This window comes from Diceros bicornis (genome assembly GCF_020826845.1).
Source record: "Diceros bicornis minor isolate mBicDic1 chromosome 21 unlocalized genomic scaffold, mDicBic1.mat.cur SUPER_21_unloc_1, whole genome shotgun sequence".
Lineage (NCBI taxonomy): Eukaryota > Metazoa > Chordata > Mammalia > Perissodactyla > Rhinocerotidae > Diceros > Diceros bicornis.
The window spans coordinates 4,697,079-4,769,167 of NW_026690885.1; the positions used below are offsets into that span (position 1 = coordinate 4,697,079).

At 45.1% G+C, this 72,089-nt stretch overlaps 1 protein-coding gene across 1 annotated transcript; it reads right to left on the reverse strand.

Annotated features, from left to right (window-relative positions):
- Nucleotides 1-8,271: 8,271 nt before the first annotated feature.
- On the reverse strand, nucleotides 8,272-23,175 carry LOC131401862 (insulin receptor-like). The gene is given in 8 exon segments (XM_058536956.1): nucleotides 8,272-8,489; nucleotides 9,788-10,038; nucleotides 10,906-11,032; nucleotides 11,984-12,198; nucleotides 14,955-15,099; nucleotides 16,164-16,312; nucleotides 21,869-22,190; nucleotides 23,121-23,175. Coding segments are annotated over 8 exon segments (1,482 nt in total).
- Between the last annotated feature and the right edge of the window lie 48,914 nt (nucleotides 23,176-72,089).

Genomic DNA, 72,089 nt, shown 5'->3' on the forward strand with positions numbered 1-72,089 from the left:
ATTCTAAGGCTTCAGGAGAGCTGTTGCCACAGATGGAATGAGTTGGCTGGGCATTCTTCCTTCATTAAGTGGTTGCATTGGATTTGAAGATAATTGTGGTTTGAGTCTTTTCCCTAAGGAGCCCCATCCCTCTCAGCAGGTTTCAGTACAAGAACTATCAGTATGTTCTGGCCTTGGTTTTTGCCGTTGAGGAAATCAACAGAAACTCCCATCTTTTACCCAACATATCTTTGGGAGTTGATCTCTATAATGTCCTGCACAGTGAACAGAAGGCACTGGAGAGTTCCCTCATTTGGGTCTCAGGGCTGGGCAAAGACAACCCAAATTACACCTGTAGGAGAGAGAGCAAGTCTCTAGCAGTCCTTACTGAAACAACATGTGCAATTTCTGCCCAGATCGGAACACTGCTGGAACTGCACAAATTTCCGCAGGTAAGGCTGTGTGGTATGGGGAGACATAAAATCATGTCTACTTTGATGCCATTCTCAGGTGCCTGAAAAGGAAGAAAGGAGGAGACTGTGTTTATGCATCTCTCACAGGATGTAATCTCCAAGGATGAGTGTATAGAGTCTTAGTGAGGTATGCACATTTCCTTTATTTGGCAGCCCTAAGCACTATGATTTCATCCATGTCCATTGATAACAAGGTTCCAGGGACCATCTGCTCTTGGCCAGATTGGGTCCCAAGCCTGAGTCAACAAGTCACTTGCATGAACATCATTTGCAGTGATGCAAATGAACTGCATCAGAGGAGGCAATGTCAGGTGTAAGGTGCAAGTGTCAGAAAGGGCCCATGTCACTAAGGGCTCAGACAAGAACGTTCCAGCATCACAGCCTTCAAAGTGCAAGATAGGGAGGGACAGCCTCACACACCCAGGGCCCAGGGCAGCCACAGGACATTCTGTGTGTGACCCATGCAGGGCTGTACACCAATCATGAGTGCAGAAACACCTCAAGCCCATGAGGCCCTGCCTGGGGAAGCAAAAGTCATGCTGAATTTATAAGATTCCAAATCAGTAACTCAAGATCAATGCAGAAATAAAGTTGCATTTTTGATTTTCTAAAAATTGACCTCCTTTCCTTTTCCTCAGTTCTTTTAACCATGCTCATTCCGGGATCAATATGTTCTGATGATCCACTTCTGCACCCTCAACATTGGTTTCCTCCATTATTAATGCTGTTGTGAGAAATTCCTCCCTTTCCTCACCCTAAAGCAGAGGATACTAGCTGGAAGGAACCCCTGTATTCGCCATCACCCCAAACATCTATGACTATGACAAAGGTCACACACACCTCTATGGCCCTGGAGCAAAGGGGATTTCAAGGCAGTGAAACCATAGTTCTATATGATTCTGTAATGGCGGATACATATTACTATGCATTTGTCAAAACCCATAGAATGTACAACACAAAGAGTGACCCTAATTCGAACTATGGACTTTCATTAATTATAACGTATCTGGACTGGTTCAGGAATTATAACAAATGTACCACAGTCAAGTTAATAATTTGTAGTTAATAATGTTACAGTAATAATGTTATATAAGTTATATAGATTACTAATGAGATGTTAATAATAGGAAAACTATGCTGGGAGGGATGAGGGGATATATAGGAACTCTCTATAATTTCCACTTAATTTTTCTGTAAACCTATAAATGTAAACCGTTATAAGAAATAAAATCTATTTTTTTAAACCATGTTTTCCTGTCTGGTAGCTTCTAGCTACATGTCACCATTGAGAATTTGAAATGTGGCTAGTCTAAATTGAGATGTGCTGTAAATGTAAAATACACTATGCGTTTCAAGGATTTTATATAAAAATATGAATGTATAATACCTCAATAATAATTATATATTGACTACATGTTGAGATAATTCTTTGGAGATGTTGGGTTAAATAAAATATATTAAGATAAAAAAATGAAAGGCTTACATGGCTACTGACTTGGGAATTGCAAGATGCACCACCACACACACACACGAGACTCTGGTTGAGGCAGGGGGTTCTAGATTTTGCAACCACCTCATAAATTTATGGCCTCCCACACTCAAACCCTCCTATCCTGACTTGGGGCAAGGCTATTGCTAGGGGTTGAATTGTGTCTCCCAAAAGATATGTTGATGTTCGAAACCCTGGAACCTATGAATGTGACCTTATTTGGAAATAGGGTCTTTGCAGATGTGATCAAGTTAAGATGAGGTCCTTAGTGTGGACTCTAAGCCAATATGACTGGTTGGAGAGGAAACAGCATTTGATGACAGAGGCAGAGATTGGACTGATTCAGCTGCAGCCAATGAACACTGATGATTAGCGGCCACCACCGCAAGCTGGGGGAGTCAAGGAAGGGCCTGCTGATACTTTGATAACAGATTTCTAGGCTTCAGAACTGGAAGAGAATGAATTTCCTTTGTTTTAAGTCACCCACTTTGTGGTATTTTGTTACAGCAGCCCTGGAAAGTCATACAACTATAAATGGCAGAGCTCATGTAACACACGAAACATAAAACAGAGGCAGACAAAAGGGGCTTTATTCTCTTCCTTCCAGGTTGGAGTGATTTCTAGACAAATTGGTTGCTGTAGCAGAGGTCCCTGGTGTCACTGTGGTTTTTCTGGGGCCACAGGAGCTGGTGAAGATGTTGGGCTGTTTGAGGAGACAGAGATAATAGTATGCAGAGCCCTAACTATTATGCTGGAAATTACGGAGATATTTGTGATTCAAGAGTCCTTAACTGGGGAAAAGGCCATCACAAGGTGATTGGAATCAGGTCCGACTTGTCCTTCCCCACTGATGTCTGAGAACAATGGGACCTTGTCCAATTCATGATGAACCAAAGAAGACCTTCCATGTAACCTTATTTATAATATTGAAAATTTTCCAAACTCTTAAGTGTCTATTGATAGGATGCTGGTTAAAGCTATTATAATAAATTTCAATTAAGTAATCTAGTCATTAAAAATCAAATCGGAGTCTATTTTTGAGCAAAAACTAAGTTTAGCTATTATAGGATACCAACGTTGTGAAATGAAATTTTTATGTTTATATACATAAGAGGAAAATTGGCTGGAAGACAAAGCACCAAAATATTAATAGGGAATATCTTTGAAAGATGAACTTACAGTTGACTCAGTTTTCATTTTTGTCTCTCTTTGCTGACCTGATTTTCTACTAAAATGATCATGCAATTTTGGTAATAAGGAAAATTGTGTATTGTTTTACATGACTAGACCATAATCGCTGAAGTTTCTAATGAAACAGGTGGGAGAAATAAGGGATCAGGTGTGTCTCTGACTTTTGTCAGGAAACAGCTCCCAAATCTCTGGCTACAAGAGGAGTGCTGCTTTTCTGGGGTAAGGGCTTAAACAGCTTATTCCCTCTCCAAGGAGTAAATTATCTAACGTGTAGTTCAAGCCTGCAGATAAACTGCTGAACCTAAAAGACAGTTGTCTTCAGATCACTGCTATAATCTCCATCTTCTTTTAGTCTCCTAAGCTGCAGCATCGCTTTATCCATCCTATGTCATCCATGCACCCTTGTTGTTGATGTTAATGGTGGTGGTTGTGTGTGTGTGTATGTGTTTGTGTCGAGGTAAAGGTGAGGGGAGGGAAAAGGTCAAGGAAATAATAATGGCAAAGATTGCATCATAAAATTGAGACTTCACAAGTACTAGCCACCAGTCTTAATCTTACATGCACCTTAAAATCCTATGTCATTAAAATGTGACATTGGTGACAATCCCAACTAAATAAGAATACACTTCTAATTGTTGACTCTGTTTCTCTCTTGAGTTTCTGTCCAACTTTCGTGTTTTCCTTTTTTTTTATTTTGGCAATACTTTAGTTTCTAAAGAATGAAACTCCTAGGAAACAGTCCCTTAATAAACATCGAATCTGATTCCCAAGGGCCAATTATCCAGTCTTATAATGGTCTCTCCACCATCAAAAATGTGAAAGGCCGTTGGCTAGAGTGTAAATCTTGGACGTATGCCAGTGGCACACTGTATTTCCCTAATTGAACTTCTGCACCTGGTTTGGCGGAAACTAAGAGACAGTACTGAACTCTGCAATGTGCAGGATGGCAAAAAAAGGCCAGCCCCAGGCCAACTCCAAGACCCAGAAGGCATTTGTGGATGCCAGCTATTAACCTAAATTATCTTTGTTCCCTCTCAGGACTCTACTGCTTTCTTGCTTTCATTGAGATTCAAAAGTGTTCAACCCAAGGTTTGTTGATGGTGAAGGAAGTGGTTACTACCTCTTGCATTTCTACAGCACTGGGGTTTCAACACAGTCCCTGTGTGTGATTTTGTGTTATCCTACAACCATTTGGAGGTAAGAAAGACAAACATTGTCCTCAACCTGTTTCCGATGAAGAAAGTGTGGCATAGAGATGGTAAGTGAACTTCTTAAGTAATGAAGAGAATATCACACAGAGAATGGAGGCCAATGCTATTTGATCTACAGTTAGACAAATGTATTTGAACCTCTGCTCCCATAGATCCCAACAGATGACCTTGGCGGAGTATGGAACCTCTCTAGGTTGCTTCTTCCTCAACTTGAAATGGGAATGATAATCTGTACAGGATACGACTATTTTGAGGAAATGCAATAAAATAAATAGAACATCTGCACAACATTTCATGGGATGCCTTATGTGTGATAAATGCTTAGTAATGATAGACGTTATTTTAATCAAAGCTACATTTAACTAGATTCTTAATTGCAAAATGAGATAAGGCAAAATGATTCACTCCCTTGTTAATAAATAACTTTATTAGAAAATAATACAAAATGACATTTTGTCAATTGTTTCCATTATGTAAAAATAATGACCCTTCAAATGTTTCTGATACTCATTCTTTATAACCATAAGAGAGTAATCTCATTGTTTCTTCACTTCCTGTGGCCATAGAGGGGCATCTACACTAGGGAAAATTTTTCCAATATTTTGCAGAATATATATGGCTCTTTTGTCTACTTGAATATACTTCTTTTTTTCCCTAAAAATAACACCTTAATCAAATGAGCATGTATAGGTTTTCATTGGAATGTAAATCTACGATATTTGCATTTGAGTATTACATTACTCGCTAAAATGGAAGCTGGTTTAGATTTAGAAAGGATATGGATTTATTGCTGTTAAGGAAGATAAGAGGGTGCAAAATATTTGTACATAATTTGAAAATTACATGGACTCTAAAGACCAGAATTATCCATCAGTAGTTTCTCCTGGGAAAACCTAAAACGAGACCCCATTACAACTGCTGTTGTGTGTCCACAATGATGTGCGTGCACATTGAAACAGTGTGCTGTAATAGCCCCTGTGAATATTTTTCCCTAGTATTCCAGACTCTATCCGTCCTGCAATCTACTAGCTGACAGACCATGGGCAAGTGACTTCTCTTCTTTGAATCTCACTTTCCTGGTCAGTAAAATGGCCTTAAGAGTTACTGTATGAGGGCTGGCCCTGTGGCTTAGCCGTTGAGTGTGTGCGCTCCACTACTGGCGGCCCGGGTTCGGATCCCGGCGCGCTCCAACGCACTGCTTGTCCGGCCATGCTGAGGCCGTGCCCCACATACAGCAACTAGAAGGATGTGCTACTATGACATACAACTATCTACTGGGTCTTTGGGGGAAAAAAAGGAGGAAGGATTGGAAATAGATGTTAGCTAAGAGCTGGTCTTCCTCAGCAAAAAGAGGACGATTAGCATGGATATTAGCTCAGGGCTGATCTTCCTCAAAAAAAAAAAAAAAAGAGTTACTGTACGAAGAGGCCTGCTTCAATGATTAAGTAAGATAACTCCAGTGAACTGCCTATTTCAGTACTCATCAGAATAAGTGCACAATAACTGTTCTTCCTATTTCCTCCAACTCAAACACTGATCATAATGCTGGAAATCAGATGACTTCTCTATTGCACACCAGCAATGAAGAACACTTCTTCAGAGGCCTGCAGAAGCAATGCTGGCTAACTGTTAGAGGGGATACTGATGGCATTATGGATGGAAGAAAAACTATGATTTCCTTAGTAAGGGGGGCTCCTGACAATTTTCTAGAGACGAAGGGACTTTTGCTCAGGTACAGACATAGTTCCTGACCCCTGTTACCTTTCTAGCATCCACTGTGTGACACTTGGTGTCCCATGTATTTCTGTGACTATATAGTAAAGCATAATGAGGTACCTAAGACAGTCACATCCATAGAGACAGAAAGTAGGATGGTGGGGGCCAGGGGCTGGGGGAGGGGGATGGGGAGTCAGTGTTTAATGGGGACAGAGTTTCAGTTTAAGAAGATGAAGTGTTCTGGAGATGGATCATGGGGATGGTTGCACAACATGTGAATGTACTTAATGCCCTGAACTGGACGCTCAAAAATGGTTAAAATGGTCAATATTATGTTATGTATATTTTACCACAATAAAAAAAGCCATATAGGTGATAGACTGTGTTGTATAATTGAAATATATACAATTGAAATGTTGTATAATTGAAATTTTGTATAATTGAAATGTTGTATAATTGAAATATATATAATTGAAATTATATATAATTGAAATATAATTGAAACATTAAGGAGAACTTAAATGTTCTCACCAAAAAAAAAAAAAAAGATAAGTAAGGTGATGGATATGTTAATTAACTATATAGGAGGAATACATGTATCAAATACATGTATCAAATCATCACAATATATACTCTAAATATCTTACAATTTTCCTTGTCAATTATACCTCAATAAAGCTGAAAAAAAAGGCACTAGTCATACGAAAGGAAGCTACTACTGGTCACGGTTAGTCAATTTATTGTGTGTGTGTGTGTGTGTGTGTGTGTGTGTATTTTAATTGTGGTAAAATACACACAACATAAAATTTGCCATCTTAACCATTTTTATGTGCCCAGTTCAGAGGCATTAAGTGCATTCATATTATCGTGCAACCATCCCTGGAACTTTCTCATCTTCCCAAACTGAAACTGTGTCCCCATAAACACTCCCTATCCCTCTCCCCCAGCCCCTGGCCCCCACCATCTACTTTCTGTCTCTGTGGATGTGACTCCTCTAGGGACCTCCTGTGAGTAGATCACACGACATCTGTCCTTAGTAAGTTTATTTTTAATTCCATAACCTTTGTGATCATTACAAATAAAACCATGTTTAAATAGTCACGTTGTAATGATTGATTTAGACTTCCAGAATAAAAGTTATTGCTCTTTAAGTTAAAAAAAAAAAAAGAGTCAGGCATTGACTGTCCTGCTGCTGGTGGCGGTTCTAGCTGGTGGTTTCGGTGACTCGAAGGCAGGGCCAACAGCTCCAGGCTGAGCCGATGACTGCGCTTGCTCTGGAGTTATATAAAGCATCCGAGGAGATAAATCACGTTTGCAACCCTCGGCTCAGGCAGGGGATGAGGTCACAGCATACATATAGCACATGATCCTAGAGCTGGGACAGCTCCCAGAGATCATCTGGCCTCCTGCCCCTTCTTCCGAAAAGGAGGCGGCTGAGGACAACCCCGGTGACTTGCCCAAAGCCCTACAGCAGGTCAGAGGTCCAGCCAAGAGGGGATCTCAGGCTTCTGGCCTCATGGACGCCTTGCCAGCGGCCCCAAGACCAGAGGCTGAGGTTATCACTAACTCAAAAAATCTAAAGAAAAACAAATACAGACAAACAAAGAAAACAACTAAAGAAAAAAATGACTTCTGTTTCTCTGGTTTGATAGGGCTTTTTAAAACCCAGTTTTTAAATAATTTTAAACTAATTTATACAAGCTAGTTCGAGGCTGCAAATATTTTTCCATTTTCCTGCAGACGGATGGAAGCCCATAAAACAAACAAGACTAAAGACTGAAGAAAAGCATGGTCATTAGTATAAATTTTTAATGAGAAGCACAGGAGGGAATAGATGATCGCTCCTTGCTGTCTCCGATCCTTAAAATTTAAGGGTCTAAATTTAGGGGCTAAAATTCTTCTCTGACTTTGTCAAACCTCTGAACAGGCTCGTTTGTGTTTCTAGTCGAGCACAGAAGCCTTGAATGGGTTAATACAGCTCATCCCCACCAGGGGGAGGGAAGAGGAGGAGGAGGAGAAAATTCCAGAGGAAAATGGTGCCAAGATATGAGAAGTATCTGGTTTTGACACGTGTCTTCAGACTTGAACTCATGTGATGCTTAGAAACGTGTGTGTTTTCATATGAGATGGAACGGAGTGTGTGTGCGTGCGTGCGTACACACACTGGGAAATGGGAGGGGAGAGATGTTTCCTGGGAGTGGAACAAAGTGGATCAGATGTGCTCGTAAAACCGGCGGCTCCCACACATCTGTCTGCACTCACCTTTGAGGCAATAATCCAACTCATATAGCTCACTGTCTTCCTCCTGCCTCTCCCAGAAAACCAGGTAGTGGGTGATGTTGCCATTGGGATCAGAGGGAGGCTTCCACTTCAGAATAATCTGGGATGAGGAGTTAGAAACAGAGATGGGATCCAGGGGGACAGAAGGGTCTGCAAAGGAGAAAGGAAACAGGTCCACTTTGAGGAGGATGGTGCAAGCTGTTAGGTGGGCATAAGAGGGGACACACCAGTTAGAGAAATCATGAGGATGTTCGCTGCAGTGTTATTTTACCTCGGAGAAAACTGGAGACACATGAAACGCTCACCCAGGAAAGGCATGAGTTACAAAATTACAGTCCATTCCTACCACAGATTATGCAGCCATTCATTCATCCATTTATGCAACAATCATTTATGGAGCTCCAACTATGTGTCAAGCTCTCTCTGTCCTGGGCCCTGGAAAGACACTGGGGAAAGGGAGGATGGTGAAAGAGACAAATAAACTCATGTTTTCCAGTTAACATTTGCCCCAAATTGAGCCCAGTCACTGGGCACATTTCAGCAATTGGATGCCACTCAATCATATCACTGAGATGGCAGCTCATCTAAAAACCCCCAGAACACATCAACTTTGGGCTCCACAAAACCTTCCCCTCAAGAATGGAGGTGGCTGAGGGAGTTGGTGAGGCGTGAGGTTGGGGGCCTCAAGGCAGAGGACACAGTGTGTACAAAAGCCCAGGTGCTGGAAGTTTCTGGAAACTATAAGTCCTTTGGTATTGTTGGAAGATACAAAACGAGAGGGCACTAGCCAAAAAAGCTAGGCTGGCTCATAAAGTTTGGACCCTATCCTCTAGGACAGAGTATCTCACCCCCGGCACTACTGACACTTGGGGCCGGATAATTCTCTGTCGTGGGGGCCGTCCTGGGGCTTGTAGGACCCTGGCCTCCACCCTCCAGATGCCAGGAGCCCCACCTCCTCAGTCAACCAAAACGTCTCCAGACATCTTCAAATGTCGCCTGGGAGCAGCATCACCCCCAGTTGAGAACTATTGTTATAGGAGAAGGACTTAGACTTCAGAAAAATATAATTCAATTGCTATGAAATACTCCAGCTCCCCGTGCCGGAAAAAAAAAAAAAAACGGGGAAGGAGAGAAGGGACACAGAGGTGAAACAAAAATGGCAAAATATTGATCAGCGTTGAAGCTGGGAAATGGTTCACGGGACTCATTTTTTCTTTTGACTTCTGTGAATATTTGAAAATTTTCCATAATGGGGAGAGGAAATATCTAGTCCCCTCAGGTGTCTTATCGTTACTGCCTCATCTTCTGAGATTATAAACCTCAACACTTGGCTCTTTGAGAAGCCAATGATTATGCAAAAGAGAATTTCACACAACATCACCACGTCAGCCTGTTAAAGGCAGGACATCCCATTCATGCACAAACTCATATCCACAAGAAACGCTTACTCGTGGCATTTGTCTGGACATAGATGATGTCGCTCTTTGCCCCGTATGTCCGGCGTTCATCAGAAAAGGTGACCAAGGTCTTGACAAAGATGGCGTACTGGGTCCAGGGCTTGAGATCCTGCATCAGCCACCCGGGGTGGTTCTGTGACTTGGGGTCGTTGGGCCTCAGAGGCGGGTCAATGTCCACCACCGTCCAGCTGTTGGAGCCACACGAGTCCTGCCCATCAAACTCCGTCACGTTCTGATAAGGGCTTTCAAGAGGAAATAGGAGAAGGTGGTTACCATTTTGTGACTATCGCTCTGAAGATGGCAGAGATGCGGCCGGGGGAAGTCACATCCTATGGGGTTGTATCCTTTTCGCCAACCATCTTACGCCACAAGGAAAAATGACACAGGAACAGCCAAAGAGAAAGAGACTGCTTCCCTTACATCTCAATTGCCCAGTAATAATAATAGTGATGATGATGAGAATGATGATGACAGCAACTACCCAAGAGTTATTGATAAGATTACGTGGTGGAATGAATGCGACTTCTTGGCACACAGTCTGAACATAATAAATCTCGAGAGATGGAACTATTACTGACATTAATACTATCACCCCTTCCATTATCTTCCTTGCAAATTTCAGGAGAGCCGTATACTCAAAATGACTAAGTGTTGTTTAATGGGGATAGAGTTTCAGTTTGGGACGAAGAAAAAGTTCTGGAGATGGATGATGGTTATGGTTGCACAACATCGTGAAGGTACTTAATGCCACTGAACTGGACACCTATGCCTAATTAAAACAGTCAGTTTTATGTTATGTATGTTTTACCACCATTTTTCCAATGTCGGAAAAAATACAAAATAGAAAAAAATAAATTTTACAAAATCTACTAGGTAGAGTGAATGGCTTTTTCTTGAGGATGTCTGGTGAGATACACACAGAAGCAACAAAATGGGATACTGCTATAGGAAATTGACTTCATACCCCATCAACTGGTGAGATCGTAAAAGGAGCCTACATTTATTCCACGAGTAGGAGGGACAGGGAGAATTACCCCAGCGGGGAAGATCTGAGCACTCACACCGCAAGCATGAAGCTTGCAGCACCATTTCTCTACCTTTCTACTTACGCCTCTTTATAGAAGAGCATGAACCCCAAGAGGTCTCGGAAGTCAGGGGGCCAATACGGCTCCCATTTCAGCAAGATCTTATCAGAAGATGTCCGAATGTGAGAAAATGTAAGTAATTCATTTTCACCTAGGAAAGTTAAAAAAAAATCAGTATCAGTATTAAATAATTTGTTTCAGCCCAAAGCAGGTGATCTGACATTTCCAAGAGCGTCCATGAGAAGGGAGATATCAATCTGCTGTTCCCTTGACAGGTCTTGTACCCATGTGCCTCTCCCGCTGTTGGAAGGCAAGAACTGGTCATGCAAACGGGCCCCTACTGCAGGTCAATTACTTGGCCAGACGCTCAAGTGAATAATAGCAGTTGGTGCCCACGTGAGAAGCATGACTGGCCAGCAGTTATTGGGAAAAGAGACTTTCAAGAGTAATCTTTGTCCTGACACAATTTTGCCTTGCATATGGACTTTCAAGCCTGACACGTCAGAAGACGTAACTCCAGTGGAAACGAACACATGCCAAGTGAGTTTGGAGGGCATGCAGATTATTATACCTTGGAGAGACAACACCTTGGAGAGAGCAATTCCCTCTGCCTGGAATGCAAGTTGGCCCCTAAGCTACCCCCCGACCTTGAATTGCCACAGCTTGAACCACATTCCACCATAAGAAACCAACTCCCCATGAGGGTATTATGGAAGCTCTGGCACCTCAATGCTCGGATATCCCTTCAAGAGAGAATCTGTCAGAGGAATGCAGTCAGCTGACAGTCCACAGCTATAGCAAGTGCAGGATGTGCCTTAGCATTTGAGGCAAAGCCATATACAAGGAGGTGTTATTCATTCATTCATTCATTCAATGCTTATGTGGCATCTTCCAGTATCAAGCACTGTATTTGGTGCAGTAAGCACAGAGATGATAAGTACAACACCTATCCTCAGTATTTCAGAAAACTTATCACACACTTAGTTGTTTAGCTCACTGGGGGGCAGTGACGACCCCCTGGGGGCCAGTGTGGTGGGGCTAGGGTGAGGGCAGCCATGTTATCTGGTCCACAGGCTGGAAGGACCAGGGCATTGCCACTTACAGGACGCCTGGTCCCCGTTGGTCTTCAGGGCGATGTCGTTCCTCTCCTGGCGCCCCTTGGTTCCCGAAACCTCCTCCATCTTGTGAATTTCAGACAAGCAGAGTTTGGGATTATAGTGGAAGAAGAGCTCCCCCTGAGTGATGGTGAGGTTGTGTTTGCTCCAGTCCCATAGCTGCCTTAGGTTCTGGTTGTCCAAGGCATAGAAAGAGTAGTTTCTAGGGAAACACACATACACACCTAGTCATTCAACGGTTTGTGTCTCCAACTCCAAGATGGCGGGGCTGGAGTTCCTCCTGTTCAGCACTACATCCCCCATCCTAACCACGTGCTTGGCACATACTCAATAAGTGTTGAATGGAAGGTGGGAGGGACAGGGGAAGTTGAGGAAGTCTTCCTGGCCAGGAAGGTGTCTGAGCTCAGTCTTGTGAGGAAGGGAAGACTGTGATGGATTGAGATACGGGTTTCAGAGAGGGAAAAGACTGAAGACACAGAGGCACTGAGCTGAGCCCAGGGAAGAGCAAAGCAGCCTGCTCTGGCCACCAGGTGACAGGGAACAAGACTGGAGAGCTGCAATGGGCCAAATCCTCTAGTATACTGCATGCCAGACCAACACCAAGAACATGGGACTTTCCTTGAAAGGCAGAGGGGAGCCACTGAAGGTTTTATAACAGCTCAGTAACTTGATTAGATCTGTGCCTTAGAACTATTAGTGGACCACTGGCACATGACAGATGGGAGAAGAAGCATCTAGATCTGTGTTGTCCAATAGAGAAACCACTAGCCACCTCTGGCTATTGAGCACCTGAAATGGGGCCGTTCTGGACTGTATTGGAAGCAAACAGTACAGATTTCGAAGACTTAGCACACAAAAAAAGGATGCAAAAGATCTTCTTTATAGTTTTTTATATTGATATCATGCTGAAATAACATTTTAGATGTAATGGGTTAAGTAAAATGCATTATTAAAATTCATTTCACCTATTTCTCTTAAAGTTTTTTAAAATGTGGCTACTAGAACATTTAAAGTCACATATGTGATTTGTAGTATATTTCTGTTGGACGGTACTGGTCTAGTTCCAGGACAGTTAGCTAGGAGATCACTGCAACAATTTGAACGAAAGGTCTGAGCTTCAGCAAAAGGCAGTTTCACGGCAGAAAAATCAACATGAGCTGGTGAGGGATTCAAGAAGGTAGTCTAAACAATTCTGTGTATTTGCTTCTCAAAAGCCATTCACAGCCTCCCTTTTCCCTTGCCTTCCTCTACTGTATAGACTGGAAAAGGTAAATAATCACACTCCCAGCCTCCCGTGCAGCTAGAGGCAGCCACGTGACCCAGTTCTGACCAAGGAGATATACGCAGAAATCAACATTGATGGTGAGAGTGTGGGAGGTTCCAGGCAAGTTTTTTTAAAGAGACAGTCTCAACTGGCATGTACCTTTGTCCCTTTTTCCTGTCAGTTGTACAGACGTGAGTTTCGGTATGAAGCAGCCGTCTTGTGGCCACGAGGAGCACAAAGATGGAAAGAACTTTGATCTTTGATGGCACTACTGGATGGCCTTCTTCAGACTTCCTTCCTATGACTCCATCTCTATCTGTGTGAAATACACAGTCCAGCCAAGGAAAGTGGTACCTGGATATCTGTTGTTTTACTAACTGAAATAGGGTTGGCAGGATCTCAAGGGGAGGAGATCCAAGAAATGAGGATGGAAAACTGAGGCAGGGAGGTGAGTTCCATTTTGTACATGTTGCATTTGAGTTTCCCAGGGGTCATCCGGCTGGAGACAGGCTCAAGGGTAAGGAGAGAAGCCAGGGCTGGAGGTCTTAGCACAGGTAGGAGGAGATCACTAGAGGGAAGGCAGAGGCTGGTAGCCCAGGATGCCAACTCTCAAAGGCACATGGAGGAAGCAGGAAAGAAATCCAGGGCAGCTGGGAGATATGTTGAAGAGCTAGAATCCTATGGACCAGAGGACATGAGAATCTCAGATACAGTCAATTTCTAGAGGACCAAGATGTGAGAAGGTGCCAGATGCAGCAATTATGGAGTCCTGGTCAGGCCTGCACTCCAACTCACAATGATGAACAGATAGCCAGATGCCCTATTCCATTCCAGCCAGCGCCTTTGGAGGGCACAAAGTTTGGTCTGTATCCCCTGAGATTTCCAAGAGTAACTATAAAACGGGTACCATTTACCTTGGCTGGACTTTGGACACATTCTAACATGAGTTCCTTCCTCCTGTCAAGGATTCTCCAGGCATTTTCTCCAAACGGATTTTTTTGGCTTGAAAAATCCCTACGTTTTCCTTCCCTCCCCCAAGTTTAACTAACATATAATTGGCATATAACATTGTATGAGTTTAAGGGGTATAACATCATGATTTGATATATGTATATATTGCAAAACAATTACCACACTGAGTTTAGTTAACATCCATCACCTCACATGGTTAAATTTTTTTTTTCTTGTGATGAGAACTTTTAAGATCTACTCTCTTAGCAACTTTCAAATACATAATATTCTTAACTATAGCCACCATGCTGTATTTACATCCTCAGAACTTATTTATCTTATAACTGGAAGTTTGTACCTTTTGACCCCCTTCACCCATTTCCCCCACCCCGTATTCCCCACCTCTGGAAACCACCAATCTGTTCTCTGTGTCTATAAGTTTGGGGTTTTTTAGATTCCACATATAAGTGAGATCATACAGTATTAGTCTTTCACTGTCTGACTTGTTTTACTTAGCATAATGCCCTCAAGGTCCATCCATGTTGTCCCAAATAGTAGGACCTTCTCCTTTTTTATGGCTGTATAATATTCCATTGTGTATATATACCATACTTTCTTTATCCATTAATCATCAATGGACACTCAGGTTGTTTCCATGTCTTGGCAAAAACCCCTGAGTTCTTCTAACGCACAGACTTCCTAGTGAGCATTCAGGCCACAGGCACAGAATCAGGCCCACCTACCCAATTTCCAAGGTCTCTCCCCGAATCAGACGTAACTTCTGGAAGAAGGAAAGTGACACAAGAGCATAGGACCGGCGGATTTTCAGATATCCTGAAATTTCTTCAATGAGTCCAAGGTTGGCCTCTAGCTCAGCTGCCAGGTTGTCTAAGGAAAGGAGAGAATATCCAGTGAGTTCCTACAGAAATATTTTAATCTTCCCATAATGTCCCATGAGGAGGAGTTAACCTACAGGTTGAAAACGACTTTGACATACCCTGCTCAAAATGCATCATAGAGAGGACACAATCCAGTGTCCCTACCACAGGGTCTGCAAGTCCCTAAATAAGTGACCACTGCTTTTTTCTCATCTTTTCCTTGGTCGCCCTACTTCAGACACATGGGCCTCCTCATAGTCCCTTAAACAGACCAGACATACTAACTGCCTCAGGACATTTGCACTGGCTGCCTCCTTTGCCCAGAATATTATTCTTCCATCTATCTGCTTGGTTTGCTCCATGACCAATTCAGAGCATCTTTTCTCAAATCGGAAACTCTTCTAAAATAGCAACTCCCTTTATTCTCTATTTCATAGGTTGGCACACTACAGCCCATTGGCCAAATCCAGCCGGCTTTGTAAATAAAGTTTTATCGGCACAGAGCCACACCCATTAGTTCACACTTTCTCTAGGGCTGCTTTCACTCTATACTGGCAGAGCTGAGTAGTTCTGGCAAAGACCCTCTGTCTGCCCAGCTGAGGAGATTTATTACACGGCCCTTTATAGGAAAAGTTTGCCGACCCTTGCTCCCTGCGTTACTCTGCTTTGCTTCCCTTCACAGCGTGGATCACCACCTAAGTTTACATGATACGTTGATTTGTTTATTTGTAAGATCCATCATGCATGGACTTTGCCTTGTTCCCTGTGAGTATTCAAATAAATGTTTGCTGAATAAATAAACAAAGGCTGCTTTTCGCCTGGAATGGTGTTTCTGGAAACACGGTCCCAGACCTGCAATGCGGCATGTTGCCTGCTTGTTAAAAATGTAAATTCCTGACTCCCAACTTGGAAAGTCAGAATCTCGCTGGAGCAGGGCCAGGACCGAGCTGTGAATTTGGGGTTTGGCAGCAAACTTGAGTGACTCCACTGATGGGCGTTGCTGCTGTTTTCCTTCTGTGCTCACAGGGAAGGTGGATCCCAGCAGACCGCCCCCTCCCCCCCCCGAGCACTCACTGCCCCCTCGAATGTTGATGATCAGGCTCCCGTTGATGACCGTGCAGCCTCGGAGCTCCTGGGCGGATGTCACCGAGTCAATGGTCTTCTCACCTTCCAGGAGGTGGCAGACCTTGGGACAGGGGCTCAGGCATGGAGTACACATCAAGCTGAGGCAAGAGCGGAGAGAGAGGGGTCAGGACACACAGGACACCACACACATGGCAGACAGCACGCTGGACAGGGTCCCTCGTGATGAGACTTCCCCCGAGACCGTCAGGCAGGGTGCTTCAACTGCAGCCCTGTTGACATTTGGGGCTGGAGAATTCTCCGTTGTGGGTGGCTCCACCCACCCCTGGGGGGAAGAGGGCAAATCGCCCCCACAAAAGAACCACTGCCCAAAGTGATAGGCTTGTGCCGTTATTCTGTGATGGGGGGATCCTACAGCATTACCGTGAAATCAGGGGGCTCATGCTCTCACTCCAAAATGACAGGGCTCCTGCCATACCCCAGAGCGATAAGATTCACACTGAACCCCATGGAGACAGGATCACATCTATCCCGTGAAGACAGGACCCACGTCATTATACCAAAGTGATGGGACTCATGGCGTTGCCATGGTGATGGGAATCACACCAAGAGGATGGGCCTGATGTGGGACTCACTTTGCCCTGATGCCAAAGTGGCAGAACTGATGCTGTCACCCCCACGTGGCTACTCCAAGGAGATTTAGGATGTTTGCTGTTCTGTGTGGGGTTTGATGTCACCACAGCTATGACACGACCTCACGTTGGATAAAGGGTGACTAAGCGCAGACTTTGGCTTTGCCTGGCTGCAGCCTGATGTCCTCAAATTTACAGGCCCCAGGAGTCCTTTGGGAATCAGCTCTCCCCAACACAGGGTCTCTGAGGTCAGTTCTTGGCTGGCACAGCCCTCCAGGTCCAGGCAGGACACAGGAGCCAGGCCAGTCTGGGCACCATCTTCCATCCCCCTGGGGGTTCAGAGGTGGCCACATATCCAAGTTCATCCAGTGAGGGTTTTGCCAGAACTTTCTGGGAGGAGAAATTGTCTTCCTTCCAGAGTATCTAAGAGGGTATTGCTATATTGCTAGCATGGGGCAAGGGAGCAGGTAAAAGAACAAAACCAATGGAAAGAGAAAGAAAGACAAGGATGGAAAGAAACTGATGGTGTACATCACTTGAGCTCCTGGATACAGCTGTACCTAAACCAATTCCCTGAACTTCTTGGTGACAGGCACCAATAAACTCCAACCTTGCTACGCCAGTTTGAATTGGGTTTCTGTTGCACAAAACCTCAAGATTCCCAACTATTACATTCTCCAAGTCTCCGCATCCTCATCTGTGAAATGGAAATAATAACAGTACCTACTCCCACAGTCAGCATGAAGACCAAATGATATAGACCACCTAAAGCACTTAGCATACAGAAAAGAAAAATTGTTAGTCATCACTATGATGATCACGTTTCATTAGTGGTATCCTCGTGGCTACTGTCATTTCCACACCTCTGTGTATGCACTTCTTCAGAATGATCTTGTTGATGGTGGTATAATAAAGAACATATCTGGTCTGTGTCCCCATTCCTGGTGAGCTTCAAAAGCCCTTGGAATTTCCTGAGTGATAGGAGCATCTTTGTTATGCTAATGAGGTGATCGGTGGTGGTCCGACATAGCTTCAGGATGGGGGGCTAGTCACCAGAAAGAACACATGTGTGATGAGAGGGTTGGGTCTTTCAGCCGCCTGACCTTCAGAGAGGGGAGGGAGGCTGGAGATGGAGTTAGATCACGTGGCTAATGATTCAATAGATCTCGCCTGCGTAACGAATCCCCAATAAAAATTCTGGACACTAACTCACTGGAGTTTCCTGGCTGGAAAACACGTGGATGTGCTGGGAGGGTGACATCCCTGAGTCCGGGAGGACATGGAAGCTCTGTGTCTGGGACTCTCTCAGACCTCGCCCTACGTGTATCCTTCATAATAAAGCTGTAAATGTACGCGTACGTAGTGTAAGCGCCTGACATTAAGATTTTGACTGCTGAGGCATCCATTTCAAAAGATATTCATCTTTTTTTTTTTTTTTGGTGAGGAAGATCAGCCCTGAGCTAACATCTGTGCCCATCTTCCTCTATTTTGTATGTGGGTCGCTGCCACAGCATGGCTGATGAGTGGTGTGTAGGTCCACGCCCGGGATCCAAACCTGTGAACCCCAGGCTGCTGAAGCTGAGCTCGGGAACTTAAGCACTATGCACTGGACCAGCCCAAGACATCCATCCTGAATAAATATCTTGCCTGTGAGACACAGCTATCAGCTTTTGCTGATCAACCAGATGAGGAATGAGGTAGCCCCCACCCATGAAGGCCCCCCTTTCTGAAAGCCCTGGGTGACCTGGATAACTGACCACTTGAGTGACCCCACTGTTCCCTTCCTGCACCCTAATTTCCACTCTTATACTTAAACCCTAGATACTCCACCCCCGGACCCTAATAAAGACACAGCCCCAGGTCCACGCTCCATCCCTCTCTCTCTACCTATCACCTCACTGTGTGGCCCTGGGTGTCCCTTCCAGGATCTCTGAGTAATAAATCTTGTTCCTTTAAGTTCCCTGATGGTTTCTTGCTGAAGTGTGTCCTGTGATTGTAATAAGAAACACGAGAGCTGGCCCAGCCACAAATAGGGGCCCCGGCAGGAGAAATGTCCATGCAGCGCAACATAAGTGATGTGTGCCCGGGCCAGTGGTGTGGACATTCCTAACAGAGGACGCTACCATCAGTAGGCTTGGACAACAAAACAGTACAGCTTTTTTTCAGTTCTGTGAGTCATTCTAGTAAATTATTGAACCCAAAGGGTTTGTGGGAACCCCTGAATGTACAGCGAGTCGGTCAGAAGTGTGGGTGGCCTGGGGCCCCCCAAAGTGTGGCTGGCATCTGAAGTGAGGGCAGTCTTGTAGATGATGGGGTCTGAGGCTAACCCCGGGGGGGACCAGTGTCAAATCGTGCTGTTGGACACCCAGCTGGTTCAGAACAGCTGGGGCGGAGACAGAATGGGGACCAAACGGCTGGGTTCTTTTGTTGGATCTACACGTATCCACCGAGCACTTATGACGCGGCAGGTGAGAATGTAAGCCAGGAGTCGGCAATCTACAGCCTAAGGTCCAAACAAATCCAGCCGACCATCTGTTTTTGTAAATAATGTTTTATCAGCACACAACCACGCCCTTTGGCTCGGGTATCATCTATGGCTGCGCTCACACTATAACGGCAGAGTTGAGTAGCTGAAACAGAGACCATATGGCCCTCGGAGCTGAAAATATTTACTATCTGGCCCCTTGCCAATGCCTGTTCTAAGCTGCAGGCACACACAGGAGTGAACAAAACAGACAATCTACTTTCCCCATGGGAGGTTACAAATGGCCACCAATGCTTTTCACCAAGAAGTGGAAATGGGCTCCACATCCATTGAATCTGGGCTAGGATGTAACTTGCTTTGGCCAGTGGCACATCAGCAGATGTGATGCACAGAGGCTTGCAAAGGACTTGCACATTGGGGCATACCCTTCCTGGCTACTGGGATGGGCAATCACATGGAGAGAGGCCCCAGCTGCCCATCTAAGATGTGAGAGGCTATCCTATACCATCCAGCCATAGCTGACCCAGCCCAGGCCAGACAAGCCACCAGTCAATGCACAAAATCATTTAGAAATCGTAAATGAGTGCTATGTTAAGCCGCTAAGAGTTGGGGTGGTTTCTTACGCAGCAAGAGCTAACTGATACTTGTGAAGTATATGGTCTAGTTGGGGTAAATTAATAAACTGACGATTAAAATATGAGCTAGTGGTAAATGCCATGAAAAGAATTAAAACTGAATAATGTGCCAAGGCAAAGCTGGACGGGTGGTCAGACAGGGAAAGATTCTCAGAGGAAGTGACTTGTAAGCTGTGACCTGGATGACAAGAAGAAGATCAAGGGGCAGAGCATTCTAGGGGGAGGGCATAGGGATGCCCCACACACTTAACATTCACCCCAAATATCTAGTCCTCCTCATCTCAGTAAAGAGCACCCCACTGCTCCCGCCAGGTACCTCAGAGTGACCATACCGGGTGAGGTCTTTGAATGAAGCCATGTGCATTTCCAGACCTCTGCTCTGAAAACATCAAGAATGATTTCCCAGATAAGCCACAAGAATGGAAGAAAGTATATCTGGTCCTATTAGAAAATGTGACGTACTAGAGTCTTCCATAAAATAAAATAAAAGCTTCAGAAGGAAAACTATTAATTTTTCTTTTAAACCTCCACAGAAAAAGACTGCCATGACAAGTTGGAATTAGCATCCCTCACGTTGCCCTCTTCCACTCAGTAAAGGTCCCAGGCATCCAAGGACCTGCTGTCAACTTCCTGGCGTTTCAGTTCTAGGGGCCACTGCACCATCAGTGAGAACATCAAAGGAGCTTTGCTGTATTTCTCAGGTCTCAATTATGGTGAGGAAAAACTACCTTTTATTTAAAGCCAATGTCTTATAAACAAACATCTCACCGGAAGATGATAACATCCGTGTTTCATTTCAAACATGAAAAAAAAATAGAAATGAATCAAAAGGAATATAGGGTCATTTTCCCAACCTTACTGATAAACTGGCCAAAAAAAAAGAAAAAATCTCTGTCTGGCATGCAAAGGTGATTTATAGACGTCTGTTTTTGGTCAACAAAGCCACTTGATAGGTTTTATCAAAAACGAGGAAAACAAAACATATTGTACTTGCAGGTTTCACAAACACTTGAAGAGAGGCTCATAAGAACAAAAATAAAGACTGTTTTCCTTCCCAACCTCCCCAGCTGGGGAAATAAAATTTCCCACCAGAACACTCTCGCTTGGCTAATTCTCAAGCCTGAAGAGGAAGATGTTTTACGTAAGCGGATCAGCCCAAGGCCCCTCGACCTGCGTCTGTTTCTGATTTGTTTTTGTGTTGTTTGTGGGGTTTTTTTTTCCCCAAGCCCTCAATACAAAAAAAAAGGAAACAGATTTTTTAAACTTGGTTACAGCCCCAAGACACCGAAATAGCTCATGTGAGGAGCTAACAACGGGAACAAAAATTCTGTGATGTGCGTAGGAAATCTGACTTACCGCCAAAGAGAGAAAACCCTGCTATTTCTCACCCAAATAGTAGGAAATGATTTGATGGCACTGTCCTTCAGAAAGCAACAAATCCCTGAGAATAATCTGGAATCGAGGCTCTTCCTCCTTGCATTCTGGGCTAATCGCAGCACATGGTCTGGCTCCAAATCGGAGAAAAAGTTAAAAACCTGAGCTCTGTTTGGTTCTAACAGTCAGGCAGCTACAACAGTGGGGACGGTCCAGTCCATGTGAAGGGTTCCAGGATAAACCAAGGACTTCTGTCTTTCTGTCTTCCATTCCCAAAACGAACTACAGAGAGCCTTGAACATGGTGCGCAAGATGCCAAAAATATTTACTCTCTGATCCCATACAGAGAAAGTTTGTTAACTCCTGCTCCAAAGCCCGGACCAAAACAGGAGGCAGAAATGGCATCCGACAGACCCAGGCTTATCACTGTTCATCAGCAGCTCCCTCACTCATAGCCAATTAACTCTGGTTTTTCACACAGTTTTAACAGGTGGCACCACCATCACCAACCCCATGTTTCTTCCCCTCTTTGCTGCCCGCCACCCTCCTAAACCCACACCCAGGACTCACTTGCTGGAATTCATCGTATACCCAGAGGGACACTCGGGGATGCACTTGTTGTTGTGAATGACGTACTGGTGGCAGCCCTGCCTCCGTGAATTCTTGCAAGTGTTGTGCAGGTCCTGGCAGAAGCTGAAGTTCACGCAGCGCCAGTCTTGGAAGTGATAGTACGGGGGCGGGCAGGTCTCCACGCACCTGCCGTCCAAGTAGAAGTTTCAGCAGGCCACACACTTGGTGGGGTCGTCGGGCTCAGAGCAGTTGCCCAAGCACTCGCTGTGGCAGCAGAGGCCGTCAGCAGTGCAGCCATGCGACTTACAGATGGTCGGGCAAACTGCAGAGAGAAAGAAAACAGCTGGTCAACAGGTTTGCCCAATTCCTGTCTGCACAGTCGGCAATTCTGGATCAGAGAGTGAGAGCCAAACAAAATAACAACAATAATCGCCTCATTTCTGCAGCACTTGCTACGTCCCAGGCACAACTATTAACTCATTTCATCCGGCAAACCAGCGGGAGGCTGTAAATATTGAACAGCCGTCACAGGGAGAGGGGCGGCGAGCCTCTGACTTGTAGCATTTGTCATTTGCCATGGTGTAAATACTCCCACCATGGTCCATTTCAAGCTAACACGGAACCTGTAAGAGATACATTGTAACACAGCATTAATAGTACTTCCACCATATAGATACAATAGCAACAAATAACCTCGGAGGCATAAATAATAGAAAAATGTAGTGAGATAATTAGGAAGCCGTGAGTGTTGTATATTTATTACCTTGTTTTTGTTGTTGGTGGTGATTTTTTTATTTTTTATTTTTTTGGTGAGGAAGATTGGCCCTGAGCTAACATCTGTGCCAATCTTCCTCTATTTTATGTGTGGGTCGCCACCACAGCATGGCCGATGAGTGGTGTAGGTCCGTGCCTGGGATCTGAACCCGTGAACCCTGGGCCACTGAAGTGGATTCGCATTGAATTTAACCACTACGCCACCAGGCCGGCCTCTATTACCTTGTTTTTAACATAATTTAACTGTAAGTTTATACCATTTAATTTTTAATAGCAGCTTAACAACCAGCTCGCAAATTTCCTAAAAGTTTCACCATCGGCTCTAGCAAGGTGACTCCAGCCTGCAGCTGCAGTGCTGGTATAAACAGATACGTTATTATCTCTTCTGTCTCCATTCTACAAATGGGGAAACCCAGACTCAAGAAGGTTAAACAAATTGCTCAAAGGGTATTTATTGCTTCAACAGACATCTGCTTGCACTGATCTCGATACTGCAGCCACCACAGCCTCAGACTCTGCCTTCGGGAGCACATGGTCTAATGGAGGACGCATATTAGTTAAACACACAAATAAGTAATTGCATATGCAACAAGCATTGTGCTAGAAGTAAGAAGCGACATTTCTGCTTAAGCCTGAAGGAAACAATGAAGGGGGAGGAAAGAGAAGGTTCTGCAGATGGAGGTGCAGAGGCTGTGCATAGATTTTGTGGCTGGAGAGAGTTTCTTGTTTGATGCAATTGAACTTGTCCATTGCAGGCTGGACTCCATCCTGGCTTCCTCCAGTAGCTTCTCACACATCCCCTTTCTCCCGGTGTCTCACTACTCATCACTTCCTAATTACCCCTTGATTTTGGAGCCTCGGCATCTGCTCTGAGCCTCGATGACCAGCCCTCCCTTCCCAGGCTCTCTGCAAATACATCCACGGACAGATTGCTTCCGAGAGACTGAACAGACCTCAGCCACGGCAGAGCCTTTTCTCGGAGGTGCTTTCCTTGCTTACTCTCTGCGTGGTTTGAAACACAGTTTGGAAGCTGGGGATTATTATTCACCCCAAAACCTCAGGCTCTTTGATTGCTGCAGCAAACATTCCAGCCCCTAATGGACCCCACCAACCCGACCTAGGGAACAGAAGTGGCCGCTGAAGCTGCATTCACATATGAGCAGCACTGTCTGAGGGAACTTTCTACGATGACAGAAATGTTCTCGATCTGCGCTGTCCAACACGGTAGCCACTTCTCCCCTGTGGCTGTTGAGTGTGGTTAGCGCAATTGAGGAACCAATTTGTTTTTAACTGTGGCAAAATAGCATAAAATTTACCATCACAACCATTTTTAAGTGGTTAATGCTCAGCGGCATTAAGCACATTCACAGTGTTGTGCAACGATCACCACCATCCATCTCCAGAACTTTCTCATCTTCCCAAACTGAAACTCTGTCGCCATTCCAACACTGACCCCCCCCACCCCCTCCCACAGCCCCTGGCTCCACTATCTACTTTCTGTCTCTATGAATTTGACTCCTCTAGGTTCCTTAGATGAGTGGAATCATACAGTATTTGTCTTTTTGTGTCTGGCTTATTTCACGGAGCATAATGTCCTCAAGCGTCATCCATGTTGTAGCAGGTGTCAGAATTTCCTTCCTTTTTAAGGCTGAAGAATATTCCATTGTATGGATGGACCACATTCTGTTTATCCATTCATCTGTCAATGGACACTTGGGTTATTTCAACCTCTTGGTTATTGTGAGCAATGTTATGAACATGGGTGTGCAAGTATCTTTGCAAGACCCTGCTTTCAATTATTCTATGTATATACCCAGAAGTGGACTTGTTGAATCATACGATAATTCTATTTTTAATTTTTGAAGACCCACCATACTGTTTTCCACAGTGGCTACACCATTTTACATTCCTACCAAGAGTGCACACGGGTGAGGAACCAAACTTTTAATTGTATTTCAATTTTAATTTTAATAGCCACAAGTGACTACTGGTTCTTGAGTTGGACAGCAGAAGCTTAGAGAATAAAAGTAAACTCTTTGCCAGGGCCCACAGGTCCCATGTGGTCTAGTGCCTACTGGCTTCTCCGAGTCTTCTCAGCCACAGGCAGCAGCCACTCTGGCCTCCTTTCTGTCCCTCATACACCCAGGCTCAGTCCTACCTCAGGACCTTTGCATCTGCTGTGCTGACTGGCTGAAGCGCCCTACTCCTTATCCTCCCATGACTGGCTCCTTCTTGTCCTTCAGGTCTCAACTCCTTAGAAAGCCCCTCTATGACCTCCCCACTGGAAGTCACTCCCTCCTTCACAAACCATTTTCTAACACATTAGCTTATTACATTTTCCTTATAGCGCTTATCACTCTTGAAAACTATCTAGGTGGTTGTGAACTGTCTAAGTAGAGGGGAGCTTAGTGGGCAGGGCCATGTCTGCTCCATTCACTGCACTGGCTCCGATGACACCGACTCCTAAGACAGACCCTTGCATCCAGCAGGAGCTCAGGAGACACATGTCCGATTAGACAAAGGAGAGGCAAAAGGTAGGACTTTGGAGCAGTTCCAAGGCCCTAATTTTTAACCAGTGGCTCAAGAAGTCGTCCAAGAACCTCCAGTTGCAGGAGCTCCATAATGCTCTGAAAAATTACACGCAAGATGTGGAGCATCTATGCATAAGTGCATATTCTGATTTTCTACATGGATCCAGAAAGAAGGAAGCAGCTGTCATAGGAGCAGGATGGGGTTAACCCACCAATGTCTGTGTAGATCTTTTAGGGTTTACATACCACCCATTAGTTTCTTACTCAATTCTAACAATGACCCCAGCAGGGACGGGGGTAAGTCACATTATCTTCACTCTACAGAGGCAAGAAGATTGGCTCAGCTGAGGAGCAGCAGGGCCAGAACTGGAACCTTGATCTTCTGGCCCTGAATCCAACATTCCTGGGTCTAAAATGACATGGCCATCTGCAGGGTCCACGCAGTCAAGGAAGGACTTGCATTCAGCTGTGGTGACGCAGCATCCACCACCCCATAGACACGCGGTAAAGACTTCCTTAAAGAACCAACGGCAGCCTCGGTTTTCTTTTCTGTAAAATGGGGGTGATAACAGTCCCTTAACTCCTCCTCACAACTAAAAGGGATGATGAGGTTAACGCACTGGATTCATTGACAGACACATGGTAGGTCTGATATCAGTGAGCTACTGTGGGTATTATTATTTTATCATCATTCTTAATGATCTGTCTACAGGGATCTCTTGGACTCTCAATGGCAGGAAGCAATATCCAAGGCTGACAACAACTGTCTAGGACCCACAAAGACCCCACCCTCCGGAAGCTCACAGGAGAGAGCAGGAAGGGGCCTATCTCCTGGGCTGGAGCTGCGCCTGAGGGTCAGCCCTTAAGTTCAAAAGAGATGCCAGCAAAGTGCTAACAAACACTTCCCAAACACATAAGCCTTCCAGCCTCAACAATGCTAGGAAAAATCACCCAACACTCGCAAACAAGGCCAGAGCTTGACTGCAGGACTTTTCAATCTTATGTTGGAGCCCTGTCGAAAAGGACCCACTTGGGAATTACTTCATTTTCCCGCACAGGAGCTGGCAGACTTTTTCCGTAGAGGGTCACAGAGCGCAGGGCCACACGGTCTCCGTCACAGGAAATTAGTCCATTCTGTCCCTGTCTCGAGAAAGCAGCACCCCCACTCCCCAACCACCCAGAGAAGGTACAGGGGCACAGGTGCAGCTGTGCCCAATAAAACTTTATTTAAAAAAGCAGGTGACAGGGGGCCAGCCTGGTGGCGCAGCGGTTAAGTGCACGGGCTCCGCTTCAGTGGCCCAGCGTTCACGGGTTCGGATCCCAGGCGCGCATCAACACACGGCTTGTCAAGCCATGCTGTGGCGGCGTCCCGTATAAAATAGAGGAAGATGGGCATGGATGTTAGCCCAGGGCCAGTCTCCCTCAGCAAAAAAAGAGGAAGACTGGCATCAGATATTAGCTCAGGGCTAATCTTCCTCACAAAAAAAAAAAAAAGCAAGCAGGTGATGGGCTGCCTGGTTGGCCAACCCCTCACCCAGTGAAATGTACCTGTGACTGTTTTATTATTTCTGTTAAAGTGCAGGCTGGGGGGAGCCAGGTGTCAGCTGATAGCCAGATACGCTGTAAATCATTTTTATCCAATAGAAGAAACAACCTCCCCAAAATGACAGGTTTATCGTCCCGTAGGACATTAAGCCTCTCCGTATCTAACTGCGCAATCTTATTTCACTGATGACAAATGCTTTGGCTTTAACACCCTGCTGCTGGTTCCCTCACTTAAGGGTTAAAATAAATGTGTTGACAGGTGTTCTTTTGCAGGGTTGTTTCTTTGTTTTTTTTTTTGTTTTGGCATAAGAATGGTGTTTTTAATTTTTGAAGACTATACTTTGATAACGACAAGCCAGCTCTGGGTGTCCCCACTGTTTCCAAGTACTTTATCTTATTTAGTAGAAATGCCGATCAGGGTGGCCTTCCCACCACCACCACCAACGCCTCCTCCCCCTCCCCCCGCTGAATTATGAAGAACACATGTTGTGCAAGATGAAAAACTGGCCCCGATGGAGGAGGGGGCTGACTTTCCTCTCCCTGTGCCCTCGGTCCTACTAACTAATAGACACTAAATGAGTCCCCGCAGCCCAGTCACAGAGGGCCACCAGCCCCCAGGATGCTTCTGCCAGAGAGGATGGTAGCCTTTTCGAGAAAATGCCAAGAGTTCGGGAGCTGCTGACCATCCCAGGACAGGTGCATGCTGTGTGTGTAAGGAACATCTTCCTAGACCTCGCAGAGGCAGCAAACGCCAGTCCTTCTCCCTCCAAACACACAAGTTCCTTGTCTGTCCATCTGCCCCTGTTCGCACCCCAAGTTGCTTGGGCTGCTGGCCCGAATTTCCTCCCGATCTTCCCTAAAGTTGCCAAAAGCCCCTGGCCTCTGGGTACACCAGCAGAAGCAGCCACTACCTTCCTGAAACTTTCCCCTTGAGTGGCTTTTTCTATACCCTGCTGAGAAGACTGGAAACTGAGCTCTAAATAAATCAGTGGAGCGGGAAGGAGGCAGCTACATCAAGATCCTCTGGTTGGAGCCTCTGAAGCAAGAGCAATGATCCCCCACCTAATGATGCATTCTCTAGAAAGACATCTACGGAGAGGCCAACTTGTTTAAGGGAGATGCTTCAAAGGCAAACACAATTTCACCCACTATCTCTGCTTCTAGGATTTACCCCGAAGACACGACAGCATATGCACACATAGACACCTGGACATGGATATTCTTCACCCTGCAGGACATCAACAAGTTGAGTTTATAACGGCAAAAGATCGGAAATAGCCTAAAGATCCAGAGCAGGAGACTGTGTAAATAAATTAGTGTGGATTAAGAAATAGTATGCAGCTGTAAAAAAGGAGGTGGCTCCATGCATTCTGATGTTGGAGTGACTTCCAAGATAGCATTACGTGACACAAGCAAGGCACGCAGCAGTATCTAAAGAATATAACTCATTTCTAGAAAGAGGAAAGTGACATATATAGTGGGAATGCAAAATGGGACACCCCTTTGGAAGACAGTTTCGTAGTTTCTTATAAGGTTAAATATATATTTCTTATCCTTACCACACAACCTAGGGGTTCACCCAGGTGAAATGGGAGAAAACATATATTCACACAAAGGTCTGTACGGGAATGTTTATAGTGGTTATATTCATAATCACCCCAACCTGGAAACAACCCAAATGTCCCTCGACTAGGGACTAGATAAACATTGTACCTCCATACAATGAACACCACTGAGCAATCAAAAAAGAAGGAAGTGCTGACATCCACAACAATATGGATGAATTTCAAATGCTTTGTATTGAATGTAAAAAGCCGGTCTTAAAAGCTACACACTGTATGATTCCATTTATGTGACATTCTGGAAAAGGCAAAACTATAGGGACAGAGGACATATCAGTAGTCACCAGGGGCTGCAACTGGGAAAAGACTGACTGCAAAGGGGCACAGGGGAATTTGGGGGGATGACAGAACTATTCTATATTTCAACTGTGATGGTGGTTACACGACTGTATATATCAGTCAAAACTCACAGAACTTTACTCCCAAAAGGGTGAATTCTGCTGTATGTAAATTATATCTTAAAATGAGGAGAAGAGAAAAAAATGGGACATATGTCCCTCTGGAAGGGCCACAAGAAATGTGCCCCATGACTGCCTTTCAGGAGAGAGATGAGGATGGTGTGGAGGGTGCATAGCAGTATCCTTACATATCAGCACAATTTGATTTTTAATTTTTTACTATGTATGTGTCCACCTGTTTAAAACTGACATATATTTGAAAACACATTTTTAAAAAGCCTCTGCTACGCAACGCATAAACGCTATTGATCAATTAAATAGTTTCACACCCAAATACAGCTCTTATCATTTAAGGGCTTTTATAAAAGTTCTCTTAACATCATTTTTGCCTTATTACAAAATCAACAGTCAAATCAACCAAATACCAAGTGTGATCTTAGATTAGCAGCTGGGCCAGGAAAAAAATACTAATACTGATGAACAACATTGGGACAACCGATGAGATTTACATACGAAACTATGGATTAAAATATTGCGTCAGTGCTAATTTCCTGATTTTGGTCATTGAACTGTGGTTGTATAAGAGAATTTTCTTGTTCTTAGAAAATACCCAGTGAAGAATTAAGGACAAAGGGGCAATATGCCTGCAACTGACTCACATGGTTCAGAAAAAAACTTAATATGTATATCATGTGTGTACATAAATACATTAGAAAGATAATAAAAGAAATAGGTTAAAATGTAAACAACTAATGCCTCTAGGTGCGATACTTGCAACTTCTCTTGTAAACTCGTACATCAAAATAAAGGTTACCAATTTCTCCAAAACAAGGTTAAAAGCTGGAATGGTGGGAGACAAAGGCACGCAGCGCAGCGTTGTAAATGACATGCTTACAAAAACACAGCCACGTTTTTTTTTTTTTCTTTGCCTTTCTAAGTTCAAACCAGTTTAGTTTTTCTTAATTAAGAATCTACATGGTAAGAACAAAACAACCTCCCCCCAAAACCGCACTATTAAATGTTTCCATAGCACGACATATGTTAATAACATTTTGTTACATTCCTTTCCAAAGCCTGTAGTTTAGAAAAAAAAAAACTCTCAAGATTTATTATTCCAAAAATTACTGCTTTCCACAAATTTCCAAACGGAACAGTTGCGTCATGGGCGGGCAGACACATTCACCACAGAGCCCCGTGGCTCTCCCTGCAAGTGTGAATTTTATAAACTCCTTAAAATAATTTACTTTGTTTCCATTCAAAGACTCTCTCCCACGCCCGCTCCAGACCCTGATGGGGGAGGTTCGAGTCCCCAGCGCTGGGGCGCGGGCAGCACGTTGCCTGGAAATTCCTCCCTTTGGAATCTAGTAAATGATTTAATGATGGGCTGGGAGGCAGGGGGTGAACTTTTGAGCTGGGTGGTCAACAGACGCCCTTTCGACTCTGCGCTCCCCGAGAAGCGGCGACCGCAGGACCTCATGTCCTTGAAGCAGGGAAGCGAGCTCCCTCTCCCCTTCTCTGACGATGCGGCCCCCAAGCGCGCGATGGATTCGCTTTGCAGATGCGTTTGGCATCGATTGCGCATCTCTTCGGAGATATACGGCGCGCGCAGGCCAGGAAGGGGGCGGAGTCCCAAGGGGGCCTCCCCGCTAAGGCAGCCTCGGGATTGGTCGGTTCCAGGTCTCTGTGTCAGTATTGTGAGTTGGGGGGGGTGGCGGGCCCGGGGCGAGCGGGGACCCCCCGCCTCAGGGACCCCCCCCCACCCCCGGAGCCAGGGGCATCCGCGCCGCACAAAGCCCGGGGCGCGCTCCGCTCCGCGGAATCCGGGCCGGGCGGTGGCGGCGGCCGCAGCACCGCCCTCGCGCTCAGCCAATGGGCGGGCGTGCTGCCGGGGCGGGGCCCCGCCCCCGGGCGCGCGGGGCTGCGCTCGCCGGACTGGCGCGCGGGCGGTGAGCGCCGCGGGCGGTGCGCGCCGGGGGCCCGGGGGAGGGCCTCTCGAGGCTGCAGACCTTGCGGGGCGCGCCTGCAAGGACGGGCCTGGGAACAGTGAGAGACAAGGAGAGGCCGAGGGCGCGGGCCGCCCCGAGCGGCCACCGGGCGGCGTGGGCCGCGCGCGGAGCTGGGCGTGTGCCCGGGAGGAGATCGGGCCACCGCGCGGCAGCGCCCGGGACGGCGGAGGGGCTCCCTGACCCCAGGCCTCACTCGGGAGGGGCCCAGAGAGGGGCAGCTGTTCGCCTGGGTCACACAGCAAAATCCCCCAAATTAGGGGGTGCGCTCTCGGACCTTGCCCCCAAAGTTTCCACCTACCACTCGCCCAGAACACCAAGCACCGTACTCGGAAAGTACATTCTTAAGAAAACGTACGAGCTACTTTTTGGGGTGCCCTCCAGCCAATATTCCCCCTGCATTTGAAGACATCAAACCTCTGTGCTCCACGTGTATTTGCAATTCCAGTAAACTGAGGCAGAGAATGGACTTCATTCTATCGCCTCCTCCTCCCACAGGAATACACTTTAAAATGTATATTCCGTCTGCAGAACACAACGTTCAACCCATATCAGTTAATAAGCTCTTATTTGAATAATCATTCAAACAACCATGTCCATTACAGATGGGGAGACTGAAGCACAGAAGGGCTGCTTTGCTAATGCCAGCACAGTGAGCAAGCAGCAGGGCCAAAACTCGAACCTGGGGCTCCCAGGGATACTGGGACTGGGTGTGGCATCAGGGTTACACTGTGGGTTTTATTCACCTGTTCCCCACCCTGGCCGACCGGATCTGGCCCCTTCTAGGCACCGAGATGCAGAAATGGATGGACACACTGTCTCTGCTCTCCCAGGATACACAAGAGACAAGGAAGCCCCGTAAAGGAGAGGACCTTATCTGTCTTATTACTGCAACCATGTACACAGTAGGCGCACAATAAAGCTCATAGGAAAAAAAGGGGGGGTGGATCTGGTGACTGGCTTTATCCCAGCAGGAGAGAGACAGCACATGCAAATGCATGAATCATCAGGGCTGCCTTCAGGGAACTATAAAGAGTTCAGAGTTGATGAAGGGCAAAGTACAGGGGAAGAGGCATGGGAGATCAGGCCAGACAGGAGGATAGGAAGCTGAGGGGCTTGGACTTGATGCCACCAGAGGAGCCAAAGAAGAGCTTCAAGCAGAATGGTCACCACCAGACAGATCCACGTTTGGGGGCCAATTTACTGGCTCTCTGGTGGATGGCTGAGGAAGGCGAGGGCAGAAGGAACACAGAGGAAGAGGCTGGCGTCTGAAGCCATCAGGGAGGTGGACTTATCTCCTGGATGCCTCCCAAGTTTCCACCTTGGGCAGGTGGACCCGACTCACGAGAGGAAATACAGACAGGAAAGCCAGGTGCTCAAAACATTTGGGTTTGAGGTGTGGAGTCCAGGATGTCAGGGCTTCTGCATTGTGTTTGTGGTTGCTAAGTCACTCCTCAAATCACCCCAGCCTGCTCCTGCAAATCACTCTTGCTAAGGTGCATGGACCCCTGTTTGTTTGTTTTTTGTGGACTTTTTTTAAGTTTCCCCTCATTTATGTCTGTAATACATACACATTTTAGGCAATTAACTATAGCAATAACTTTTTAAAAGTTGTTGAGTTTCAGCCTACTCTGGTTTTCTGCTTATTGAGCCCATATAAATTTTACAGGCTACTAGAAATGAATGATGGTGAGAGAGCAACACTTATGAGATGCAGGCACAGTTGTTCTCGTGGGCAAATTCACAGCCTTAATTTCTTCCAAAAGGTAATGACTAATCTGAATAAAATAGGCCCTTCGATCAGTAAGTGAAGTTATTTTAATAATATTTCCAGAAGTATTACCAGAGCTGTCTTTATGATTTTTAGTGGATTTTAAATTACATCTCCATTTTCATTAATTTTATATGTAATATTTGTTCTCACTCCCCCTTTTTCTTAATTACACTACTTTATAGAGACTTCCTTCTGAAACAGCATTGTGCTATAAACTTTCTGCGTTGACAGAAAAGTTCTATCTGTGCTGTCCAGTTCAGTAATCACTAGCCACATGTAGCTAACGAATGCTGGAAATCTGACTAGTGTGACTGAGAAATTGAATTAATTTTCCTGTGGCTAGTGGCTACCTTACTGGGCATTGCAGATCTAACAGATCCAGCTCTTGAATTTGTTAGTTCTATTTGTTTTTGAATCAGTTAGTCCCTGCTAATTTATTATGTCCTTCTTCCTGTATAGATTTGTTTCCTTATTCACTGTCTCATCTTTGTGATTTCTCTAGATAATCGTTTAAGGCTCTGCATTTGTCTCTGCAGCCACATATCCACTGTCTTCTAAGAGTCTATCCTTGCTGTGTTGAGATGGTCATTGACCAAAGTTATGAGTTATGTTTTGTTTTCAATTGTCACATGGTAGGAGTTTGTCTTGCATGCTTGTTTGGTTAAGCTTTTAAAAATTAATTTCCAGTTACATTTACTTGCAGCAAGAGATTAGGGCCAGTGCAATATCTACTTTTTGAAATGTATTGGAGTTTGTTTGTTTTTTTTTTTTTGAGATTTAACAGATGATTAATTTTTCTAAATAATCCAAGAGCATTTTAAGATGCGTATTGTTTTCAGAGTACAAAGTTCAGTCCATATCTGTTACCACGATCTTATTAACCATATTATTCAAACTCCCGGTTGCCTAATTGAGGTTTATCTACATGCTCAAGGCTGTGTTTGAGTCTCCTCCGAGGTTTCTCAATTCTCTTTGTATTTCCTACAATTTGCTGTCTCAAGTCTGGTTCTACGCTAGTTGACCCTCATTAAGGATTGTCCCTTCGTGCAATGCAAAACTTTTCCTTTTCGCCCTAGTAATGCCTTGGGCTTTGAATTCCTTGCATATTTTTCTCTGTTCATATTTACACACGTGTTTCGTTTTTCTGTGTCACTTTTGGAATTAGGCGTAAACATCTTCTAGTGGTGGGGAGAGAAAGAAAGAGGGGAAACCACAGCGTCCATGGGAACAAGGGAGTCAGAATGGAGAATGTCAGAGTTTGAAATCTGTTGCTGGGAAAGCTCTGAATTGCAAGAAGGGTTTCCCTGGGGACAATCTCGACCATAAAAAGGTCCGCTCACATGACCAATGGCTTTTCAATAACAAATACGCAGTGGTCTGGAATGCGTACAGGTCGATGGAAGCCAGTTTCCTGGGAACTGCTACACCCACGAGCTAGCAGAGTTTAGGCACAGTGACAGGCAATGGACAAAGTGTCCTCAATTCCTGAAGACTTCAACAATGCACCGAATTTCTGCAGAGACACCATGAAATAGAATCATTCGTCGGAATGAAAATACACCCCTTGCAAATTCCATCGTGACCAAAGGGAGACAACATTTGGCTGGTTTCCTTACTGAGTTGGTTACTAAGGCCAGTCTGGCTGCTTCATTTTCCAACAAAAAGAGATGAGAAGCTCCACGTGTCATCTCTGCGCCAGGAGCCCCGTGGCTCTTCTTGGGACACTCTTATGTGAACCCCTCAGACACTGCTATTCTACTAGAAAAAGACAAAGTTCTCTGATAAGCGGGGAAACCCAGTTCCTGCCCATGTTTATTTCGACTAGAGAAAAGAATGAGTTTGCCCCGTTGCCACTGGATCCTCAGACTTCACTGGCTGTTCGGATACACTTTGCAGAGCCCTCCGTCTACCTGAGCAAAAAGCCCATGCACCTGGAACTTCCTGGCTCTACCTCTATTTACGCTGCTGAGCCCCAGCACGCACTTGGAGAAATGCATGAAGAAAATAAGACCATGCAAATGCTTCCCCCGTCACACTGGATGCGGTGGGTGTCAGCTAACCGAGATCTAAGAAAGATGTGTAGCATTTCAACACCCAAACTAAGTCTCCTGACAGAAAGAAAGCTAATTGGTAAAAAAGCCTCTCTTACATGCACACTACGACCACGGAGGAATTGTTTCCCCACCAGGATCAACAACATCCACACCCTCACTCTCCGGCCCGTATTTATTCACAGGTGGATTGTTTTCTGCTCCTTGGAGATGCCCTAGAAACCCCTTCAACCTTTACGGACAGGCTCTCAGACTACGAACTCTTGGTTTCTTAATTAAAAAGTTTACTAGGCTGCAAAACACATCCTCTTGCCAATCTTCCTTCTAGTACCCCCAGTCAACAGATCTGAGCTCCCACTGAATGGCAGGCACCATCCTGAGGTCTGGACACAAGCTGGTGACTAGAACAGACACGTTCCACTGCCTCCTGGGGAGACAGACAGAACTCAGCTCAGCAGCACAAGAACATTTAGTTACAAATCAAGAACATTTAGTTACGAATTGTACTGACACTCCAAGCAAGTTCACAGGCGGCTGTAACATGCCTGGCCTGTTAATTTCCTCAGAAGGTTATTCTGTAAAAGCTAAAGTGCTTCTTTCCTGCATTGAACAGCCAGAGGGGCAGATGCCCTCTGCTGGCTGAACCCTCTGCCTTATCTGAGTCCCCCCAGCTGCCCTCTCCATCAAACTGGGACATAGGGACAACCGGGCTAGCATCCCACCCCCTCAGCCACCAAGGCTGGGATACGGACAGTATGATGGGCTCGAAGAGATTCTGCATTGTCCAAATCTGCTCTCAGGTCTCTGCCTTCAGACCTGAGATCCACGGCTTCAAATCACCAGAGTGTAGAACGCAAAGAATTAGGAAGTCAGGCAGACCTGAGCTTGGAGTAAACCCACCCACTTCCTGGTCACGTGACTCCGCTTTCTGTGCCTCAGTTTCCCCATGTGTACATGGAGACGGTAATAGTATCTTGGGCTGTCTTGAGGATCAGAAGGGATAACGCACAAAATATGCTCAGCACAGCACCAGCAACAATTTCAAGTGTCTCATCTCAGCCTTAGACTCCTCCACAAAATAGCAATAATAACCTCCTACATCCTAGGGCAAGGGGGTGGGGGGAATGTTGGATGGCTTAAATGACCAAATTGAAAGCGTGCCCCCAAGAAACTTTCCTTTCCTTCCCCTTGAGGCATTCTTGGGGAGACTGTGTTCATTCCCACTTCTGCGTGTTGCTCTCAAACCTGCCAGGTATGAGGGAGGGCGTGCAGATTGAGACTTGGTATTGCTGGTGACCCTGAACTGATGGCTGATCCTGGACATCCAGCTGTCACTGTGTTCCATTCAATTCAACAAATGCAAATAGATACTCACTCTGTGCCAGGTAGCCCCAGGCCCGGCACGGGAGACAGATGCACGAGAGACAAGGGCTGTCCCTGCCTTCCAGGATTCCCACGACCGAGTACAGACAGGTCCCAGCTGGACACTCCTGCGTGTCCACTTGGATCCAAATCCACGATCTCTCCATGCTCCCATCAACCCCATTCTCACCTCTTCCACTAAAGGAAACAGCCTAAAAGAATAGCCCAGGGACCTAAATAAAACACGCGACGTGCTCTTTCTAAAGCCCAACTATATCGTAAAATAACCACACTTTCCGACCATACCTAAATGGCCTTTGGAAGTTTCTAGAAGAGCTCCTCCACAGTAGCAGGACTGAAAGGGAAAACACAAGATGCCCAATTTTCCTCTCAGAAATCAAGATTCAATAGCCTCCTAAGGAAACCATAATTGGAGGGCTATTGGTGCATTCCTCCCCAAGGCCTGTGATTATGGAATGCTGAGAAAGGTTGAGAATTGGGCCTTGAGCGACTTTGGGCTCAAACAAAAATGAGTAAGACTCAAAAGCGAGAGATGCAGCTGAGTCCCTTCAGGCACACACAGAAGCCGAGAGAAAGCTGGATGGGGCACAAAGAGGTCGGAAAGAAAGACATTCTCATGCAGAGAAATAAAGCTACAATCTCAACATTTAAAACATGGGTCCACCCAGTTATGTCTCTCCACCTCAAGGAGAAAGAAGACTTGTTAAGGATCTCGGCCTTGGACGTGAAAGGGATTTCTGATGAAGACCAGCCCCCCCTCCCTTCCTGCCTTGGTACCCCCAGAAAACCAGCTGGTTTGGCTCACAAACTTCTGCTTCCTGGAACTGGTCTACAGCAAAGATGACAACCCCCTCTGAGATGTCACTGATCCTGTGCCACGTAACCCTTGTGTGGCCTCCAGGAGGAACTTCGAGTTTGGCCCTCTCGGGCACATTCTAATCCCTACTCCCACCTCGAGTTTCCCACTTTGAAGATCAAAGGTGTGTCCTGGTCCTCACAGATATTCCCTGTGAATTTCCTTCCTATATGTTTCCTTGTCAATCCTCACCCTGGGCCACTCATTATTCACAAAGAGTTCCACAGGATGCAAAGATAAAATTTAACGCACTTTTCCCTAGCAACCCAAAAAAAAAAAACAACCTTGGAAAATTAAACAGCAGATACCCAAATAGAAACTTTGCATTAGAAAAAGGGGGTCACCCGCGTGCACACAAGCACGCACACAAGCGTTGGGACCTTGACTGGCTTCAGAGGACAATTCTCGCACGTGTGAGAAACCAAGAACCAGAGCCATGGAAACAGGGGTGGAGCGGGGGTGGCCGAGATAAGCGCTGGCCCACTGGTGCCGGAGCCAGAGGCTCCTCCAAGAGAGATGGAGGAGGCAGCTGCCAAGCTGAGCGAGGATGGTCTAATGGACGGATGTGAGGTAGCACTGTCTTTACATCTCACTTGGTATTCCATTTAGGGTGGGGCATGCCAGTGGTTAGAAACTAAGGCCAGAGAATAAGATCCCAGGTGGAATCTGCCAGTCCTGGACTCTGAGCTCTTGGGCAAGTGTCTTAGCTTCTCTCAGCCTCAGTTTCCCCTTTTGTAAAATGGAAGATCATCAGGGCACCTACTTTGTAGAGTTGCTACAAGGTTCATTCCGTGCCTCAATCTTGGCACAGAATAACCACGCAGTAAAAATCTTTTCCTTAAAAAGCACCAGGCCAGGGCTGGCCCGGTGGTATAGTGGTTAAGTTCACACGCTCCACTTCAGCAGCCCGGGGTTTGTAGGTTTGGATCCCAGGGGCGGACATACGCACCACTTATCAAGCCATGCTCTGGCGGCGTCCCACGTATAAAGTGGAGGAAGATGGGCACGGATGTCAGCCCAGGGCCAATCTTCCTCAGCAAAAAGAGGTTTGGCAATGGATATTAGCTCAGGGCTGGTCTTCCTCACACACACACAAAAAATAAGGGGTCTGACCTTGAAAAGGGCCCGAAGTTTGCTTGTGTGGAAGTGGGTGTCAGAGGGTTGCAGCGTGTGAGTGATTGTGAGGAGGTGGAGGCAGGGTTGTCCGAAATCGATGGAAAGTCAGAACCCTAGAGGTGGATAGTGGCAGCTCATAGCCCACGAGGGGGTCTGAGGGAGGCAGAGCTTTGACAGGCCTGCACCTGTCTCGTGGATGTGTACACAGCTTGGTTCTGCTGGGGGCAGTTTTCTGAGTTGGGTTCACCTACTGTTTCTTGGAGACAAGATCATGCAAAATTTGCATCGTGCTCAAATTGTTCCCTTGTCCTGCCATTGTGTTGAGTCTTCAAATGAGCATTAGAGCAGGGCTGACTGTACAACCTCAAAAATGGGTGAGACCAGGTGGGAGCGTTGAGGGGAATGGCCCATCCCTGGAGCTTGGACGCATAACCCAGCTGAGGCCCGTGTGGGTCTCAGCATGCGCCTGGGCATCACCTTAATAATAAATTAAGGCTTAAAAATTCCTCCAAGCATGGCTTGCAGACAGCGATGGATGTAAAACTCACACCTCACCCCCAGCAGCCTGCATAGGCCAGACATTTACTTGAAAACTCCGGCTTCCGCTCTTAATGTATGCAAATGTTGAGATCAACTCTGTAAAAGTCGTGTATTTCACTCCAGAAAAGCCCCATGTGGGTTTGAGGATAAAAATAGGATGTGAATAACTTACAGGTTAAAATACAGAATGTTCTGCACCACACCCATCTTTGTGTACCACTTCATCCATCCTCCTTCAATTCAACAGCAAGGTCTGCGATGCTCTCAGCACTCAGGGACTGCACCCCCAAAACAAAACTCCTGTGCATTTCAAGTACGAGGACAGTCAACCGCTTCCCCGTTTATAATAACAGAGGGCTGAAAATGTCCACTGATTGCAGACTGGATAAATACATTACAAATGAATGTGGCCACAGAAAAAAATGATTCAGACAGCTTCCAAACATTGTTATTAAGGGAGAGAGCCAAGGTGCAGAGGAGTGAAGAAAGTGTGTTTGTGCAAAAGGGGGGCAGGCAGATGTGTGTGGCATCCACACACACATGTATACAGAGAATTCCTCTCCAGGGTGAACAAGAGATTCAGAGGAGCGGTTGCCTCTGGGGAGAGAGTAGACGTGGAAAGGGCTTACTTTTCCTTGTAAACCTCTTTATAAATGTTTTTCACCATTGCACATATAATAAATACCCTTTAAAAATATGATGAATAGATAAACAAAATGTGATAGATATATTTGTATATATACACACACATACACATACACTGGAATATTATTCAGCCTTAAAAAGGAAGGAAATTCTGACACCTGCTACAACATGGATGAACCTTGAAGACATTATGCTCAGTGAAATAAGCCAAACACATACTGGATAATTCCACTTATATGAGGTCCCTAGAGGAGTCACATCCATAGAGACAGAAAGTAGATGGCGGGGCCAGGGGCTGGGGTGGGGGATGGGGAGTCAGTGTTTCATGGGGACAGAGTTTCGGTTTGGGAAGATCAGAAAGTTCTGGAGACAGATGGTGGGGATGGTTGCACAACCATGTGAATGTGCTTAATGCCACTGAGCTCTGCACTTAAAAATGGTTAAAATGGCAAATGTTATGTATATCTTACCACAATAAAAAATTTTAATTAAAAAAAAGTAGACAGGCATAGATAGGTAGAAATCTGATGGTTTGAGCAATTAAGTGCCAAGATTCTGCATAAACTATGTTGCCAGCATTTCACACAAGAAGGTAAAAGCCAAAAAGGGGTGCCTCCTCTCAACAAACAAATTAACAGGAGAAACTCAGCCTGCCTGAAACATACACGAATTTAGGAAATCGACAAAAACCTAAGAGGCGGAAAATTACAGATTCTGGAGTCCGAAGGCTTGGGTTCAAGTCTCCACTCCACCATTGACTGTGACCATGGGAGGGAAACCTGGCTTCCATGGGCCTCAGTTTCCTCCTCTGTAGAATGGGCTGAGAAAACTATTCAGACTCCCAGGGCCGGGACTAGGAGGACAAAATTTAAGGGGGTGTCAAACAGTCATCAAGATAAATAATATTTTAATGCACTATTTTTAAATATCAAAATTCTGGCCAAAGTGTCCATGATGCACAAAATACCAAAATTTTAAATCAAGACCTGACAGAGCTGAGATTAGGGTGAGGTGAGCAGGGTCAGATCCAGGCTTTATTTGAAATTTTCAAATTTTATTCATCGTAGATGTTTTGGCCTTAAATTTGATCTTTTAAAATCCCGCATTAAAGAACTGAATTTTTCTGGTGCCCCACCCTTAAATTTTGTGCCCCAGGGCTCTTATCCAGAGATCCCAAAGTGTCCTTGATACGACCAGGTCATTCTAGAAAAACTGACCCCTTGGGATCAGGTTGCTGGTTTATTTAGCAATAAGCTAAATTCGGTTTTCAGGAAATGATCCTGTCGTTAAAATGCCAGCCCTTGTGATCCAGGGAAAATTTTACTCCATCCTCCGCTTGTTCCAAAAGGACGTGCGTGCCACCAAGCTTTCTCAATGACCTGGGGCGTTGGGGCCAGGTAAGTTCTGGATTTTATTATTAGTAACAAATTAAATTGACTAACAACAAAAGGACAGCACACACACCCAATTGACCCTCTGAACCAAAACACACACGAGCACATTCGCACGGGGGCAGGGTAATGAGCCCAACAGCTGCCGCGTCTCCCACAGATGGAGAGCTACGGGGTGGGCGGCCGTGGGGAGGGAAGCTGTCCCAGTCAACGCGATCTGGAACAATCCACAAAGCTTATCGGGGGAGATACCAAGGGCAAGAAGCAACGAACACGTCTTCTGCCAGACAGAGCTGTGGAGGGAATGCTGGGTTGTCCGAGGCAGAACTGGACCACCTGCTAGCTCTCCCTTCTTCCTTTATCCTCGCCAATTCCACACCTGGTAACTCTGGGGCACTTTCCCAAGTCACGGACTGGGACCAGGAAAGACCTGGGACTGATCATTCCACCATCGACGATGGAGGGTTTCTCAACCTCAGCACTGTTGACATTTGGGGCCGGATCATGGTCTGTGGTGGGGGGCCATCCTGTGCCTTGCAGAATGTTAAGCAGCATCCCTGGCCTCCATCCATTAGATTCTGGGAGTGCCCCATCTCCCCTAGTGGTGACAACCACAAATGTCCCTAGAGATTCCCAGAATCACACTCTTATGAGAACCACTGCCTTAGAGGGCAGCTCATGGCAAAGACAGAGGGAAATCACCAAACGGGATGTGGCTGATATGGCTGGGCTGTCTGTCTGTCCAGCCTGGACTTATAGCTTCAGAGGCTCCAGCACCCCAACCCCCAGGCTTCCTTGCAGTTTCACCGAAGTTTTCAGTCTGCTCAGCTCGCAACTTGCACACACACGTAAAATCCGAGGCACCATCCACCTGTCTAAGTTTTTCAGAGAGTCTGCCATGTGCCAGGCCGTGGGTCTCCTGTTGTCACTGCCCTTCTGATGCTAACAGCCCAGCAGGCAGGCAGAGTCAAAGAGAAATCACCATTTCTTCCGTGCCACCCTCTGCCAGCCCTCATCAGCCCCGGTCACTCCGTGAATTCCTGCAGCACAGGGGGCCCCAGAACAGCAATGAGGGTCCTTTCTCAGCTTCATTTAAAACGTGAGGCTTGGAACAACCACTGAGGGTTCCTTGTACCTCCATAGGGCACTGCAAGAACCCATCCTTGATGAAGTGTGCAAAGAATTATGATTAAGTGTCCATTTTCCTTTTGCTCCTCTGACTGGGGAACGCTCAGGGTACATTCTCCTTCACGGGTTCTTAATTTATCGAGACAGAGAGCATCTCCAAGAGGACAATTTCAGAAGCAAAGGTTGCAAATCATTTGCACACCTTTAAGTCAGATAACCCATAGCCCAGTGCACGGGCTGCTAAAATTATTCATGAAGAAAAGCAATACCATCAACAACCTAACTCCAGCAGGGAAAGGCTTCAGCTGGAAAGAGTTGGATGGCAAGTTGGATAGTCAGAACTGCTGTGGGTGAGAGGAAGGAAGTAAACCCTCCAAGGTCCACATTTGTTTGACATTTTCGGAGCAAGTTCACATGCCTTGTTTCATTCCATCCCCCACAGCCATCTTGTGACACGGGTTGGATTTTTCTCATTTCTCACAGACAGGCTTGACTGAGGGCACACACAGGTAAGGGATGGGAAAGCAAGACTTTCTACTGTAGTTATATGTGATAGAAAAGCTATTCGCCGCCCATGGCTTGGGCACACATGTGCAAGCTGTCAGCTCGAAGTTGGGTTTTTAAACCCAAGAAGCACCATCAACAGCTGATGGATAAACACAACGTGGTATAGCCATACAATGGAATATTAGTCAGTGATAAAAAGGAAGGAAATCCTGACACATGCTCCAACATGGATGAACCTGGAGGACATGATTTTCAGTGAAATAAGCCAGTCACAAAAAGACAAATACTGTCTGATTCCACTCATAGGAGGTCCCTAGAGGAGTCAAATTCATAGAAACAGGAAGTAGGATGGTGGGGGCCAGGGGTTGGGGGAGGGGGATGGGGAGTTAGTGTTTAATGGGGACAGAGTTTCAGTTTGGGACGATGAGAAAGTTCTGGAGATGGATGGTGGGATGGTTGCACAACAATATGAATGTACTTAATGCCACTGAGTTCTACACTTAAAAATGGTTGCAGTGATAAATTTCGCCTGATGTACATTTACCACAACAGAAAAAAAAAAAAAACTCAAAGAGCAGTCATGGTAGCCAGGCATTGTATTAGGGGGATCTGCATTTTCCCACTAACCACATCAGGTACAAGATTATCCTTACTTTATAAATGAGGAAACAGAAGGTTTAGTAATTTTCTCAAGGTCACACATCAAGGTAGGTTCCAGTGAATTCCTTCCACTTCCTGGCCTGAATCTTCAACAGCTGCTTTTCTGCCCCTGACCACAAAGACAACACGTGGCAATTGTGACAATCACAAGACCCCCCTCCCCCGCCAGACCACACACACTCCTTCTCTAGTTCAGCTGGCCCTCCGCTGGGCCATGGGGACATGTGGAGGACAAGGGGCTCCCAGCCCAGCAGGGATCAGGACAGAACTGATACCAACCAGAGCTCAGACTGAGAGGTCAGGCAGACCCAGGTTCAATGACCAACTCTGTCCTTATGTGAAGTCGGGTAAGGGAGCCAACATCCTGGGGCCTCAGTTTCCCCATCTGCAAAACAGAAGTAATGAACAGCCATCCCTACACAGCAACTGGTTAGAAAATGAAACAGGTGGGAACACAGAAAGCAACTAGCCCGATCCTAGAAAATCAGAAGCCCTCGATAAACAGAAGATGTTACTGTCGTGTATCATATTACAAAATTAAAAACCTTAGTTACAATCAACAGGACAAACTATGAGCTAAAGTGGGACCAAGAGCAAAGAGACAGAATTCTACACATCTGAGACAGCATCCTGGAAGAGGTACATGAGAATACGGGTTTTTCAAGGAAACAATAGCTAATACGTAGGATGTAGGTACTTGTACTTCCTAAAACCCAGGCCGGTCGGCTATTTACAGTCTGGCCGAACGTGATATGAATCAGCTCCTTTTAAGGAAGGCAACCTGATGAAAGTGTTTTCTCTTTGTAATTAAACTACATATTCATGGGAAGGGGGAAATTCAGTTTAAGAAGCAATCCAGGTGGGAGAGGAAACGTTCCCGCAGGAGGGAGGCAGTGACCCGAACCCGTTTCTTCCCACGCCTGAGAAAGCAGGGCCTGGGTCATATTTCCCCCTGCGCCCGCCCTCCATGAACGTTGACTGAACAAATAAACCAATGGGTTGGAGGCAACAGAAACCTCAAGACGATAGGTCGCTGGCCGCCTGACCGGAGGGAACTAGTGGTTAGCACTCAAGTTAAAAGTTAAAATTCCTCCCAAGGTCAGGTAGCCAGGTCTCTAACCTGGCCTGAGGTCTTTGTTCCTCTCCACCGTGCTTACTCAGGAGAGAAAAACACCACTCTCTTCCTTCTCTGCAGGTGGGCAACAATTGGGGGGTGTTAAACCTGCCATAGCTAGAGCCCAAGGAGAAAGAACGGAGGCCGGCTCTCCGCCGGGCACCTTGTTAGGGGATTTGTAAACACCGTCTTGTAATCCACTCAATGACCATATGCAGTGGATACGATTATTTATCCCAATTTTATAGACGAGGAAACAGAGATGCTAATTAAGTCCGAAGGTCACACAGCAAGGAGGAGGTACAACCAGTATTCCAACCCAGGACCACGGGCTCCTCTCTATGCGTGTTAATGCGAACACCTGTAGCTCAGGCCCTCCCGGGCTTCTTCCACAGTGTCACATGCTCCCAGCAAGGACACAAGGGAAGGGCATGGCTCCTATTTGTCCCCAGTGTCACTGTCTAAATCTGAGGGAGAGAATCACAGTCAAAAAGCCACAGTGATCTCCCAGACTCGCAATCCGGGCGGAGCAGCCAGCTGTCGCCCCCGCTCCCCCTATCTGCTCACAACGATACCTCTTTCCTATTCCACTTTATTGTGATTCGACAGACAGAGAAAGACTCGAAGAGCAATGCTTTGCTTGGGGGATCAGCGAGCCCCGGAAAACACCGAGCCTCCTTTGCTGAGAATGCTCCCGGTTTCTGCTTCTCCCGTCTTCCTCCTGCCACGACACGTTCAAACCACATGGCCCTGCTCCGCTGGGGATTCGGATGAAAACTGAAACAGCCTCCTGGGACCCACGGCCTCACTGGAGGGGAAAGTGGTGAAGAAGACTTAGCCCTGTGCCCGGCGTGGAGTAAGCACCCCGGCAATATTCACGGCTATCATTTTTCTGCAGAACACCATGTGGGAAAGGCTGCTTCTGAGTCCCGGGTGGGTTGAAGGCTGGAGGACACGCTGAGCCTGTGTCCTCAATAAACGAGCAGGAGTGACCAGAGCCAACAGCAGCAATGAGAAAGATGGCACCAGCGCTCGAGAGGAGAGGGGACGCTTGACCAACATCTGGCCCAACTTGACCCTCTGGGCTGCAGCCTGCACTCAAATCCCTGGCCTCTGATGACCTGGAGCCGTCTTGGCCCTCTGCACCTGTTTCCTATTTATTCCCTAAGGCCTGACACTTGACACGTGCCACCCTCAGAACTCCAGCCCCTGTGGCTTCCCTAGTCGACACTGGTGGGGCCCCCCCCTCACTCTCAGGGGAGACAGCTATGTCCTGGGGGAGGGCCAGGATGGAGTAATTATGCTCCCTTGGAAGAGGCTGCAAGGAGACCTGCTCATTCCCGGGAAAGGGGTGCCAGCTCCCACACAGCGAGGACAAAGAGGGAGGTGACTACACAGCAACGGCTAAAACTCAAGGGGTTACCACGGGCGGCCAGGTACTTTGCCTAGCATGTCATGAGCATTAATTAGCCCACTTAATTGTCTCTCACCCAGACCAAGAAATAGAAGAGTCCAGAGAAAGAAGAATGAAGACCCAAGGGAGCCTTTTGGGAGATGATCATTGTCAGGGATGAGTAAAAGAGAATTCAACAGGTTGACCAGGAAGCAGTGCTCCTAATAGTAAAACTAAGAAAGTCCTGAGCAAACCGGTGCAAGTTGGTCACCGTAGTGACCTAATTCTGGCCTCCAGGGATTGGCCTCTGGCCAATTCTACGAGGAGCGGGAGGCCAAATTAAGTACAGGATGTGTTTCTTCTTCATCAAACTCCTATTCACCCTTCAAAACACAGTGCAAAAAGTTCCTTCCTCTGTAGGCAGAGTATAGCAAGAAAAGCTGGAGTTGTGGACCCAGACTATAGGTCCTAGCTCCACAAAAAGGTCGTTGACATGAAGGCCGTGTACCTGGTAGATGGTGCTTAATAAATAATGGTCTGTGGATGTTCCCAGGTGCTTCAGAGCCCTTCATCTGCTGTATCTGTTACCTGTCCTTGTCCTCCATTAGACCCAGAGTTCTCCATCTTCACTTCTCTGAACCACCAGAACAGACTGGCGCACAATTAAAAAAAAAAAAAGATACAATCTTAGAACTTGTGCAAACCAGTGAATGCAAATCTCCATTTCAGTCTTTCCCCATCTCCCTCGAGCCCTGACACCAAGCAGGGCTGTTTTCCACTTGGCTTCTCCTCTCCCAGTGATTTCACAAGAGCCCACAGAGAGGCGTGCAGCGAAATAAACAAGAGGACCTCTGAAAACCCATTCATGGGCAGCTCAAAGGTGTCGGGCGGCCCGGCTGTGCGGCCGAGTCTTCAGCCGTGGGGACAAGGAGGCTCCGTGAAGCCGAGGAGACTCGCCGACGGCCCCACTCCAGGCAACCAAGCCACATCTCAACCAGAGGAACAAGAATGCACAAAGAGAGACACTGTCGCGGCCGCAGGCCGAAGGTCTTGGGCGGTTCACTGCAAGGGGCAGAGAAGCCCAAAGCCACGCAGTCCCAAGGAGGCGCACCACTGTGGCTAAATATAGCGAGCAGTGTTCTGAGCAAGCTCATGTCTGAGAGTGGAGATGGTCTGGGCTAACCCCTGGCAGGTGGGCTTTTGCACAAATAATCCAGGACCTTTTTCGTAGACACGTGGGGACTGTGCAGACACTAAACTCCATTAAATATCCAAGTTTCTTGTCTCTAAGTTGGCCGGCTGAGGAAGAGGAGAAGTGGCAGTGTTGGGTGGGGAGGTCACAGCTGACAGAGGAAAGAAGAGAGGACAATGGCAAGAGAGAGGCGAGTGCCCCATCAAGGCAGCAGGGGACAGGAGTCTGTCCCCACATGCTGCCTAACACTTAGGGATTCCTACATGCCAAGCACTGCTCCGATTATTAACCATGTATTCCTCCCAACAATCTTAGATGCTACTGCTATCCCCATTATACAGATGAGAAAAATGAGGCACAGAGAGGTTAAGTAACCTGCAGGTGGTCACACAGCTCGTGAGTGGCTGAGCCACGGTGAGACAATCAATGCTGCCGTGGGCCAGTTGCCATCAAGGGAATGAGACGATTCTTTTGGATTCTGCCCTACTATGTATGAGGCACTCAGGAGGAAATGCTGAAAGTCCCCTTCCCTGACTCTTCCTCCAGATTGGCTTAGCGGTGCTTGAGTTCCCAGCCCCCACCCCGAACCAAATAAACTTGAGCTGCGCCCTGTGTTTTTCTAGTCTACATGTCACTGATCAAGTGTTTAACGGACGGCTTCCAAGAGGGCGGGCACCTATCCTGCTCCCCGCTGCTATGCGTCCTCACCTCCTAGCAAGGCACCTGGGAAATCCATAAACCCACCCGCCTTGGTCTGCAATCACATTTCCTCAAATTCTTTGGTCCCCAAGGGTGGAGATGTGGTTTTCGTCAGCAGGCAGCGCTGCAATGCCAAACCACTGATTCTACACACACGTGGCTGACAACTGGCTTCTAGTTTCCATTTTGCAGTGGAAAGGAGCAGAAAACAACTGCGGGGTGCCCTCCCTCCCCCAATTCCATCATCCTAGTCCAGTGGTCCTCAAATGGGGGGCGATCTGCCCCCCTCAAGGGACACTGGCGATGTCTGGAGACATCTGTGGTTGTCACAACTGGGGGAAGGGGGTGCTCCTGGCATCCAGTGGGTGGAGGCCACAGATACTGCTGAACACCCTGCAGTGCCCAGGACAGTCCCCACCCCGAGAATTATTCCGCCTTGAATGTCACAAGTGCCAAGGCAGAGAAACTCTGACCCAGAGTGAGAAGAGTCCTGTCTCAACTGCATCAGATCCAGGGTCGCCACATCCCCAACTTCAAACAAGCTTAGGGAATAAGTCTCATCTTTCAAATGGCTGGCTCCAACACTAAAAAAAAAAAAAAAAAAACGCCCAAAAGAGGAGGTAAATCCTAGAAACCAACCCAATTTTATCCCCACTCCAAGCAGGTTTCCAAATCACAAAAACACTGATAAAAATCCCTTAAGCTGACGTGACACGCCCCCCCCCTTCTGCTACTCTTGAGCAACGTCTCTGCATTTCCACTTGGACACTGGAAATATATGCCAGAGGAGACTTATTACGCTAATTTCCTTTAGTAAACAGTTCAAATCTTACCTTGGAAACCCATGAAACAAGGAAACCTAGCCCCAGGGCTGCGTGGAATCCTTTCCTCCCAATGCTAAGCATCAGATTTTGCTCTTGAGGTGGTACTCACAGATGTTTCTAGAATGGCTTGAGTTTTTCAATAGGCTTGGTGTGAAAGATGAGACAATCGGGAAACAAGAAGCAATGGAGAAGATTAGAAAATTCACCAATTCACTATTGGCCGCCAGACAGCCCCTCTGGGACAAAGTGAGCTGTGTGTTAAACAACCACTTCATAATTGAGCGAACACTTGCGTTCTTGCCTAAGAGCAGTTGTGTTTTCAAAAGGATGTTAGAGTTTTGTATCGATTCTAGCCGGCTCAGAACAATTCCCGACGTGGGTCTCCCCTTTCACCAAGAGGCAGCCGTTATTACACACACCCTTGCAAGTTACACAATGATTTCTCCATCCAGCCACGCAGGGTTAGGGATTGGAAAAGCAGCCCACCTCCATGGAAACCACAGCAGCTATATAATCACTCTGGTTTTGTTTGGTTTTTCTTCCTGAAAAATGACGTGTATCGCCAATTATTAACATTGTATCCTGAAAGGCGTTTTTCTGTTTCGTAATGTATGTGGAACATACCTTCACACGAAGGTCCTATTTCAACACAGGAATTAGGATGGTATCACCTAGAAAAACGCCTGGCAAACTTGGATCAGACTGTCCCAAACTTGGGAAAACAGCCTTGGAGGGCCCCACACGGTCCTGCTCACAAAGGCAGCTTTTCTCTGGCCACCATTGTGCAGGGCAGTTCTGAAACTTACCCTAACCCAAAGAAGGACACAGGTCCCAAGAGTTCCCAAGCCTGGAGCCCACCAGACGTTCCACGGAAAAGCTGCCTCAGCACGAAGGGGGTCATTTGGCAGGAGGCGACAAACCAATACTCCACTCTGCTCAAAAACTGGGGTGGGGTTTAAAGGCTATTTTCACAGCTTAACGGCTTAACACATTGAATCTGCTGTCCTTATAAATGGATAAACGCCATTTGTATCTCTTGGATAGATGAGACAGTCAAGAGTTCATGATCACATCCCATTTACTAAGCGAGGCTAAAAGCAGGAAGGTCAAGAGTCTTAACGATTATATAATTATCCTCTGCAGTACAACAATTGAAGCGTTCCACTCCAATCTGCAGTGAGCCTGGGCTGACCATTCAATTCTGTCATTTAACACTGTTCTGAAAGTTCCCGCTGTAACAAGGTTAACAGCGATAACTGACATAATTACTGGTAAAGAGCAGCAAATCATCATTATCTGCAGGTGCTATGATTATGGAGTTGGAAAATCGAAGGAAATCAACTGCATGGCTTTTAGAATTAGTAAGCACTTAATAAAGTGGCAGTGAACAGAGAAAATACAATCCCTGTCCCATGTTCTGGAAAATTACCAATCTAAATGCTTTTTAAAAACTCCTCTCACATTAGACAGAGAGATAGATGGATAGATGGATGAGTGGATGGGTGGGTGGATGAAGGAGGTAGGTAAATGTATGAATAGATGAAAGAATGGGTGGGGAATGGGTAGGTAGATGGATGAGTGAGTGGGTAGAGGGATGTATGGATGAGTGGGTGGATGGATGGATGGATGGATGGATGGAAGAGTGGATGGATGGATGGAAGAGTGGATGGATGGATGGATGGATAGAAGAGTGGATGGATGGATGGATGGATGGATGGATGGATGGATGGATGGATGGATGAGTGGATGGATGGATGGATGAGTGGATGGATGGATGGATGGATGAGTGGATGGATGGATGGATAGAAGACTGGATGGATGGATGGATGAGTGGATGGATGGATGGATGGATGAGTGGATGGATGGATGGGTGGGTGGGTGGGTGGGTGGACGGACGGATGGACGGATGGATGGATAGAAGAGTGGATGGATGAATGGATGGATGGATGGATGGATGGATGAGTGAATGGTTGGATGGATGATGGATGGATGGATGGGTGGATGGAGGGATGGATGGGTGGAGAGAGAGGAACAGATTGAAAGCAGGCCAACCTAAGAACAATGCACACAAGAATTAAATTCTGTCTGAAGAAAAATCATAAAACATTTCTAAGAAGAGGAAAGAACCCTTGGGAAAATGAAAATGCACAAGTAAATATTGTGAAGATGTCACTTCTCTCCAAATCAATTTATAGGCTTAACATCCCACAATAAAACCCACAAAGGGCCTCCAGGTCTGTTTTTTTTTCCTCCCTTTTCTTTCTTGGAACTTGGTTACATTTTCTACATTTTAAGAAAAATAAATAAAGCTAGGATACTTTCAAAAAACAGGAAGGAAGAATTACCTGGAAAAGATACTTTAGGGTGATTTTACAATCATTTTAGTTGTGACATGATGGCAAAAAGAAATGCAAAAATTGATAGTTTAGAATAAGGGGCTCCAAAAGCAGATTCTACTATACAAGTAAACCCTCAAAAAATGAAAATTAAAAATTAAATAAATATGACTAGCCTGCCCATGAGGCGGGCCATTCAACCTACAATGCTGTACGAGTTTGACGATGTCACATTCTCACCTCTCAGCAAAGGTATAAAACCCAGATGTGTGTGAAAAGCATAGCACTATTAAAAAAAAAAACTAACACATACATGGATGTTTCATAGACGTGGTATGAGAAAAATTTTTCAGAATAGATGCAATGGTGGAATCAAATATTGGAGGGCTGACAGGAGCAGAGGTCCAAATTCAGGAGATTTAGGAGATGTGAGGATAAAGTCCGGACCCCAATCACATGAACACTTTTGAGGCTTTCAACCCGATTATTTTCAGAGATGGACCCTGTATTTGTTTGCTAGGGCTGCTGTAACAAAGTACCACAAACTGAGTGGCTAAAACATCATAAATGTATCATCTCATGGTTCTGGAGCCCAGAAGTACAAAATCAAGGTGTCAGCAGGGTTAATTCCTTTCAAGGGCTGTGAGGAAAAGATCTGTCCTGGCCCCTTCTTCACTTATAGATGACTGTCTTCTCTCTATCTCTCCTCACATCATCTTCCCTCTGTACCTGTTTGTCTCTCTGTCCAAATGTTCTCTTCTTATAAGGACACAAGTCATAGTGGGTTAGGGCCCACCCTAATGATGTCATTTTGACTTGATTGCCTCTGTAAAGAATCTATTTCCAAATAAGGATGCATTCTGAAGTCCTGGGAATTAGGGTTCCAACATATTGTTTTGGGGGGCATACAACCCAACCCATAACAGAGCCCACTGGGTCCACAGTGATGGCTGGGGTCCCAGGATGTGGCAGACACCACCTCTGGACCACAGCAAGCCCACCAATGACAGAATACAAGAACCCACCTCTCTTTTCTGCACTTCCCTGTCCGACAGTGCCCCTCCCCACCCTGTGCCCTGAGCACGCTCAACAGAGCCCACTTCTTTCCCCCAACAGACCCAAATTCCTCACTCCTTCATCTATTGAATGTCACTGCTGCCTGCCACATTGCAGCCACCAAGCAGATGATGATGACACAAAAGATGAAAAAGCCAGACAGCTCTCCAAGTGGGACAAGGCACTGCCAAGCTTGCCAAGGGCTTCACAACACATCAGAATGAAAGCCCAACTTCTTCCTGTGGCCTACAGCTTTTTTTATTTATTTCTCTTTTAATTTGTTTTTAAACTGTGATTAAAATATACATATCATAACATTTACCATTTGAACTATTTTTAAGTATATAGTTCAGTGGCATCAAGTATATTTATAATGTTGTGCAACCATCACCACATCCATTTCCAGAACTTTTTCATCTTCCCAAACTGAAACTCTGTCCCCATTAAACACTAACTCCTCATTTCCCCTTCCCCCCTCTCCTGGCCCCCACCATTCTACTTTCTATCTCTACCGATTTGACTACTCAAGGGACCTCCTATAAGTGGAATCATACGTACTCGTCTTTTGGTGATTTGCTTATTTCATTAGCATGAAGTCCTCCGGGTTCATCCATGTTGTAAGCATGTGTCAGAATTTCCTTCCTTTTCAAGGCTGAATAATATTGCATTGTATGGATATACCACATTGTGTTTATCCATTCATCTGTCAATGGACATTTGGGTTGCTTCCACCTTTTGGCTTTTGTGAATAATGCTGCTATGAACACGAGGGCACAAACATCTCTTCAAGTCTCTGCTTTCAGTGCTTTTGGGAATATACTCAGAAGTGGGATTGCTGGATCATATGGTAAACCTATGTTTAATTTTTTGAGGAATTGTCATACTGTTTTCCACAGCAGCTGCACCATTTTACATTCCCACCAGCAAGGCACAAGGGTTCCAATTTCTGCACATCCTTGCCAACACTTGTTATTTTCCATGTTTTTGATTGTGGCCATTCTAATGGGCATGAAGTGGTATCTCCTTGGCCTACAGCTTATTAATGGCATCTGTCCTTCCCCCGATGAAATGCTAGCCTCACAGGGTCAGAAACTCTTGTCTCTACTGTTCACGGCTACGTCCTCGGAGCACAGAACAGTGCCTGGCACTTAGTAGGTTAGACTGAAAGCAAAAGTCAACTGATGAGCAGCGTGGGTGGGGAAGGTGGATTTGAAGGGCATTTAAGGAGTTAAAGAGACAGGCTTCGGTGACTGATCAGGTAGAGGGATGAGGGAGAGAAAAGTTTCCAGCCCCAGGTCAAGCCGGGAGCAAAGAACAAAAGCAGGTCTCCTTGAGCGTGGTACTGATTTTTCTCTAAGCCTCACTTTCTTCCTCTGTAAAATGGGAATAATAATGGTGTCACCTCACTGGGTCACTGGAGAGTCAGTGAGACAATTGTGCAGTGTCTAGTCTGCAGCATGACACACCGCCCTCCATAAAGGTTAGCCCACGGCCTCCTCAGGAGAGATTAAATCAGGCTGTTCCTCACACAGGGAGGCCCTCGAGCATGCCCAAGAACCCCAGAGGTCCGTGCAGAAGAGAAACTATCTAGGGAATGTGTTTTCAACAAAGCAAACACCAAAGGAACACGTGTCTCCAGTCGGAGCTACGGCCTTTAACAGCCTCCAGCTTCCCGGCCTGGCTTGGGGCACCGGGAAGCTCACTCCCTTGGCTGGCCTGAGACCTTGGGCAGCCTCCGGAGCAAGAGCCAGAAGCCAGAGCCACAGCAGCCTGCTGAATTGCAGAAACTCAGAATTGCCCACTTACTCTGCACAGCCTGCGCAGAGGAGACTGGGAAGCAGAGAATCTCCGTGGAACATTCTGGTCGTTCAGCAAAGAGGAAAAAGGTTCCCAATCCTGAGCTCACTTCTGCAAGCATTGTTTTGGTTCAAACGCCTTGCGTTGTCTTGATAAAGTTCAAAGTCACCGGGTGTCCGGGGTGCATATCTGCCACCCAGCAGCGTGCCACGTCCTTCCTTCCCCTCAGCCAAATTCTTCATCTTTGAATCCTAATGGCTCGTGGCAGTGAATCTCACCTACCATGACCTGCGAACGTCTCTTTAAACTTTTCCAACAAAATCCTTGTGAGGCTGTGTCTCAGGCTCCATCATGCACTTTTTGCACAAACAGTGTGACAAGTCTAGAGTGACATGGATTTCCAGGTGGACAACCCTCACGCTTTTCCCAGCTCCTCCGTGATTTACCTATTTTGTGTGTGTGTGTGTGTGTGGTGGGGGAAGATCAGCCCTGAGCTAACATCCATGCCAATCCTCCTCTTTTTGCTGAGGAAGACTGGCCCTGGGCTAACATCTGTGCCCATCTTCCTCCACTTTATATGGGACGCCGCCACAGCATGGCCTGACAAGCGGTGCCTGGGTGCGCGCCCGGGATCGGAACCTGGGCCGCCAGCAGCAGAGCGCATGCACTTAAGTGCTACACCACAGTGCCGGCCCCTGTAATTTACCTATTTCTTTCTCCACTCTCCTCTTCTTCAAAAAAGAAACTGAACAATAACAATCAATAATGATTCATTAGGAGGAATTAATTAGAAAGGGGCACAAGAGGACTGCCTGGGGAGATGGCAATGGTCTCTATCTTGTTTTTGGTGGTGGTTACATAGTGTCTACATTTGTCAAAGTTCACTGAGCCAAACACTTAAGATCTGTGTATTTTAATATAAAGAACTCATGCACCTCAACAACAAAAAAACTACCAACCCAATTAAAAAATGGGCAAAAGACCTGAGCAGACATTTCTCCAAAGAAGATATACAGATGGCCAACAGACACATGAAAAGATGTTCAAAATCACTATCAGGGAAATGCAAATCAAAACTACAATGAGATATCACCTCACGCCCGTCAGAATGGCTATAATTAACAAGACAGGAAACAACATGTGTTGGAGAGGATGTGGAGAGAAAGGAACTCTCATACACTGCTGGTGGGAGTGCAAACTGGTGCAGCCACTATGGAAAACAGTATGGAGATTCCTCAAAAACTCAAAGATAGAACTACCATATGATCCAGCTATTCCACTGTTGGGTATTTATCCAAAGAACTTGAAAACACCAATTTGTAAAGGTACATGCACCCCTGTGTTCATTGCAGCGTTATTCACAACAGCCAAGACTTGGAAGCAACCCAAGTGCCCATCAAGGGACGAATGGATAAAGAAGATGTGGTATATATACACAATGGAATACTATTCAGCCATAAGAAATGATGAAATCCAGCCATTTGTGACAACGTGGATGGACATTTTGGGTATAATGCAAAGTGAAATAAGCCAGAGGAAGAAGGACAAATACCGTATGATTTCCTTCATTAAGTAGTAGATAATAACAATAAACAAACACATAGAGACAGAGATTGGATTGGTGGTTACCAGAGGGGAAGGGGGGAGGGAGGAGGGTGAAAGGGATAATTCGGTACATGTGTGTGGTGATGCGTTGTAATTAGTATTTTGGTGGTGAACATGATGTAATCTACGCAGAAATAGAAGTATAATGATCACCTGAAATTTTTACAGTGTTATAAACCAATGTTACTGCAATAAACAAAAAATTAAAAATGTGTATTTTATTGGATGTTAAATGTCTCAATTGTTAAAAGTAACTAAAAGGAATACCACAATAGAAACAATGTAGCTATGATTATAGCTACAGTATAGCTACAATAATAGCAACAATAGAACTGCAATGTCTATCATTCCTACCTTATGTTAATTGATCCTCACAACCTTGTGATATATTTCTATTCCCATTTCACAGATGAGGAAACTGAAGGACTCCAGAGAAGTCAAGTAACTTGTCCAGGGTCCCTCAGTTAGTAAGTGGCAGTGCTGGGTTACAAATCATAGTAGCTCCTGTGTGGCCCCGCACGTGCTGGGTAGGGAGATAAAGAAATAAAACATGATTATAGCTTTTCAAGAAATTTCCACAATGAAGCCCTGAAGCCAAGCGCTGTGAGCCATCGTCGGGGACAGAAACCCCATCACCTAGCGCGCGCGCGCGCGCGCGCACACACACACACACACTCACACACTCTCACACACACACACACACACACACACACTCACACACACACATACACACGCACACTCACACACACACACACTCACACTCACACACACGCACACACACACACTCACACTCATGCTGCCCACTGAACTACCCTGCCAGCCTGGACATCCAACAAACCAAGGACGTCCAGTGCCTGCAATTTTGAGCAGCTCAGGAAATCGAAACATCTTTTTTTTTTTCTTCTCGCAACTACTGAAAGATCTATTTATTTTGGCTCTTAACAAAGGTCAGCAGTAGTCCAAAGCTGCAGAATATACATTCCTGTGTGTGTGTATGATGTTTTGTTCCTAACAAAACAAATAGAGACAACTATTTTTTTTTTTAACACAGTTGACGTTGGACTCCTTCTCCTTCACACTCCTTAATCTGAACTGTGATGTCCTAGCTCTAAATGACCGCTTACCACCTGCTAAATGTTTTCTGTGCAATACCTTACAACAACTCCATGAGGAAGCTCAGATTATAGTTTACCTTTCACAGGTGCAAAAGCAGAGGCCCCAAAAGGATAAACAATCTGCCCAGAGTTGTCAGTTAAGAGTGGCTTGCGATTTAAACTCATCTGAGCCCTTAATCGTGACGACAAAGTGTTTGCTCGATCATGGCTGCCGAGTTGTTTTGGCTTTAATCTTTAATTTTGATAATCTGATGTTTGTGGACACAACCCTGTTGATGGAAACTTCTGAACAACCTGGAAAAATATAGCCTTGTATTCTTGCCAGCTCCTTGAGGTTGCAAGTCTTATTACTTTGCCTCTCTGCTCTGCTTTTCCTGAGACTTGGCAAATGTCCCCTTTACACGTGTATACACAGTTTGTGTTTGAAATTTGGTATCAACAGGGGACCCTTGTAGATACCCAGTACCTGCTACACAAAAAAAGAATAAACACTGTAAAATTCACCTGATTGGGCTGCAAAGTTTTGTACAGTGAGCAGAATGCCTTTAAGCCGTTCAAAATGTACGCAGCGCTGCGTATGGGCCAACATCTAGTTGTTAAAAATCTAGTCTCGGTGGTCATTTAAAAATACAATTACCTCTGGGAAGAGGAAGGGAGTAATAATTGAAAAAGGACATGTGGGAAACTTCTAGGGAGCCTGGAATGTTCTGCCACTTGACCTGCATCCGACTCTCTTTAGAATTACTTGTGAAACCGTACAAATGTTCTATGCATGTTCCTGGAGGCACGTTTCACACAACTATATAGTCAGAGGAAAGAAAGTTGAGAACATGGACAATTCAGGGTATGAGGACTTAAGGATAAGATTTCAAAATAGTTTCATATCTTCAAATCATGAAAACAACGTGTTTTTTTTAATCCCTTCTTTAAAATATTTCTGGGAATAGATTTTTCACAGATGCCCAAGAGCGCATGTGCCAGATCAGACCATCGCTCTTGATCCGCCAGCTCTGACTTCTGCCTCAGCAGCTGCTTCTCGAACTTAAACCCAGACAATGGTCTAAAAACAAGGCAAGGTTCAACCGCCAGCTTCTGCACCCTTGAAAGACCCAAAGAAGGTCACTGATCACCATTATGCTTCCCTCTCTCCAAAGATAGGCTTGAACTTCTCAAATTCTGACTCCTCGTACACACACGCGAAAAACCATCCTAAAGTCTTTGCTCCAAACTCTCACGTGAAAGCGAATTTCTAGTACTCTGAAGAATAAAATTCTGGGAAGGAGGGAGGGATGGATAGGTGGAGCTCAGGGAATGTATAGGTAGTGAAACCATTGTATTTGATATTATAATGGCGGATTCATGCCATTATACACTTGTCAAACGCCATAGAACGCACAACACCAAGATTGAACCCTAAAGTCAACTATGAGCTTTAGATAATAATACTGTCTCGATATTGGCTCATCACTTATAACAAATGGACCACACTAATACAAGTTGTTGATAATAGGGGAAGCTATGTCAGGGAGAGTGAGAGATATATGGAAAATTATCTTACTTTCTGCTCAGTTTTTCTGTAAAGCTCAAACTGGTCTAAAAATTAAAGTCAATTTATAAACAAAAATAGAATTAAATTCTGCAAATGTTAAGTGTCTGTAGCTAGAGCTTCCGTGAGATTCTCAGAGCCACAACTTGGAGCTAATGAAATTAATCACATCATCCTTCGAAAAAAACAGCTGCTATTCAAAAGATGTTATTAGGAAAATGAAAGGGGCAAGCCACTAAATGGGAGAAAATATTCACAATACCTCTTTCTGACAACATTCTTGATTCCAAAATATATGAATAATGAGACAAAAAAACAAAATTAAAAAAAAAATAAAGGAGGCAAAGGATTTTAACATTCACTCCACAAAACATATACAGATCTCCAATACACAGAGGAAAAGATGTGTGACATCATTAGTCATCAGAGAAATGAAAATTAGAAGCACAATGAGACACCAATTCACACCCACTGGAACGGCTAATTTCAAAAAATTAACAGTACCTAGTGCTGAGGAGGATGTGGAGCAACCAGAACTCTCTTAATGGAACTGTAATGTGGTACAACCACTTACAAAAACAGCCTGGCCACTTCTTAAAGTTAAATATATATCAATGTATCCATATCGCTCCTAGATATGTATCCCAGAGAAATGAAAGTAAATGTCCACACAAAGGCTCCTACACATATGTTCATTGCAGGTTTATGCATAATAACCAAAAATCGAAAACAACCCAAATGAAAAACCAAAATGTTGTTTGTCTACACATGGAATACTACTCAGCAATTTTTAAAAGGGATAAGCTACTGATTCATGCAATAACACGCATGAGTCTCAGAATATGATGCTGGGGCCAGTTCCCCAGCTGGTCCGGTGGCATAGTGATTAAGTTCATGTGCTCCGCTGTGGCAGCCTGGGGTTCATGGGTTCGAATCCCGGGCATGGACCTACACAGTGCTCATCAAGCCATGCTGTGGCGGCGTCCCATATACAAAATAGAGGAAGACTGACACAGATGTTAGCTCAGGGCCAATCTTCCTCACCAAAAAAACTCATCCAACTGTATTAAAATGAGCACATTTTTAAAACTGTGGTAAAATACACATAACATGAAATTGACCATCTTATCTATTTTTAAGTGTCAGTTCAGTGATGTTAAGTATATTCACATTGTTGTGCAACCATCCCCACCATCCATCTCCAGAACTTTCTCATCTTCCCAAACTGAAACTCTATTCTCATTAAACACTAACTCCTCATTTCCCTCCCCCAGCCCCTGGCCCCCACCATCTTACTTCCTGTCTCTATGAAATTTGACTCTTCTAGGGACCTCATACAAGTGGAATCACATGCCATTTGTCATTTTACGACTGGTTTATTTCACTGAGCATAATGTCCTCAAGGTTCATCTATGTTGCACCATATTGCAGAATTTCCTTCCTTTTTAAGGCTGAATAATATTCCATTGTATGGATGGACCATATTTTGCTTATCCATTCACCCACCAATGGACACCTGGCTCGTTTCCCTGTTGCTTCCATGGTACCCTGGCATCAAGCCACTCTCCAAATGGGACTGTCACTGCAATGTTTTGGACTGAATGTTTGTGTCCCCCCAAAATTCATATGTTGACGCCCTAACCCTCAATGTGATGGTATTTGGAGATGAGATCTCTGGAAGATAAATAGATTTAGATGAGGCCAGGAGGGTGGGCCTCTCATGATGGGACTAGTGCCCTTATAAGAAGAGGAAGAGAGAGAGAGATCTCTCTTCAGGAGCTCACGCCAAGGAAAGGCCGCGTGAGACACAGGAAGAAGGCAGCCCATCTAGAAGCCAGGAAACAGGCTCTCACCAAGAACCACATCTGCTGGCACCTTGATCTCGGGCTTTCCAGCCTCCAGAACAGTGAGAAACAAAAGTCTGTTGTTTAAGCCCCCCAGTCTGTGGTATTTTGTGATAGCAGCCCCAGCTGAGTAAGACACTTACTGAAGGCCACCAGACATTTGCTCTGCCCACATGGACAATCCCGACTCACTTTACCCAAAAAGCCTATGACCCATGCAAGGAGAGTGCCACCCTCCTGACCCCGTTGCTCTGAATCTTCTCGACAAGGACCCCAGGGCATGGGGAGAGCAAGGCAGGAGCCTGTTGGATAACGGCACCCAGGTGGCGGCTTGGAGAATCCACCCAGGCGGTTTCTCATTAAAGTAATTGGGCCTCGCATCCATGGGACATCCCAAACCCGAGTCATGCAGGCACCTGCAACATCAGAGACCCGCCTGGTCCACCCCTTTGCAGCACACACACCCCTAACGTGCCACGGGACACGCTTCGTCTCCCTGCAGAGTTGCAGAGGCCCGGATGCCCGCTCTCAGATCTCATCACCTCCATCTCAGAGAGGGGTTACACAAGCCATGCTTTGTTCTGTTCAAAAGAAAACAAAATAAGGTAGGAGGGCAAGAGCCTGGTTGGGTGTCGGCTTGCATTTGTACAGGATTTCACAGAGCTGACCAAATCGCTTCACCCTCCACATTGCAATCGATTCCAGCGACATCCCTGCAGGGCAGGTGGGGAATCAGCCCTGGGCAGCGGCCCAGATGCGGACACGGAGGGAGGGACTCACTGGGACTCATGGTGCGTAAATGTTACCGCCAGGCACACACCACTTTGCACAGAAACTGTGACACTGGACAGGCTACCCTCTCCGTGCCTCAGTTTCCTCATCTATAAAATGGGAAGACTAAAATCTTTTCCCTCAGAGGGTTGTCATGAGGATTAGTGTGCACATAGTAAGTATCAAATAAATGTTAGAGGTTTGAATCCTGTTGCCGTATTTTTTCCTTCAGACTTCAAATCCTATACAAATCCTTCAAAGCCCAAAAGCACCAATAAACACAGGAGAACAGTCTTATAAAACAGGAGGAAATGATGTTAATGTGCTAAGTTCCCGACCCAGAGATCAACACGCAGAATCAAGGTCTGACCTACTTGGACCAGTGCCCTGAATGGGAACAGGCCCAGTTGCCAGTTCGTCCCAACATTTATGGGGTGCCCATGGGATGCTCAGCCCCAAATTGGGCTGCGGGGGAGGGGCTGCAGAGGAGAATCAAGCCAGTCCCTAGCTCAAACTGGCTAAAGGGAGTGACCACTGGCTAAAGGGAATTGCCCCTGAAGATGAAATCCAGGGAAATTGATGCTAAAAGCAGACACATTCAGGGACAGTCTAATGGAGGTATGTGGGGTTGGGACTGGTGGGGGCTGGTGGGACACGGAGATTTCCGATGATGAAATGCTTCGAGTCAGGAACCAAGGGGTTAGAGACTAACTGCTGGGCACCACCCACATTACCAACTGACTTTAACAACAGCCTTATGGAGATACCGCTATCCCATTTTACAGATGAGGAAACTGAGGCTGGAGGTGTTCGGCTACATACTCGCCCAAGATCTCCAAAGTGTTAGAACCAGGGAAGCATAGAGGTAAGAAGGAAGACTCCAGGTATTGGCTGTGTGATCCTGGGTAAGTTACTCAGTCTCTCTGTGCTCGGTGTCTCCATCTGTAGGATGGGAGTAACAGCAGCACCTACTTTGGGTTGTCAAGAAGATGAAATGTATCAATACATATAAAGCTGTTGAATACCGGCAAAGAGTGAGCCCCCATGAAACGTGAGCTGCCAGAATGAGGCAGATTTTCCATCCACATCTGATTCCACCCCAAAGAATATGAGAGCCTCTGAAGACCTGTGACAGGGGACCAGCATGATGTGCAGTGCTTTTGGGAAGGAAGTTAGAAGTGCGGAGTGTGGATCAGAGGGAGAGAGCCCGGGTCCGAGTGAGTGATGGGGAGTGTCTATATACAACAGGGCTGCAGATAAGCAGTTTGGTTCAGGACAAGCTGTGTTTGCTTCGGGTGGGGGCGCTGATAGGGGCAGGGGGCACCAGAGAACTTTCACATCTTGATTGGGGTGGTAGTTACCCGGGTGTATACTTTTGTCAAAACTCTTCGAACCATCCTCTCCAAATGCGAATATTTTATCATTTGTAAATTATATCTCCATAAAGCTAGGAAAAAATACAAGTTGAAAACATTCAGAAACATAAACAAAAATAAATATCTAAACTTTTGTCACAGCATTCTCTCATGCCAACGATAAATTGGAAACAACCTCAAAATGTTCACCAAAACAGGAATTACAAGTGTGATACAGACTTATATTTACATGGAAATAGTCTTAATGGAGTGAAAAAGCAGACGATGGGGCCAGCCCCATGGCCTAGTAGTTAAGTCCAGCATGTTCCACTTCGGCGGCATGGGTTCGGTTCCTGGACGCGGACCTACACCACTTGTCAGCCATGCTGTGGTGGTGACCCATGTACAAAATAGAAGAAGATTGGCCACAGTTGTTAGCTCAGGGCAAATATTCCTCAAGCAAAAAGAGGAAGATTGGCAACAGACGTAAGCTCAGGGCCAATCTTTCTCAGCAAAAAAAAAAAAAGCAGATGGCAGCATGACTATCATATGGCAGCCTATAGTCTCATCTTCTTTAATGCATAACAGGATTCCAATTGACATATATATGTTTGCAGAGACAATTACAGAAGATTTTGCATCAAAATTAAGAAGTCATGGCTCTTAATGGGGGGGCTGGAATTTGGGGTGATCTAATACTTTTCGTTTAATCTATATTTATCTAAACTCAACGTGGATAACTTATAAATAAAGGATGTGCATTTTTAAAAGGACATAATAAATGTTTTTAAAAGGAGCAAGATTCAACCATAGAACCTAGAGATGGGTCATAAAACCATCCAGAAATGCAAGGTGGTGATTACTGTAAGTCAAGACAGTGGTTACCTTGTGGGGAGTGAAAGGCTCTGGGACTGGATGTGGCCCCAGGAGGGCCTTCAGTGGGAACTGGCAAAGTGCTATTTCTTGAACTGGGGGAAGGTAAGGAGGATATTTGCCCTAGGGCAGTAGTTCTCAACCAGCGGGCATTTGGTAATGACGTCCGAAAACATTTTTTTTGTTTGAGGAAGATTAGCCCTGAGCTAACACCTGTTGCCAATATTCCTCTTTTTCTTTTTTCTCCCCAAAGCCCCAGTACATAGTTGGATATCATAGTTGTAGGTCCTTCTAGTTCTTCTATGTGGGGTGCCACGTCAGCATGGCTTGATGAGCAGTGAGTAGGTCCTCCCCCAGGCTCCAAATTGGTGAACCCCAGGCCACCGAAGCGGAACACGTGAACCCAATCAGTGCACCACCGGGCCGGCCCCTGAAGACAATTTTGATTGTCACAAGTTGGGGGGCGCTCCGGGCATCCAGTGGGTGGAGGCCAGGGATGCTCCTCAACATCCTACAATGCAAATGAGCCCCCAAGACAAAGAATTATTCAGCCCAAAATGTCAGTAGTGTTGAGGTTGAGAAACCCACCCTGAACTCATTACCTTTAAAAAAGAAGACACTACAGAAGACAATATGAATGGTCGATAAACATATTAACAGGTGAACAACTTTCTGAGGGATCAAGAAAATCATGTTAAGACCACAGTGACATATCCTTCCATACCCTCCACTCTGACCCAAACTAGAAAGTCTGACATTATTAATTTGGAGGAAAGATGTCGGAAAAACTGGTGACTTTTATTCACTACCAGTGTAAGTAAAAATTAACAATTTTCTCATTGTTAATTACTTTAGAAAACAAATAGTCCTTATCCACTTTATTCTTCTTTCTGTGTTCAATATTTAATTTAAAAAATTGTTTAGGGGCCAGCCCCATGGCCCAGTGATTAAGTTCAGTGTGCTCTGCTTCAGCGGCCCGGGTTTGGTTCCTGGGAGCGGACCTACACCACTTGATGGCAGCCATGCTGTGGCAGCAACCCACATACGAAATAGAGGAAGATTGGCACAGATGTTAGCTCAGAGAAAATCTTCCTCAACAACAACAACAAAAACATTGTTCAAACCTATCTATGATTCTCTGTTAAGACAAAACTTATGATGAAAAATTGTGACACTGGAAACATTTGCATGTTGTGCATCTCAGAAGCTATTAAACATAAAAGGTTTGGGTCCAAAAAAAGAAAAAGGATCAGCACCACACTCTCAGCCTCTGGCTGCAGCCAAGACAGAGTAAACGAGGTTTTGGTTTATGGACCCAATCCCTCTGGGCGGATGTTAACACTATCGCCAAACCCATCCCCCCCACCAACACCACTCTTAGTCATGAACAATAAAAAAGTGTAAGGAACACAGACTCCAGATGGCAGATTAAAACCTTTATTAGATTTCAAACAAAAACTCCTACTGTAATAGTTCTAACGTGATACAGCCCCATAAAAATAAAGATGAATCACAGACCATTTTAAAGGAAAGGTTTGACTGAGTTACACCACAGCAAGCCACAGTTACTTGCAGCATCCTCGGGCTGAGAGCAAGATCCAGAAATAGAAATGAAGGCCAAAACGGCAGGTCAGCCCACAGGTCAAGTTCAGCCCTGGCCCAGCCCTCGCTCTTTCAAGCCAGCATCACAAAACCATAAGCACATGATGAGGGAAGGAGAGAGAAAGTGCGTTTGGAAAAAACTAGTTCCAGCTGTCCTAGGAGGCAGGGCAGAGGGACAACAGAGGGAGCATAGAATAAGAACTCTCCAGAAACAATTCCTAACTCTGGTAGGGCAGAGAAAGTTAAGTCTTTATTGTCACACTCCACGTGCACGTGGGTCCCAGGGGAAATTCTTCTTTGCAGAACTGTAGATTCTGAGCTCTGACTCTAAATTTGCCGACTCTTCTAGCTTCCATGCAACATTTACAGAAGCCCATCAAACAGTGACTCAGCTACAAGAGGCCACAAGGCATTATAAAATGCAGAAACTCTACAGGTCACGAGAAGTTAATTTTTCTTTAAACCCCATCAACTCAAGATTTAGACAACCCATTAGAATGAAAAGTTAATATTTTTTAAACCCTAACAACTAGTGATTAAAACTCACTCAACTGGAGAGGCAGTATAGCGTAGTCAAAAAAGGCACATGCTTTAGAATCAAAACAGACCAAGGTCTAAACTCTAGTCCCACCCCTGCCCCATTATCTGTGTGACCTTGGGCAAGTCACTTAACCTCTCTAAGAGCTTGGTTTCATCTGTCGCTAAAACAGGTGGTAAAACAAGGATAATTCCTGGGGTGGTTGTGAAGATTAAATGAGATAATTTATACAAAGTGATTGAAACATAGTAAGCATTCAATAGTGGCTTTCATGATAATGATTATCAAAAATAACAAGTCAAAATTATCTTCACGAACTCTTGAGAAAACAATGAAAACGAGAACGTTATATAGCCAAAACCTGGAAGGGCATCCAAAGCTGTGTTCAGGGGTGAATTCATGGCCTTGAAAGCCTTAATTGTAGGGCCGGCCTGGTGGTATAGTGGTTAAGTTCACGTGCTCCGCTTCAGCGGCCCGGGATTGGCAGGTGTGGATCCCGGGTGCAGACCAGTGCACCACTTATCAAGCCATGCTGTGGCAGCATCCCATATAAGGTAGAGGAAAATGGGCATGGATGTTAACCCAGGGCCAATCTTCCTCAGCAAAAAGAGGAAGATTGGCAACAGATGTTAGCTCAGGGCTAACCTTTCTCACACACACACACACACACACACACACACACACACACACACAGACAAAAGCCTTAATTGTGTTAAAAGAATGGTATTAAATTCTTCATTCATTCATTCATTCTCCAATTTATTTCAAAAAGGATTTAGGTAGCTGGTGAATCATCTAAACATTTCACACCAGGAAAAAAAAATGCAAAAGCCAAAAGCAGAATAATCTAAAAATAATAATCTAAAATAACCTAAAAATGAAAAAAACTAAGATTATAACAGTAACTAATACACTGTGGGAAAAAAGGAATTGATCAATAAATCCAAGATCTGCTTTTCTGAGGGAAAAAATAAGCAAAACTGGCAAATCTAAACAGCCATAAAGGAGAACATACAAATAAGATTATAGCAAGCATAATAGCATGCTATTAAATCTGAAAATCTCAATGAAATGATTGCTAAAAAAAACTACAAATCACAAAAGTCGACTCAAAAGACCTTACCAGAGGTTAAAAAAAAATTTTAAGCTGAATTCTCACAACTTAGTATGAAATTTTTTAAAAGTTATCAAAGAATTACTTCCCCCAAAAGTTATAGCACCATATGATTTTTCCAACAAATAATCGGTTTTTCAAGGAAGTGTTAGTCCTGATGCCATAATTCTAAAACATTTAAAATGGAAACTTGCCTAGTTCATTTTATGTGGCTAGAATATTAGATAATAAAACCTGATGAAGAGATTGCAAAATAGAACAGACTAAAAACACAGCACAATTTCACTCACGAACGCATGGCAAAAGTCCAAAAAAACAAAATAAAGCAAACCTAGCAAATCAAATTCAACATTATGCTCAAAGAATAATTCATCACAACCAAGTAGGGTTTACTGCAGGAAAGCAAGGATGATTTTATATTAGGAAATCTATTAAATATGGATGTTGGGTAATACCATTGTTAAATATTTAATATCAGTCTTGAAGCCCTAGTCAACAGCATAAGATTTAAAACTGAAATGAGAAGTGCAACATTTAGACAGGATCAAAAAAATGACCAAAGTTTGCAGAGGATAAAATTGCATGCAATGAATTAACAAAAATCTACTAATCAATTTCACTAATGGATCTGAATTCAAGATAAATATGCTTATTTACTAGCAACAACTAACAACCAAAATTGTGTGACAGAGCAATCAGGAATCATTGCAGCAAGAAATATATGGGATAAATATTTTTAAAAAGCACAATATGAAAATATTTGAACAAATGGAGAAACTGATCACACACTGGTACAGAAAAGAAAAAGATTAAGGTATTGATTTCTCAAATTAATTTACAGATTCAATACAATTTTCTCATGAAAATCTCAAGGGGTTTTATGTGTGCAGGAGAACGTAGATTTGGAGATTCTTAAGCTTAACAAGAAAACTAAACACTTTGCAAAAGTGTAATAGGAAAAAACTGGATCTATCATTAATAAAACATGTTCTAAATCTATAATAATGAAATCCGTATGGTACAGGGGTAAGAATAGGCACAGATGAATAAAATAGAATTGACGTCCCAGAAGCAGACCATGGTTTTGGGTTGAATTTAATAAATGATAAAGAAAACATCGAGTCATTGAAAAGGGAATTGATTATTCAACAACTGGAATTCAGGAAATTAAATAACTGCTCGGGAAAAGCGATTTAGGTTCTCAGTTACACCGTCCACAGTTGTGGGTGTTTGCTGGAGCTCTAAGTCCCGGCTAAAATGTTTCATGAGCCCCCTTGTGTTTCCCACCCTGGGGTTCTGTGGTGGATGGCAAAAATGGCCACAGATTCTGCCCCTCCAATCAACACATGGAGGCTATATCCTCTCTTCCTTCAAACCGGTCTTAGCCATGTGACTTGCTCTGACCAATGGGACACTAGCATACATGATGCAAACAGAGACTTGAGAAGCTCTTGTGCACTGGGGATTGATCTCTTGGATGCACTCTTTGACGCACTCAGAACCTGGAGACCGTCACGGATCCAAGTCCAAGCTAGCCTACTGCAGGATGAGGGGCCACAGGGAGGAAAACCACACCATCTCAGCGGACAGCCAGCACCAACCACCAGCATGCGAGTGAGGCCATGCTAGATCACCCAGCCACCAGCCACCCCACCAACCAATCCCACACGTGGGAGAGAGCCGAGCCTGTGTCTGTGGTCAAGTGGTGGGTCGGCCCAGAAAACCTGCCCAGCTAACCCACAGAACCATGAGTGAAATAAATGACAATAGTGTAAAAATTATGTTTTGGGGTGGTCTGTTACACAGCAAAAGATAACTGATACAATTGCCAAGAGAAGACCCTATGTCCTCCCAATAAAGCGCCCCCCTGTGGTTTAAGTTAATCTGAGTAGATTCCCATTAGCAGTAACCATGAGTTGACTGAGATGCTCAATGCTGAGCCAGGAAGACAAACAAACAGAGGTTCCCTCCCTCCCTGAGGGTCTCTTCCCCATCTTAAGTCTCCTTCCTCTCTACCACACCCATTCTATTCTGCTTATGTTGAAAGCACTCTGTTCCCTGTTCCCCAGAGAAGAGGGGCCAGGAAGGAGCTGACACATTCCTCATTCTTGGTCACCCACAGACATGATGACACTCTCAGCCCCTGTCAACACACCTACCCCTTCCTTGTTCCTCTTCTCTCTCAGAAGTACCTATAATCGCCCCTTTGTTATGTCCAACTTTCTGTCTTGACATGAGTGCAGCCATGTTTGGCCGCTCCATTGACCTACAGCCACCAGCACAAAAAGAAATATAAAAGCTGCTTTCTGCGTGGTGGGAACTGGCCCTTCTCTCACGGAGGGAGTTGCAGGTTGTAACATTTCAAGGCTCTTGGAGCGTCGTAGCACGGGATGGACTGGCCATCTATGCCGGGCTGGGACGATAACCAAAGAGAACAATGCACGTACACAACTACTGGGCTGGGACGTTAGCCAGGGGGCTCAGTGCACGTACGCCACTGATAACCATTTTGTGCATGGGAACACTAAATGCTTGCTCTGCAAACTCTGTAATTGCTTACTCTGAAAATTACTGATGGTATAAAAACTGCTGGAAACTGAGACCCAGAGAGAGTTCCACCTGTGGAAGGGACACCTTGCCCAGGACGTGTGATCCTTGCCCAGCCGCGTCGATTGACAGAGCTCTCCCGGCAGTGGGGCGTGGATGTTGTGAGTAACTGATCTGATGTGAAGTAATTGATTTGATATGAAGTAATTGATTTGATGTGTTCTCTTTTCGGTCAACCTGGTGTTTCTCTTTCTGGTTGATTTGTGTCATTTTCTCTTCAGCCGATGTGGGTGTTTTCCCTTTCCAGTCGGGCTGATGTTTTTTCCCTTCTAATACTTGACCTATCTAGATCTGTTTGCAGACTGTCACCTTTACTATCCTCTATATAATAAAATATACCTTCAGTCCATTTGTTTGGAGTGGAAAGTGTCTTTTACATCTCTGATCGAATCCCCGAACCTCTCATAACATAATTGGCGCTGTGAGCAGGATTCGATTAAGGAGATGCCTTTCCTATTCAAACGAAAGGTAACTGAAGCCAAGGTGGAAGAAATTCCAGGATGGGAGGACCCTCCCTCTTGCACTCTGGCTGGGGAGTGGACTCACAGGTCAGGATTATGTGAAACTTGGGATGTTCGTCTGCGAGATATGAACCATTGGATGTGACCAAAGCTTTGCAGACAGTAGGAAAAAAGAGATAATGTTTCTTTTCTGGCACGGCGAGGTTAATGTTTATTGACTGCTTATCGTCGGGCTATAGAAGATAGGGATAAAATACAAGGGAGAATGTACTCTTGAAAAAAGAAGTTTCAAATTTACAGTCCCGGCTGATGTCACCCAAAATAGAAACTCTTTCCTTGCCGTGAGCCTGGCATTCTAGTTTTATTTGGCCCCTCTTAAGTGACAAATAGTGAGCCTAAATGTGTATCCAATAATAATTTGGCGAGCCAGCCGGGAGGCTCTTTGTCCGTGGCTCGGTGGGCCCGGGCCGGGTGGGATGTCCTGGGAAACAGTCCAGCAGCTGCCTAGGTGATTTGCCCTAGGGACTGCTCCCAGTGCTTTCCATCTGACCTGGCACCGCTGACCCTGGGCACATTTTTCTTATGACAGGGAAACAGGCTCTAGAATTATTTGTTTGTTTGCCTATTTGTTTGTTTTTGCTTACACCAAGAACTCCCTTCCCCTCCATCTGGAGTCCTGTCTCTTTAAGAGGCAGGGCTATCCCTACTGGAATGGGAATAATTGTAGGACTTTTACCCAGAATCTGTTAGATGCATCTATCTGTTCTGTTTGGGATCCCATTTAACTGTCTGTTCTGTGTGTTTGTAATTTTGAAGGGGGGAAGTTCCATCTGTCCCCAAGGAGAGCCTCTGGGCCACCTCTTGGCTAAATGGGCTATATTCAGCTAGGAGCCCATATCCAAGAAGAAGATAGTTTTTTTCTTGTAACACCACATTGCCACAATATTCCATAGACTCCAGAGAGAAAAAGTGACCAAAATGGGGCAATTTCAATTTACCAAAACTGATGTATTTGCTTATGAAATTGGAAAAAGCCAACTAAAAAGTTAAACCACTAGTGGGAAGCCTATTTTAATCTTTTGAGGTTTTTAAACAAAATAAAAAATACTGTATTGCCTCTTTAAGAGAAAATAATTAAGCAATTAAACATGCCAGTAGCCTAAGCTGAATCTGCTGCTCCCCTCCCCTCTCTTGCTGAGCTTCCCCACTTCAACTCCCCCGGAATTCCTAATCTGAAATTAAACAAGTGAAAATAAATAAACTTTTGAAATAATTTGAAATTGGGATGGCTATTCTGGAGAATCTGATGAGTTCACCTTAAGGGTCGCCCTTAAAAGAGAGGATTCAAAACCTCTCACGATGAAATGCAATCTTTAATTAATACACAGAGACTTCTAAAAGACAAAGTTATTTCAAAAACAGCTTCCAAAATCTTTTTGGTAACTTGAAGCTTTAGAGTTTTGCTAAATTAAGTTGATAAAAATTTATTGAGTCTCTGGGTCGTTTCCACATAAGATAAAACATTAAAAATTGGTTACTAAGCATAGAATTGTCTGCCTTTGGTTTCTTAGAGAAACTGACAAATACTTACATTTATTGATAAACATGTTCTATGCATGTTGAGGAATTTTCTATGAGAAAGTACACATTTCTGGAAAGTCTGTATACAAAAAAAGCAAAAGGTATGTTGTCCATAAAGAAGGTATAAAGAATAGAGATATTTATGTTTGTTTTGTTAAGAAAAATAAATTTGTCCTAAAGTACTAAGAAAAGAAAAAAGGCGTAGGACAAATTCTAAATGTAAAAAATAAGTGACAGAAGGTTTGTAAAAGTAAAGCCCTGAGGAGTTTTGCACATGATCAAGTTGGCTAAAGTAAGCTGATAAAAGATTAAAATTTGGCTTTCTCTCTTATAAAGGTAATTTTCTTAAACTTTTAGTCTGCTCTTTATATAGAAATTAAAAGGTGTTCTTTTGCGTAAGTCTATGTAAAAGACAAAACACCTATGTTTTGTTAAAATAATTTCCTATGTTCAAAAGGACTGAAGTCTCTCCCTTAAGGTTTTTGTTTTTGTTTTTTGACTGTTTTAACTCTCTGTTTGCCTTTAACTGTTTCTGTTGTCAACTTGATTAAATAAATAACTAGGCATTGTTTCCTATTTGACCAAGTGTTTTAAAATCTTTTGATATTTTTGATAAACTTCTGCCAAAATTAAAGTTTTTTTAACTTAAAAAGAAATTACAAAAAGACATATGATTATGATGCTAAAATACAATACTGTATTTCATGTTGATGCTCACAGTTCTTTAATTTCTACAGAACAAAAGTATAACTCTTATGCTGATCAGCTGGTGCAAAGTCATGCAACACACAACCCAGGCTTAGCACAATGAATCCACGAAAAGAGTGGACACTTGGGAGAATAAACTTCATACAGGTGGGCACAACAAAGGGGAATCCTTGTCACCCATGATGATATTGCCACTGCAGTACAACAATGTCAGTTATGCCAACAGTTAAATAAACGGGGAGTTCCACACCCCTACCAAGGTCATATCCAAAAGGGATTATTTCCCGCCCATACATGGCAAATAGATTCTATTGGACCATTGCCAAATTCTTGTGGATATACTTATGCCTGCACTGCTGTTGATACATATTCTGGTTATGTATTGGCTATACCAACTAAAGTGGCCACTCAACAGAGTGCCATAAAATTATTAGATATAATCAAGTTATATTATGGAACACCAAGGCAAATTCAGAGTGACAACGGTTCCCACTTTACAGGTAAGTTGATTCAAACCTATACCAAGGAAAATTATATAGAATGGATTTATCATATACCTTATTACCCCCAAGCTGCAGGCCTCATAGAACGAATGAACGGATTGCTTAAACAACAATTGAGGAAACTTGGTCATGGCTCATTAAAGGGGTGGCACAACCATCTAAGTACTGCTCTAAATGTGTTAAATAACAGGCCACTAGGCCCTAATGAGACTCCTCTGTCAAGGTTGTTACCAGCAAAGATTACAGAAGTGGCAGCCGCCACCCATGAGCTTATGACCTTAACCTATTGGCCCCTGACTCAGTCTGCTAAACCGCCTTTTCGTGCCACGGCCGAAGCGGCTGGATTGGATTTATCTACTGTTCATTCTATTCAATTGCCCCCTAAGAAGCAGTCTATAGTCCCTACTGGGATAGGGATACAATTTCCCAAATATACCTTTGGTTTGTTAAAAGGACGCTCTGGACTGGCAGCAAAAGGTATTGATGTACTGGGAGGAGTTATTGATCCAGATTACCAGGGAGAAATAAAATTTATATTATATAATGGTAGTGACACAGTACTAACTGTAGAGTCTGGGGAACAAATGGGACAATTATTGGTGCTTCCCCTCTTGACTCCAAATGTGTCACAAGGACAACCTCCAAATAAATTAACTAAAAGAA